This window comes from Adiantum capillus-veneris, chromosome 29, assembly GCF_014529385.1.
Source record: "Adiantum capillus-veneris isolate H3 chromosome 29, ASM1452938v2, whole genome shotgun sequence".
Taxonomy (NCBI): Eukaryota; Viridiplantae; Streptophyta; class Polypodiopsida; order Polypodiales; family Pteridaceae; genus Adiantum; species Adiantum capillus-veneris.
Genome location: NC_140959.1, coordinates 130,748,736 through 130,820,824, shown reverse-complemented (window position 1 = coordinate 130,820,824; position 72,089 = coordinate 130,748,736). Strand labels below are relative to the sequence as shown.

At 43.3% G+C, this 72,089-nt stretch overlaps 1 protein-coding gene across 2 annotated transcripts; it reads left to right on the top strand.

The window, feature by feature from the left end:
- The first annotated feature begins 29,146 nt into the window (after positions 1 to 29,146).
- On the top strand, positions 29,147 to 60,294 carry LOC147419928 (BEL1-like homeodomain protein 1). Of its 2 annotated transcripts, none has more exons than XM_086505285.1 (5): positions 29,147 to 29,435; positions 56,650 to 58,055; positions 58,152 to 58,528; positions 58,772 to 58,832; positions 58,935 to 60,294. In XM_086505285.1, the coding sequence occupies exons 2-5, from the start codon at positions 56,868 to 56,870 to the stop codon at positions 59,748 to 59,750; spliced, it is 2,442 nt and encodes an 813-aa protein (XP_086361411.1). In that variant the 5' UTR covers positions 29,147 to 29,435; positions 56,650 to 56,867; the 3' UTR covers positions 59,751 to 60,294. The 2 variants fall into 2 exon arrangements, with proteins under 2 accessions (XP_086361411.1, XP_086361412.1); XM_086505286.1 differs by having other exon boundaries at positions 56,629 to 58,055.
- Positions 60,295 to 72,089: the final 11,795 nt, after the last annotated feature.

Here is a 72,089-nt window from a genome sequence, read left to right as displayed (position 1 = left end):
TTACGCTCAACACATCCACGAGCAAGTAATTGCCATGCACAATGAGAAGCCAAAGTATATAGGAGGAGCTGAAGTTCTGACAAGAATAGCTTATGAAGCTATTGGAGCCAGAGATCAATGGCCAAAGGTTCCCTCCCAGAATGAGTGGCTTAGAGAAGCCGATGAGAAGGAAGAACAGCCTGAAGTATCCAAGAGGGCGTCCACAAGAGCACGCAGGAAACCAGAAATAGTTTCAGAACCTGAAGAGGATGTGGATGAGCCGCTTATGAAGAAAGCAAAGAAGAAGGTTGCTCCCAAGCAAACCAAAAGTCAGAAAGCGGCAAGAATGGAAAGACTAGTGGAGCAGTTTAGAGCGGAAAGAGCTCTAAAGGGGGACTTTGAAGAAAAGTGGGTTCCAGACCCCACTAAAGTCGGAACTAGCTCAGCCAGGCCACATGTTGATCAATATGATCAATATATTAGAGCTTATGAGGAGTCAGAGGCTATACTGGAGCAGCAACCTGTCGAGCCATACACTGAAGAGGAAGTACAGCTTTTAAAAGCTGAGCTGAAAAAGGACGACAAGGGGAAGAAGAAAGTAGATGAGTCTACTGAACCTCAAGAGAAAGACGGGCAAGCAAACAAAGGGAAAGCCAAGATGACTAAGGACAATCAGCCCTCCTTTACTGATGTACCAAGCCCGAAGAAGACGGAAATCATTGTGGAAGAGACCACAGTAGAGATGGACACGGCTGGTATGGAAAAGCCGGAGGCCGGGACCAAGGAAAAGGAGATAGATCCAATTCAGCAAAAGAAAAACGATTATGAGGATCTGGTAGCGATAGGGTACACTGAAAAAGAGGCCCTTGAGGCAATCTATGGGATCCCCTACAAAAACAAGATGATCGGAGAGGGACAGAGGAAAAAATAAAGAGTACAAAAGAGAGTGAAGAGAAACTGGACGAGCAGAACGTACTAGAAGAGCCGAAGCCAGTGGAGGTGGTGGCAGAAAAGGCTTTAGAGTTGACAGATGAAGATGAAAAAGACATGCACATGGTGCATGAACTGCTCAGCAAGATCAAGGAAAGATCCAAGGCAAAGGATGTGGAGATTGAGACAGCCAAACAAAGGGAAGCCGAGTTGCAGAGGAAATTAGAGAATGCTATGACTGAATCTGAAAGTCATAAAGCATCACTCTACGACGCGGAAAACGAGAGAGACGGCTTGATACTTCAGCTAGCCGAGGCTTCAAGAGAAGTAACAAGTGCACAGGAAGCAAGGGAGCGGATGGAAGATGACTTGGAGGCGGCTAAAGATGAGCTCATTGAGCTAAGGGAATGAGTCGAGCTCCAAGAAAGAACAATCACTAGACTCAGGACTACCCCTAGAGCTAGCAGAGCAGGAACCGAACAAGAGGGAGCTCTTGTACCAGCTCTGGAAGACCAGGTCCGAAGCTTACAAAGAGAGCTAAGATTAGAGCAAGTGCAAAGGTTGCACATTGCGGAGGGATCATTGGCAGCAGAGGAGAGGCTCACTTTAGAAAATCAAACACTAAGAACAGAGAATGAGACCCTCCGCAAACAGCTCCAAGATCTACAAGAGCAACAAAGAAGAGAGACAAAGACACCACAAGAAGAATCAGGTGGAGCAGCCATAGAGCTACCAGAAACTAGAGAGGCAACCACAATTGAAGATCCAGCCCCAGTTCAAGAGGTGGCCTCAACTTCAGGAATCTCTGAAGAAGAAGAACAAAGGCTCCATGACCAAATAGCAAAGTCAACAGAGGAGAGTGCCAAGGCGGAAATGGAATGGGAGAGGAGACTCCTAATCTCCATTAGACTTCAGGGACTAGACACAAAAGTGCTCCATGAAGAGTGGATGCAACCCAGCCTTCCTTTCCCTTTGATGAAGTTTGAAGTGATAAAAACGAAAAAGAGAATAGAGGAGGAGCAGTATGTCGCTCTTTACGAAGGCGACATCACAAAAGAGGAACAATCAAAGAAGATTGTAGATTCGCAACCTAGATGGAGGAAAGGTTGGCTGAACAAATACCCAGCCTACCTCATCTACTTGGTAGAGGCACCAAAGGAGATTCGGGAGGATGCAACCTTCTGCCCGGTGCCAAGAGTCAGAAGCTGGAAAGAGCATGGCAGAATTGCAGAAAAGAAGCCAAATTGGCTTAATTACCCCAGGATGCCAGGACCAAAGGCAGGAGAGAGAATAGGTAAAGCCTACATGGTGAAAACCCTAACGGGCACCATCAAGCTCTTTACTGGCTCTTCTGACCTTTCGTGTCAGATGCTCAAGAAAATTTGCAGGACTCTCTTAGCTTGCATTGAAGTGTTCGCGCTAGATAAAGCCACGACCTCGAGTCTACTATCGACGGCCGACACAGTGACTGATATGATGTATGATCTTTCATTGCAGCCTTCTCCAAAAGTGTTGCACCTCCTATACCAAAGGATTATGTTTTTGCCTAGCTTCCACATGCAAACATTCGAAGAAGCTTTCTACACCGGCTTTTTCACCCACGAAAGCAAAATATTCGGCCCAACCTTGACCATCGGCAACCTATGATACGAATCACATTTGCAGATGCTCAAGACGATAGGACTTTATTGACCAATCATAAAAGTCATGTCAGGGACGACATGAACGCGGAGGGGGGGAGTGTTGAGCCATCAGAGGATCACACCCACATTTTTGCTCACACTCATCATTTTGTAATCATTGATTGTAATAAATGTCTTTCCGACATTGATTTTGAATTGAGCCATTCATTAAGTAACGGGACTCAATTGAGTTTCCAGCTTGTAATTCCGAAGTAATTTCACTTGCTGATGTAATTAGTTAGAGATGTTCTCACCTCCAAGGCTGAGGTATATAAGCCAAAGTTTTTGTAACCTAAGGAGATTCACTTTATTAATCAAAGTGAGTTTTTGAGCACCGTGACTGTGTCTCAGAGAGAGAGAGAGAGTCTTATCTACTTGCTACGCGAGCTACGGAGCCGCCATTGGAGAAGCGACACCGCCATTGTGTTAGCAACGGCGAGAGCTACGCACTGACACCAAGAGTGCGCGCTATCGGCTTCTATGTGTGGTAAGTTCCTACGAGCTTCGGTGTGAGTTTTCTTCCAACTCGTGTGTCGGAATAGAGCGTGCAGCATATCTATAGAACCACAACGAGTAGATCTACACATTAGTACCATCGGGGTCAAGTTTCGATCACCTGTATTTTTCGGCCTGTCTTCATACGCGTTTACCGCACGGAGTGGTTATAGGTTGATTTTGCAATTCAAGTCTTTAGGGTGTTGTTCTTACCTAGTGTATAGACTTCCCCTTGAGTTTGAGATCGATTCAATGATTCTAGATCCTGTTTCGTATAGCATTCGTTCGTAGTACGGATTTCAGTCACTTGCGTATTCTAGAACTTAGATTTGATTTCCTTAGTAGTGATTGTCATTAGAAGGTCGAGTAGGTGATTTGACACCCACCTAGCTGTTTCCATGCACCTGCGGGTCAAGCTTCCTCCTCGTCTGACAAATTCTGTTGTTGGTTGAGTTCTCGCTATTTGGCTTCCGCTAGCGGCGTAACCGCCTTAACAACAAGCCTTAAGGCGTGCAGAGGAAAGTCTAGTTTCCAATTGAGTTTGCATGGAAAGTCTTTTACACTATATATGTAATGGTTTTTTTTTCATTAATCAATATACAAACATAGCGTGGTTTTTGTTGTCTATGTCAATCTCCTCTCTCTCTCTCTCTCTCTCTCTCTCTCTCTCTCTCTCTCTCTCTCTCTCTCTCTCTCTCTCTCTCTCTCTCTCTCTCTCTCTCTCTCTCTCTCATTCATCCTTTCCCTGCTCGACTACACGCCCAACTCCACTGTGGCCAAGCCTCGATGGCATCCACCATAGCCTCTCCGCCCTATCAGCCACCATCACACAAGGGTGTGCAACAATAATTTATTCTCACTGGAACACCATTGTCAACTCCATTGGGCAAATGATGGAGGCCCAAGCCTCAGTTTCCAACATAGAGCTAGACACTCTAAAAGAAGAACTACATCACACCAAAATTGACTTAGAAGCACTCACTAAGGAAAGAGTTGAATGGACTAAGAAAATTTTGCATTTAGAAATTGAGCAGCATAAACATGATCGAGAGATAGCAACTCTCCATAAGAAAGTGGATAAGTTAAATGTTGAAAATTATGTGATGCAAGAAGAAAAGAACATTGCTCGACATGCAACTGAAAATTTCAAGATCATGCTGAATGCAAAGAGGCATGACTAGAAGACCCTTCATTAGAAACATCACGCAATGAAAACCGCCATCCTCGAAAAGTATATTTCTCATTCTCTAGTCCAGATAGTAAATGCGGATGAAAATCTTACTCTAAATTTGAATGATCTAGAAACGGTCATCGAATGCATCCAGCCACATCTGCAAGACAAAGCCAAGGAGTACAGTAGTCAACAAGGCCATGTCTGAGTCCTTGAATAGTAAAAAAATGAAGATGAAGATTATGGTGAAGACGAGGATGAGCACTAGTCAACGAGGCCATGTCTGAGTACTTGAATAATAAAAAAATGAAGATGAAGATTATGATAAAGACGAGGATGAGCAGGAGGATGAAGCAATGGACCATCATCACCAGGGAGGAGATGATGATGATACACCATCACGAGGATCAGCCACAAGAGGCTCAAAACCCACTGGAGGCCAAAGCTCAGACCATGCTAAAGAGGGAAACCCTAGAGGACCACAACAATCTGAGGGTGCTGACTCCCAGCAACAGAATCCATCGGCCAACCAACAATAGGCTAGACACCAAACTGGTATACACACTCGGACAGATAAGGGTAAGCACATTGTCCTTGACTTTGATTTTGAGTCTGAACACACACATCCACTAAGCTGCTAACACTCACAAGAGCCTGAGAAAGAAGAAAGCACTCCGGATTCAAGAATTTTTACATTACGAGAATTTCTATTCTAATTTGGAGAGGTTCTAAATGTTATATATGGGATCCAGAAGGATGGTCAGGGATTGGAAGGCAATGAGCTACCACAAATAGCAAGTATGTAAATTGCCTCCACATCCAAGCTATGTACAAGTACTAGAAATAGTCCCAGAGTGGTGTATCACCACTTATGATGTGGAAAATAACCTCGCTCTGATGAACAACTTTGCCACTGACAATCTGAAGTCCCTGGGCTTGCAGTTAGAAACGCTTCTCGACACCAAACCCACCTACCAGTGTATGAAAGACATAAGAATCCAAATTAAAGAGATGCTTATTCAAATGCAGAGTGCCAGAGGAGTACTAGATCAAGGATCAAGGCCCTCCTTGAAAATGATACTACTAGCAGCAGAGGAACAAAGAAAGGGATGACCCTAAGGGAACAAGAGATGAACCTCAAAAGTCTCTTTCATTTGGTTCAAATTACTAGAAAGATGATGCAGCAGGAGAACCGGGCGGTCCTGAACCTTTTAGAGTTCGTTCGAAATTCCTTGGTGCTGGTGAATGCCATTCCAGCTAAGGAGGTAGAGCTCCCACAATTTTTCCTAGCTCTTTACCCTACACACCCTGAACAAAGCAGACCGACAAAGTTAGTGGATGCGCTATGTGACTCATACAAGTTCACAAACACTGAGTGGACAACTCGAAATCAAACAGTAGCTCAAGCATTGAAGAAGGATTAGCCAGATGACCTGATCAAAGGGCTTTAAAATTTTCAACTAAAAATGGGCCAGTGGAGAGTGCAAATTTGTAGGCTAATAAAGAACACAAACCAAATACTGCAACTTACAATGGAAGCCTCCAAGATCTTTGAGAAAAAACTAGCAAATAAAGCATCCTCTGAACCTCAATTCAGAGAGATGGCTTTAATACTGTTTGAAGCTAGAATAAAGTGCAATCAATAACTACCTCAAAAGTGAAGCTCATTGATGCCTATGAGCTTGAAATACATGGATACATCAAGCCAGTCATGCATAATGGCAAGTAGTTCATAGTCAAGAATGTCAAACATGTTCCCGAGTTACCAAAGAGTTTGATATCTTCCGGTCAACTTGATGACTTGGGTTACACAACCAGCTTTGGGAATGGTTCATGGTCAATCAAGAAGAGAAATCTTGTAATTCTCAGGGGTTAGAAGCATAGAATGCTTTATGTTTATTTTGTGTGTAAACGAGGATTGCATATCCATAGCCAGGGGGCCATCTATTGATTGTGGCATAGCCAACCAGGCCATATGAGCCAAAAAGGAATGAAAGCACAAGCACATTTTGGTTACTTGCTTGTAATAAGTTATTTTGATTTTTCTATGTGTGAGCATTGCATATATGGTAAACAAACTAGGACCACCTCATTGCCGTGTTTGCGGCCATAGTAGAGCTTGTTCATAGTGATGTTTGTGGTCTTATGTCAACCAAGTCTTTAGGGGGAGCTATCTTTTTTGTGACTATCATAGGCAATTCCACTAGAAAGGTGTAGGTTTATCCTTTGCGACATAAGGATCAGGTCTTCTCTACTTTCCAAAATATATTTCTTAGCATTGGTAGAAAATCAATCCAGCAAAAAGATCAAAACTTGAGGGCTGATAATGGTGGAGAATACGTCTCCAAGGATTTTGAGAATTTATGTAGCAAGAGAGGCATTAAGAGATATCTTATTGCATCTTACACATCTAATCAAAATGGAATTATGGAAAGGATGAATCAAATGATTCAATAGTGAGTCATAGCCATGCTTTATATGGTGAATCTGACTCAAGGTCTTTGGATATAAGCAAGATTGATAGCAGTACATATCATCAATAGACCACCTAGTACGCCATTAAATTACCAGATTCTAGAGGAGCCAAAAAGAATCCACATTATGATCACTTGCGTGTCTTTAGATGTAATTCATATGCACATATACCCAAAGAGCTTTGAAAAAAGAGCCCAAAGTCACACAAGTGCATTTTCCTTGGTTATGGTGTAGATGGAGAGATGGGATACCATCTTTTGCACCCGAAATCTAAAGTCACATTCGAGGACATTGCCTTAGAATCTGTGAAAACTTAGAAAATTAGTGTTGTACCTTCCACTAGTAGTGCTCCAATCAATAGAGAAAAGAGAAATAGTCAAGCTTTGAGACGATCTACTAGATCCTCACATCCACTTGAGTGGTTTTAGCTAGGGTTGGATTATGATAGATTGCAATGAGCCATCTTGTTATGTTTAAGCCATGCAAATGGATGACAAGGTCAAGTGGGAGGAGATCATACAATTCAAGTACAACTTGATTGTCGACAATGAGACACGGGACTTTGCTCAAATTTCAAGAAGGAAAGCAAGCCTTACCTTGTAAATAGGTTTACAAGGATAAGTTTACATCTGATATCCCAAGCCTAAGTATAAGACTAGACTGGTTGTTGAGGGATTCAAGCAGCAGAAGGGAGTGGATTTTGATAAAATCTTATCGCTCGTGGTCAAGATGACCACATTTCACATAGTGCTTGACCTACCCTAGTAGCCATTGAGGACATGGAACTTGTCCAAATGGATGTGAAGAAATTCTTTCTTCATGGGGATCTAGAAGAGGATGTCTACATGAAGCAACCTAAAGATGACAAGGAGGAGCTTGTATGCAGACTCAAGAAAGCACTTTATGGCTTAAAGAAAAGTTCAAGATAGTGGTCTCATAATTTTGATGCTTTTATGTGGTCCCAAAGATTTAGAAGGAGTCAAGAGGATCACTGCTTGTATACAAAGAAACTTAGTCATGGTTCTTTGGTAATTCTCAATTTATATGTAGATAAAATGTTCTTTGCAGGAAAGTCCACTGGGTGATTGCCAAATTGAAGCAAATGTTGAGCAAAAGACTTGCTATAAAGGATTAGGGTGAAGCAAATCAGTTTCTTGGTATGTGTATCAAGAGAGACAAGGAAAGGGGAATTATCGAGTTATTTCAAGAATTTTAGATCCATAAGGTCTTGGAACATTTCAATATGTAGAGGGGGAAGGCATTGAGTACCCCACTTCCATCATATTTGGAACTTAGTAAGGAAGATTCTCCCAAGTTAGATGTTGAGAGAGCAAAAATGGCAAGTGTACCATATTCTTCACCTATAAGTAGTCTTATGTATGCTATGGTAGCTACGAGGCCAGACATTGTATATGCAGTGGGGAGTGGTTCATTTGTATATGGCTAATCACGACATGCAGCATTGGACAACGATGAAACACGTCCTCAGATATTTAAAGTGTACAATGAGTAGGTGTTTAAGCTTTGGTAATAATGATGCATCTAGTGTTGGTTACACAAATGCAGATTATGTGGGTTGCAGAGAAAATGAGAGATCTATGTATGGCTACATTTTCATATTCACAAAAGGAGCTATTTCTTGGAGATTATCTCTCCAAGATTTAACATCTTCTTCCACTCCAATCAAATGCCAGCAAGGAAGCTATATATTTGGCACGTTTAGTTGAAGATTTAGGCATTTAGTAGTTTCCAATTTTGCATTGTGATAGTCAGAGTGCCATTTTTGTGGCAAGGAATCCCATGTTTCACTCCAAGTAAAAACACATTGAGGTGAGGTATCATCTTATTTGGGATGCGTTGACGGATAAGTGCTTGCAGCTTGTCAAGGTTCACACTGATGACAACCCACATATGCTCTTATGAAAGTTTGGCTACAGAGTGATCTGCACATTGCATCAAATTAATGGGTGTGGGATGAGCAGATTTGTACAAGGGTGAAGCTAGCATGCTTCACAGTTGTACATACTAGCTTTAGTTATTTCCACTTACAACCACATTGGCCTTTAAGTGGGAGATTGCTGAGGTAAAGGCTCGTGGCCACCCGACTTGACTTACCCTGATTTTGATAACTCTCTACTAACCCTTGTATACTTATACAATAAAGAAACACACACACACACACACACACACTCCTTCTTGAGTGGTGTTTCCCCCTTATTTCTCCCTTTCTCATATGCACGTGCATGGGGTAAACGTCCCTCACGCAATTCAAGGCTATTGTAGTTGCTACTAGTTATCCGACGAGATCATTCGATGGACTGATGTTGTAATCAACATTGGCTTGGATTCGGCAAACAATTTTGGATTTTTGGAGTTCCAATTTGGGACAGCCAATCTATCTCTTTCCGGTTTGTGGTTGCCCATCGATAATGCATAGCTTCGTTTTGACAAAGCTTCACACGACGATTGTTTTTCAAGGTATTCATATTCTTTCCTATTAACACCACATGGTAGTATGGATTCAGACATAGACATGCATCATGCTTTTGACTTTGAGACCCTTGCACATGTTAGGTCTACTCTTGTACCGCAGTTGGCTACTCTCATGGAGGGTGCTTTCATGGAAACTAGCATGGATGACAGCATAGAATTGCTTGATTTTCAAGATTTTAGAGCATTGCAATTAGGCATGTCTATTATAGAAATGAATTTTGTATGTTTGAATCAAAATGTCACTGAATTGTCTGATCTCGTAGTGCAATATATGCACCACGAGGACAAGGGCCTTGCAAATGAGTAGCCTAGGGATCTTTTATGTATTGTGCCTGCAACGTCAATCCCTGTGTGGGGAAGCAAGGCTCCAATCCTAACTCATTGCAATGCTCACTTAGAAAGAGGTGGACGAGTTGGCGAAACATACAAATCCATCGACCTTTCAAGGGGAGGAGAAGAGTGCAACAAGGATGCAATAAATATCTTCTTGAGTAAATGGATGATCTACGTCAGACTCTAGATACAGTCAAGGCACTGCAAACTAATTTAACACTAAAAGGTAAAGCCTATAAATAATGGATATTGCTCAAGGCGAAGGGCATCATACCGCTCTCATTGGATGCCTTCAAGGATATGTTTAAAAAGGAAATTATGCCCACTAATGATGATGAGGAGGACATAAATTAGACTACATGGGATAAGTGCTCTATGCTTTAGCATAAGACACCGCTTGAGTATATCTCGCTTTATAGAGGTGTTATCTTCAAGCTAGAGGGTCTAGACGCCTTCCAACAAGTACGTGGGTTCATCTGTGGGTTCTCCTAAGCTTAAGAAGCATGTTACAGCCTAGGATCCCAAAATGCATGAGGAATCTTTAGTGTACGCTCATATCCATGATGATCCAGATGAAAAAGAATTGCATAGCACACACATGACTGACACTTCAAATGAACGTGCATTTCATGGTCATACTAAGAGTAAATTTGTGGTGGCCTCTTTTGATGCGTCCAAAAATCCCAAGGGCCTAGAGGCCATTTGTAATGCGAGGAATTTTAAAAAGCAAAGAAGGATAAATTATGTTTTAATTGCCTGAGAAGTAGTCATGGTAAAAGGATTGTCCCAAGGGAAAATCTACTACCCATGGAAGGAGAAAGTTGGGCACATGGTGCAATTGCTTCCCTCAAAATCCTCTTCTCGTTATTTCAATGTGGAAGTGACTCGTACTAAATCAGTTAATGAGTGCATTATTATGGCCTCATTGTGGCAACCAACTATTGGATCACATGAGCTTTTGAAAATGCATGGGTCTATCCAAGGTCACAAGGTGAGAATCATGGTAGATCATGGAGCCTCTCATAATTTTATTAACTACAAGTTAGTGAAACATCTCAATCTGCCCCAGACCCTTGTTTCCACCACTAAAAGGTAGCAATGGTAAATGGCCATGATGTTGAAGTGTGAGATACACAAGTTAAGGGGGTACCTCCTGCGATTCAAGGGTATCAAACAACCATGGACTTTCAAGTAATGAATATAGCTAGGGTAGATGTGGTGTTAAATTGGGAGTCTTTGCATGAGTTAGTGTCCATATTACATCATAGCTCTGAGCATAATAGTCTAATGTTTGAGAAATCCTATACTAGGTCTCAAATATGGATGTATAGAGGGAAAGAACCATCACAACTAATGGGTCTAGGTATGCCATCCAATGGTGTGCATGTGTTACTATTGGGGAAAAAAGATGTGCCTTCGCCAACACGTATTTGTACGATCGAGCTTATGAAGATCTCTTATAATGATGAAATATAACTCTTTTTGTGTTACTCTTTGTGTCATTTTTTATCTTCAATTATGGTTGATAATTCATCAAGGTTGTAGGATTTTTCTCCTTCTCTTGCTACTCCTCTGTTGCCACAACAAGAAAATACTATTTCCAAAAGATTCACCCCTTGGATTACCACCAACACATTCTGTGAAACATGACATAGATATGGTTGCAGTTGGTAAAGCCATTAGCAAACCACCTTGGAGAATGAGTCACTTTGAGGTTATTGAGGTGGAACGTCAGCTTGTTGACTACCTCAAGAGAGGGTTTATTCAACTTAGTTCTTTACCATGGGCATCTCTCATTCTGTTGGTGAAGAAAGGGGATAGTAGTGTACACATGTGCATAGATTATCGTGGCTTGAATACGGTTACCATTAAGAATAAGTATCCATTGCCACTAAAGAACGATTTGTTTGGTAAACAGACATTCCTATAATTTTACAAAAATAGATGTGCAGTTAGGATATTATCAAGTGAACAAATTGACTTATTGATATACCTAAGACTTGGACATTATGAGTTCTTGGTTATGCATTTTGGCTTAACCAATATGCCTAGTATTTTGAAACCATATGTAGACATTTTTTTCATTGTTTTTCTCGATGGCATTCTAGTGTACAATGCATATGAAGCAAGTGTTTGATCTACTATGGAAACACAAATTTGACTTATCGATATACCTAAGATTTTTCGAACAAGGTTTGGACATTATGAGTTCTTGGTTTTGCCTTTTGGCTTAACCAATATGCCTAGTATTTTGAAACCATATCTAGACAATTTTTTCATTGTTTTTCTCGATGACATTCTAGTGTACATTTCATCTAAAGCAGGTGTTTGATCTACTATGACAACACAAACTATGCTAATTCCAAGTTTGATTTTTTGAAAGCATAAATTCACTATTTAGGACATGTAATTTTTGTTGTAGGCCTCCATATGGATCAATCCAAAGTGGATGCCATCCCCACAACTGGCCTTCTCCAAAAAATTAGAAGAGCTCCATATTCTCTTGGAATTTGCAGGTTTTTATCGTAGGCTCATTAAAAACTATGTTAAAATTGTTGTTCGTATGATGGACCAAGTGAAAACCAAAGGCAAATTATTTCATTGGGGAAAATCTCAACAACAAAGTTTTGATGTACTTAAGGTCGCTCTATATATTGCACCAATCTTAGCTATTGTGGATGCAATGAAACCTTTTGTGCTCAAAATGGATGCTAATAATCGAGCTATTGGAGCAATTCTTCTGCAAGAAGAAAGGTCAATTGCATTTGAAAAGCAAGAGATTTGATTCTGCACATCAGAGTTAGTTTGCTCATTGAAAAGAGCTCTATGAAATAGGGTTTGTTCTAAAAATGTGGTGAAATTACTTTTATGGTGCTCAATTTGAAATAATGTTTGACCATGAAAGTATTAAGTGATTTACGTAACAAACTGACTTGAAAGGTGGAAAGGGCAGGTGGACTGAGATTCTTCAGTATTATGGTGCAAAGCTTTGGAATCATGAAAGATGATACAATGTGGTAACTGATAGTGTTAGTAAAATGCCTAATAGCAACTCTTTTCTGTTCATGGAACTTAAAAGTGAGTTTTTGGTATCTTTGAATGTTACACGCGAGCATGATGATGTGTGTACTCCAAGGTGTGGAGTCATGTTAAAAAGAGGGATCCTTCTCACTCCAATGCTAGAATTGTGTGTACTTCCTCCACACACGGTTCTCCTCTTTTGAGTGATGAGTAGATTAGATGGAAGAATTTTTCCATTGATGATGGGTAGCTACTCCACAAGAAGAGAGTTTATGGACTGACTGGCGTAGACGTGCCAAATTATTTATGAATGTCATGGAAATCCCAATGTAGGGCACCCAAGAATAAAGAAGACGCATGCACTCATACGATGATAATTTTGCAAGCCAACCTTGCATGGGCATGTTCAAGACTATGTCCTGCATTGCCAAAAATGTCAAGTAAATAAAGTCAAACGCTTGAAGGCAAGAGGTCTCTTGTATCCTTTAAAGACTCCCAATGGTAAATGGGAGAGTATCTCTATGGATTTTGTTGTGGGTCTGCTAACCACCCTACAAGGTCATGACTCGGTATGGGCGATTGTAGACAGGTTGACCAAATTTTGTAAGTTTATTCCAATAAAATATACTATTAAAACTCCAAAGTTAGCCAAGTTGTTTGTTGACAATTTGTACATGCTATATGGATTGCCCAACAACATTGTGAGTGATTGTAATCCCAAGTTTAACAGTCATTTTTGACTGCCATGCTTAAACGGTTGGGAATACAACTCAATATTAGTACTGCAAACGATCATGCAAAGACAGATGGGTAGATTTGAACATGTTAATCAAGTGGTAGAGGACATGTTAAGAGCATACATTAGCAAGAAGAAATCCGATTGGGAAGAGTATCTCCCTATTTTGGAGTTTGCTTATTGTAGTGCAAAGCACTACAATTAGGTTTAGTTCCTTCATGCTTATATATGGTTTTCAACATAGATCACTAGTTACGGTGGGGTTGGCTACTAAGAAATATAGAAAGTCAAGGACTTTATCCAACACCATATGGATATGCTGAAAATTGCTCATCAAAATGTTCGATAAGCTCAAGATAGATAAGAAGTATGCGGATGATGGGTCGTAACCGGTGCCAGGGGCACGAATAGCGACCGAATCTTGGGGAATGGGTGAGCAAATAGGTAGGATGTCGTGCTACGATATAGCTACTAGCACACGATGCTCAACCCTCACAAAGTGATGCTTCAATGTCAAAGCTTACCTCACAGCTCCAGTTTTAAATCTCAATGGATCATGACACGTGGCCTGCTAGGCTTTGGGAGACTTACCCAATATTTTTCACAAAGCACACATCCACACAAGCTCACTTTTATGCCTACACACACACTTCCAACTAGGAGCAACATTTGAATACCCACCCAAGATGCCCGAATTAATCAACAATGCGTAAGTTGCTTGGCGCTCACTAGGAGGTAACACTAGCTCCTTATGCTTCGCTTTCACAAGAGAACCTACTCACCTAGACTCACACGCAACCCTCTGGCTCATTGCACAAGGATGACAAGCCCTAACTCACCATTCCACAGATGACGTTAAGAAATGGCCAGAACATGACGTATCTCTTTAGCACATATGTTACATTGTTCATAGTCATGCAAGAACAAGGTGAAGGCTCACACTGCATTATAAAACTACATTGAAAAGGAAGTCATGAAGCCATGAAATGAAGGGACTGATTTATCAACTAAAAAAAAGGCATTTCAAAACAAAAAGCTGAACAAAAGTCATGAGGCTCTTAAACGAGGAGACCCATTTACAAACTTAATAACGTCATTTCAAAATTTGTACGCCTTTCTCTTTCTCCTCTACAGCATGTTTTAATATGCCACCGGGCTCATTCTTTTTTTATAGAATAACTAGTGTGGCCGGCGGCTTCGCCACCTCTCTCTCTCTCTCTCTCTCTCTCTCTCTCTCTCTCTCTCCACTTGCATGCATCGAGCCTTGCGCTCTGTTGTCCCGCTGTCTCAATTTGGCTCAAATGCCACTGCCGCGAGGGCGCCAGATTAAGCAAACATTGACGTGTGACAAGGGGAGCGAAATTCCCTCCCCTTTTATCTATAGTATAGATTATCCATTTTGGTCTCTCTCTCTCTCTCTCTCTCTCTCGGCATGTGCGCGCTCCTCTCTCTCTCTCTCTCTCTCTCTCTCTCTCTCTCTCTCTGCATGTGCATATGAAATTGAATGTCCATGAGTTTTATGCATCTAGACTAGAAAAGGTGCATTGAAATCCTAGTTCAGGCTTGGTCATAAAAATAGACATTGTGGTGCATAAGGTTGCCTCCAATTGGCTAGAAAATGTTTTGCAAAGATGGCCTGATTTAGGTGGTAATAATTGAAAAATTAGTAATAGTGTCTTTAATCTATACTAATAGATAATGGGGGAGGAGATTCCGGTCCCCCCCCCCCCCCCCCCCCCGACACGTGTTTGAAGCGGAATCCTCCGGCGCGTGAGCTTTGCGCACCGGCGTCAAAGTGCGTTGTGAGAGAGAGAGAGCCGTGCAGCTATGGCGATTACGGGGGGAGAGAGTCTGCCCTTGGCCGTCGGCTGCGTGATAGAGAGAGAGAGAGAGTCTGAGAGAGAGAGAGAGAGAGAGAGAGAGATCGCGGCTACCGCCTACGCGCACGTGCAGTAGGGGAGAGAGAGAGAGCCTCCCTCTCTGTCGTGTCACGGATGCGCAGTGCGCACATGCAGTAGGGGCAGCTTAATACGGTGCTGTTTTCAATTCCTTGGAGTGACCCAGGGCTAGAAAAAAACAGTTTTCCTACCCGAAGAAAATAAGGGCAAACTTGAAATACTCCTGATTTTTTGGTCGAAATTTAATGCTTTTGCCGGTAATTACACTAAAACTTATGAAAATTGCCCGGTTTTCTTCAAGGCAAGCTCAAAATCTAATCGGGATTTTAGGATTTCAACCGATTAAAATACACTAGACCCCGGTTTTTTTCTTACACTGCTAGTGTCCTTGACTCCTTGGGTTTCGTGAAAAATGCGTCTCAGCCTAATACCATGCCCGTTTCAGTTGCGAAAAGGATCATCGATACTTTGGGTTCATTAGCTTTCAAGCTGGTGGGTTTCATAGGAATGGAGGCATGAACGATCGATGGTGTAGGGGGCATTTCGTAGAGAGAGAGAGAGAGAGAGAGAGAGAGAGATAGATAGATAGATAGATAGATTTTATTATCGTCCTCGGAGGTCAAATATGACCTATGGGACCAAAGTTACATGTGATGTAGTATGTGTATGGCTGATGAGTGACTCTCGATGCTCCAAAATTGTAGTGATGAGAGTCGCAATGGAGAGAGAGAGAGAGAGAGAGAGAGAGAGGCTCATGGCTTGCAGCGACGGACATCGTATATCGTGCCTGCGTGCAGCTTCAGAGCAAGGAGAAATTCCGGTGCTCTTGGAAAATTCAAGGGAAAGAATACCGTGCTGGTTTCAATTTCAATTTCATATAAATATATAAATAAAAAATATATATATATATAGATAGAGAGAGAGAGAGAGAGAGAGGCTCAGGGCATGGAGTCGGACTGGGTTCGAGAAAAACGCCTCAGCTTTATCTATCTATACTAATAGATAATGGGGGAAGGGATTCCGGCCCCTCCCCCCGGACACGTGTCGACAATTTCTACCTCCCTCTCTGCCGCGTCAGTGATGCGCAGTGCGCACGTGCAGTAGGGGCAGCTTAATACGGTGTCGTTTTCAATTTCTTGGAGTGATGAGTCCTTGACTCCTTGGGTTTCATGAAAAATGCATCTCAGCCTAATACCGTGCCCGTTTCAGTTGCCAGAAGGATCACCGATACTTTGGGGTCATTAGCTTTCAAGCTGGTGGGTTTCATAGGAATGGAGGCATGAACGGTCGATGGTGAAGGGGGCATTTCGCGCACACACACACACACACACACACACACACACACACACACACACACAGAGAGAGAGAGAGAGAGAGGCTCATGGCCTGCAGTCGACAGACATCGTATATCGTGCCTACGTGCAGCTTCAGAGCAAGGAGAAAAGGAGAAATTCCGGTGCTCTTGGAAAATTCAAGGGAAAGAATACCGTGCCGGTTTCAATTTCAATTTCAATTTCATATATATATATATATATATATATATATATATATATATATATAGAGAGAGAGAGAGAGAGAGAGAGAGAGAGAGAGAGAGAGAGAGAGAGGCTCAGGGCATGGAGTCGGACTGGGTTCGAGAAAAATGCCTCAGCTTTATCTATCTATACTAATAGATAATGGGGGAAGGGATTCCGGCCCCTCCCCCCGGACACGTGTCGACAATTGCTTCATCCAGCAGGATTGTGCCTTGCAACCCAGCGTGTTGTGTGTGTGTGTGTGTGTGTGTGTGTGTGTGTGAGAGAGAGCGAGAGAGAGAGAGAGAGAGAGAGAGAGAGAGAGAGAAAACGGAGCCAATGCCACACTTCGAATAGAGTAGAAGAACTCCACTCAGGAGCCAGTGCTCACTGCGAGGTGACTGTCTGACGGCTGAGTATTCAGGTCGTGAGTGATCTAGCATGCGCGATGCACCACTGGCGTGCTGAGGCTGATTAGGGGTGGTGTGTGTGTGTGTGTGTACGGGGCAGCCTTGCACAGGCAACACAGGGACAACGTTCGGGAAAAATATGTCTCAGCTTAATGTCACGCCGTTTTCAATTTCCAAAATGCCGGTTGAGGGCAAGGGGAAAAGGAGAAATTCCGCCCCAAATATATAGAAAAATAGTGTAAAACCCTCAAAAAGTAGCCTAATTTTCTAAAATTTCCTCTTGGCAAATTCAAGGAAAGGAATTTCGTATGTTTGAAAAAATAATTACACTGCATAGTGGAGAGAGTCTGTGTGAGAGACAGAGAGAGAGAGAGAGAGAGAGACTGGCAACCTCAAAATCCTCGTAGCCTCATTAAGGTCCTCGAGAGCGCAGCAGCGCACGGGTGATTAATAGCATTGGACTTGCAGTGTTTTGGCTCCCCCCCTGCCACACGTCATAAGCTCCTACCTTCGGCGCGCTCAGGCAGTGTAATCTGAGGCGCTGAGCGAAACACACACACACACACACACACACACACACACACACACACACACACACACACAGAGCGCCAGCCTTGAGGTCCGTGTGTCTGGCACATGCCATGCACCATGAGTGTGTGTACAGGGGAGCCCTGCATGTACAGGGGAGCCCTGCACCAGAGAGAGAGAGGGAGAGAGCACGCCTGCTGCCCTGCACCCACAGCCGGAGGCGACCCCTCCCCGAGAGAGAGAGAGAGAGAGAGAGAGAGAGAGAGAGCACGCAGACTGCGTCTCTGTGTCAACGCTCGAAAAATACTTTTTTCCAAAAACTTGGCAAACCTACATATGTGAAACAGCATAGGTAAATCGACAAAATTTGAAGGTTTTCTCACCTTCAAATATAAAATTTAGAGGTGGGATTACACTAAACCTAGGTTTTTTTCGAGCATTGCCCGGCTCCGGCTTCAATCCGACGTGTTGTGTCTGTGTCAGCATGTAGATCCAGTGCTTGAAAAAAACTTTTTTCTAATAACTTGGCAAACCTGCCTATGAGATTCAGTGTTTGGAGAAAATTTGTCATTTTCAATTTCAGTCCGACGTGCTGCGTCTGTGCTAGAGAGAGAGAGAGAGAGAGAGAGAGAGAGAGAGAGAGAGAGAGAGAGAGAGAGAGAGAGAGAGAGGTGCCACCAAGTCAGTGTGCGAGAAAAATCATTTCTCCAAGGGACAAAATTTCTCCTTTTTCCCTTGCCCTCAACCGGCATTTTAAAATTGAAAACAGCACGATATTATGGTGAGCCCCATATTTCCCGAACACAGCACTACTCGAAAAAAACTTTTTTCTAATCTATACTAATAGATAATGGGGGAGGGATTCCGGCTCCCCCCCCCCCCCCGGACACGTGTCCAAAGTTCCTCTGAGCGAAACAGTGAGTGAGACTCTGAGTGTGAGAGAGAGAGACTGCCTGGTTGCATAACTGCTTGGACTTCCTCGCGGAGAGAGAATGAGAGAGAGAGAGAGAGAGAGAGAGAGAGAGAGAGAGAGAGAGACTCGAACTGGCTCAAGCCTCGAGGCAGCTCAAAGTCCGCAGCCGCAGCCTCATACTCGAACTGCTGCAGCCTGCCCAACCTGGACTTGCGCTCTGAGGACTTGCACGCACGCTGATTAACAGCTTGGACTTCCTCACACACACACACACACACACACACACACACACACACACACACACACACACACACACACACACACACACACACACACACACACACACACACACACACACACACACACACAGAGTGGCCACTGCCTGGGCCGGCCTGCGCACTACAAATTAGAGGGATTCCGGCTCCCCCTTCCCCCTACACGTGGCAACAGCATCTAGCAATGTTCCTTCAAGCCCAGCGGTGAGGCAAATGGACAGCGAGACAGAGGGAGAAAGAGAGACTGTCTGAGCCAAAGAGAGAGTGAGAGAGAGAGAGAGAGAGAGAGAGAGAGAGAGAGAGAGAGAGAGAGAGAGAGAGAGGTCACTGCCTGGACCGGCCTGCACACTTCGAATGCAAGGAGTATTTGTCGCTACTCATTGCCGCCGCTCAGTGAGGACAAAGTTCAAACCAGTGAACCATGACCGTGACAGGGAGCCCTGAAGCTGGTTTGGTTCCATGCAAGCGTACCTGCGTCCGTGCATCATCACACCAGTATCCGTATATGGCGTGTCCGTATGCACTCCTACGCATTCATGAGAGAGAGAGAGAGAGAGAGAGAGAGAGAGAGAGAGAGAGAGAGAGAGAGAGAGAGAGAGAGAGAGAGAGAGAGAGAGAGAGATTATGGTCTCTCCATTAGTGCATTAGTTGAGCCAGCCGGGAGCGCAGCCTGAGCGGCGAGCGCAGTCTCAAAATCCTCCAAGTTCCAACTGGAGCACACACACACACACACACACACACACACACACACACAGAGTACTACCAACAGGGAGCAGACTGTACGGGAAAAATCAATTTCACAAACATACAAAATTCCCTTTAAGGTAAAATAACCATCATTATTGCAATTTTACTTTATTTATTTTTTTATTTCTAAGCAGGTTTTCTCCTTCTCCCCCCTTCAATCGGCTGATTTGGTTTTTCAATCGGCTCAAGGCCTTAGAAGCCGAGGCACACTTTTCTTGAACACTCGAGGCACACTTTCCCCGAACGAGAGAGAGAGAGAGAGAGAGAGAGAGAGAGAGAGAGAGAGAGAGAGAGAGAGAGAGAGAGAGAGAGAGAGAGAGAGAGAGAGAGAGAGAACGTCGCCTTCCATCTCTCATGCTAGATAGAGAGATATCTATAGAGAGAGGGAGAGAGGTCTTTTGGTAGTGCTCAACATTGGATAGCCGGCACTGCCTCCTACGTTGAGGTGATCAGTGACGACTGTCAAGCCAAAACGTAGATTTGATGGTTGATCCTTCAAGACTGAAGTAGATGGATATGGAATTGCTGAGAGAGAGAGAAAGAAAGATAGAGAGAGAGAGAGAGAGAGAGAGAGAGAGAGGCAGCCTCCGGCCGCCGGCTGTACTAGAAGGTAAAACATTAAGATGAGAAGAAACGCAAAGGCGAGACATAGCGGCAACCGAGAAAAGGAGTTGGCCGGCATGGTGGACATGAAGTCAAAGGAGATGCTTGACCGTTGCTAGAAATTAGAGGAGTTGGCCGGCGTGGCCAAGATGAAACTGAAGGAGATGCCTAAGCGTTGCCTGCTTCGTGTGATCGCAAAGCTGGAGTCCAAGGAAAGGCATGGTCACTTGCATCCGACCATTGTGCCGTTTATATCCTGCATCCCCTTAGCGCGAAGGACATTTTTCTCATCCAAAACTCACAAACACGCAGACGCAGCTATGGTTGGATGTGGGCGTCGAGGTCTTGGAAGCTTTTTTTTGCCACATTTGTGAGCTAATTGGATGATTTTCTCACCCTCTTTTCTTGCACGTGTTGCACCGCAATTGGTCTGCTTTTGTGAGGGTCATCACAAGAACTGCTTGAGCATTTGCTTCACAACAACAACAACAAGAGAGAAAGAAATACACCCGCAATAAGAGCAAAAATGGTTATGGAAGCAATGCTATTGAACAATGATTAATCAAAGAGCTTTGGCTAAGGACAACTAGCATGGCATGTGGTGTGGACGGCCATTGTGGTTGCATTTGATAAGTTGATATTTGGAGCCAGGGCGCCTTGATTTCCCACTCACTTTCACAACCATACCGTATACGCGATTTCTTTTCTTCAATGGGAGTGATCAAGGACGTGAGCTTGGATTCGATATCTGCTTAGGGTTCACTTGCCTGAAGCAATAGCTAGAGGGATATTGTTTGGGAAAAATGTGTCAACTTAATATCGTGCTGTTTTCAATTTCAAAATTTCCGGTTGAGGTCCAGAGGAAAAGAAGAAATTCCACACTAAAATAGAGAAACATAGTATATAAAACCCGCAAACAAACCTAATTTTCTAAAATTTTGTGTTGGCAAATTCAAGGAAAGGACTTTAGTATGATTGGAAAAATGATTTTTCTTGAACACTGTAAAGGGAGGAAGGACAAGCAAGCGAGCGTGTGTGTTAGATGGGAATCACAAGATGTGCATGCACGCTCTTGTAGGTTATAAATGCCTTCAAAGCTCTCAGATCCCATGGAGGCGGCCCCATTGCATGGATGACAGGCAGTGCAAAATCGACGAGGCTAAGGTTCTCACCACCATGCCTAGGAGAGAGTTGTAGGTGCTCTTGGTAGCACACATTAAAGGCGGGTGTCTCTGCAGATGTTCTCTATGTCACGCTGTTGTGGTGCTACCTATACCTGTGATTGCGTTCTCTAAGCGTACACGCCCACAAGGGTTGGCATGATGGACGTCATGCAACGGTACAGGTTGTTTTGCATGAGACTTGAGAGTAAGAGGGGCCATGCCTCCGCCGAAAGCGGCGCCGTTTTACTAGTTATGATTAAAGTGGGAGCATTTAAATCACCCATGAAGCCTTTTTGTCATAGTCTAAAGAGTGGGAGGAAGGCTTACCTAGTATCATATAGAAAAAGTGCAATGTACTTTAGTTCAATTGAAGATTCCCACCAAGAGCACCATGTGGTCCTCACAAGACAAAGCCATGAGCATGGCATTTGAAAAGGAAAAGGGGGGCGGGTGTTAGAGCATTGGCATGTAATGCAAGTTTCTTGGTTGTTGCTTTTTGTAAGATGATTCTCAACCTAGACAACAATCCCCTACCATAGGAGGATGAGGCCACCTTATACTATAACAACAACAACAAGAAGATGCAATTGCTTTTCAAAGATAGATACATAGAAAATTTCACATATCTCTACATCATGAACGCCCATGCTCACACGCTATAGCTTTTAGAAGAAATTGACAAGTACTTGACTTTATTGTGTACCACCCACACAACCTTTTTTGACACGTCTTCTTGATCATTTTCTTAAAGCGGTTCACCACTTTTTCTAGCCATGCACAAAAACCTCTCCATTGCGAGCTTACTATGCTTTCAACTCCCCTCTTGTATCTCCTTCAAATATTGTAAAACCCCTCTCCTTTTTTGTACGAGCGACTATAGGGCCATACGCAAGGATGCCATGAAAAAAATCAGGTCGAACAACAAAGCATCCTCTTCACGAGTTCAAGTCCCTTTCTTTGGCCCGACGACACAAAGAGCTTTCACGCAATGTAAAGATAACTTACAACAATGCATAATTTTTAATAATATGCTCGATAAAACTTCAAAATGATCATTCAAAGTCAAGTAGTATTAAACCAGCAACTTAATGCACAACATTTTTTTTGCCTGCTAAAGACCTTAGTGCACTATGGGTGAAGGTCGTCCAATTTTCATTGCTTGACAAGTGTCCTGAGGGGTCTTGTGAATAAAAAGACATGATAGACTTTTAAATGATATTTTCCAAAGTTGTATTCACCTTTCTAGATTAAAAAGAGTATTCCTACAAGTCCCATCGCATGAAATGAGGTATTGATCAAGGTCATTTCATTCAAAAACTTCATAAAAATTCATTTCATTATTTTGCTTTATTATGTTTATTAAATTTTTTATTTTTTTAATAAAAAAACACTAAACTATTTTTTTTTGTTTTAAATTTAAATTTATTGTTTTTATTTTACTTCTTTCTCATTTTATTTTATTTCAAAATGTCGATATGCAATGTGCACCTTTCACATTATTTAAGTGGGACTGTTTGTAATATATAAACTACTTGTGATTATATATGTGTAATAGATCATACAATTTTATATCGAAACACAATAAAATTCTATGTAATTATGGGCATGTATTTAAACTTACTCTCTCTTATCTCCTCTTAACTTAGCGAGCCTTCATGCCTTCCCACCTTGTTTTTGAAGGCTAGCAACAATAAATGTACAATTATATATACTTCTTGTACTACCACACAATGCATATAATATGCATTTCTATATAGCTCTCATATTATTCATATAATGTACATACACACACACACACACACACATATATATATATATATATATATACACACACACACACATAATGCAAAAAAAATATATAAATGTACATAAATGGGAAGACCCAACGAAAACCAATCTGATTAGGGCATTTATTTGCATATGTATTCTTGTTGTGTGTTGTTGTGTGTGTGTGTATATATATATATATATATATATATATAGAGAGAGAGAGAGAGAGAGAGAGAGAGAGATTAAAGCTACACATAAGCAAGATAAATGTTTGAAGTTTAAAGCGAGTACAAGGAGACTCAAAAAGGACCTTCTACTAGACCGCAAAGAAGAGACTTGGATGTGCAATTCATGATTAAAGAAGATCACCTCAACCCTATTTGATTGAAGTTGAAGCTTTGGCAACTTTTTAAAGTAGAGTTGTTAAAATTCATGGTATCAAGGAGCTTAAGAGGCTCCATTCGCATATAAAGTGGTCAAAAGGGATATTTGATTTCTTGGTGGTAGTTTGTGGTGCAAAATGTAACACAACACCTACTATTAACATCGATAAAGTGAAATAGCTTATCACGTTTTTTCACTGTGTATTGATGGCTTCAAACATTACTAATAGCTATGAGCACATTTACAACCACGTTTAGCAGATATCCAAATCATGGATCCTCGCAACTAAGCAGTGTCTTGATAAATAATGTGACAAATGACATGTTCGTCACAAACATCGGGGTGATTTTTTTCTTAAACAAGTTGCTGTAGATAGCGAATAACATGCACAGCTAGATAGCTCATCCTTATCTCGAACCATGTTATTTTCATGTATAACAATGCCTTACAAGGCTTCTATCCAATGCTGTCATATCTCGATTTGCATGGTATATTTTCGGGATGAAAATGAAAGATATTGAGAGCATTTTGTTAAACCTTATTTTTCAAGGCCACAATTTGGGGGAATAGTTATTAATTTTGATAATAATATTAGCATAGACTTTTGTGAAAATTTTGATCATTTAATTAACAACCCCCCCCCCCCCCCCCCCCCCCCCCCAAAAAAAAAAAAAACAAACCAAAACTTGAATGTTATAAACGGCGCCTGCATCTCATAACTCACAATTTGTGAGTGAGTTGTATTAAGCACAACATACAATTACAAAACAACCTCAAGCTCAAGCCGAGCCTTGAGGTGTTGAAGATTACAAGTTAACAAAGTAGGTGAACTATAGTTTTTACACCTAAACGTCTCTTGATTTCTTTGGAGGATTTGTCATTTTTATAGTGAAAAGTAGAATTTTGCTAGTTTCTTTTCAAGGAAAGCTTGAAATATAGCCGAGAAGCCAATGAAGAAGTTTCCTTCAAGGAAAGCTCTAAATATAGCCAAGATTTTACAACTTTAGCCAATGAAGAAGACACTAAAGTTCTGGTTCAATCCACTCAAATCTTTTTGGTAATTGTAAGAATACATTTGTTTGGTTGAAGGGTTTCAAGATGGCCAAACATGACATTGATGGGAATGTTTGATGAGGCTTCCTCATGTTTGTTTCTTTGTGAGTTAATAACTAGCGTATACATTTTTGGCAACATAATCATCTCCAAAAATAGACTCCGGGCAAATTTTTTTTTTGGGGTCCTAGGTCCTTATGACAAATGTCTTTCAAAGGAGCTTTTAACATTTGCACATTGCCAAAAGAGAACACATGGTGATTATTTTGTGATCTTCACAAGTGGAAGCACATTTAGTATCATTATCTCTACCTTTACTATAGATAAAGAGGGAAAGGATTAATTCGGTTTTTAGTCACATGACGCTCTCTGTTTGCTTTAGTCAGTGTGTTCTGTAGTTCGATGACACAAAGAAACATAGCACACGTGCGAGAGAGAGAGAGAGAGAGAGAGAGAGAGAGAGAGAGAGAGAGAGAGAGCGAGCGAGCATTGTTCACTCGCGAGCACGAATCTGCCTTGCTTGCCACTCGGACTCGGCTGCCCTGCACCACGAACCCCTGTCCTGCCCTAGCGAGACCCTGCCCTGTTGCCATGCTCGCCACTGCGGGTTTGATGCCCTGCTCGCCCACGAGCCCATATGCATTCAACGTCTCTAATGCGCCCCTAGCTCTGAGAAGTCGAATGCATCTCTCGAAAACAAACAAGTAAATACAGGGACATCTTTTGAGCACAAGGGCTACAGCAACACCTTGGCAGTTTCTCTTGGGTGCATCTTTCAAGCAAAAATCATGGCCACTCGGGCCTCATCCCGAGGCAAGCTGACGTTTGCTGGGGTTGTGGCAACACCCCCGAAGATGGACAACACCACCCGCCTTCAACATGAAGTCAAAAGACTCCACAAGGAGAACAATGAGCTGAAACAAAGATTGGTGGTCATCGAGGCTAGGCTCACCGTAGTAGAGAACTCCAAGACGGAAGAGATGGAACAGATGGAAGTCAAGATCAACAACAAAAGCAGAGGTCGAGACCTCTCTCACCAATACGATCAAGAATCAAGTGCAGCAAGTCATCCTCCACGATCATGTGACGTCCATGCTACTCGAACAACAACGGCAAGATAGTATAACTCTCAATGTTCGCATTGGTGGGATTCCAAGCAATTGGCAAAGTGAGGGGGATCTCAACAACGAGTCCTTTGCCCGCATCCAATCCGTAGCCCACATGATAGACTGGGATCCAATCACAATCAACTCCCTTACACACGAACACCGTACGAACCATGCAATCATCACTTTCAAGACCAAGGCGGACCGAATCAAACTCCTCGAGCAATCGAAGCTTCTTAAAGACACTAAAATCTGGTTTGCAGAAGACCTTACTCCTGCCCAACTCAAGCAGAAGAAGGTAGAACTACAAAAGATGCGAGAGGCGTGCACTGCAGGAAAATGGGCAGTTTACCGAGGAGGAAAAGCTATTATCCAGGAGTTTCGAACTCCCAAACCGGCTCCCTCCTCATCTACCCCTCCTTAGGCTTTGTTTATTTTATCTTTCCTTTTTGTTCACCCCTCGATGGACCCTCAGTCCTTAACTGAGCTGTATCTGACAATGTACTGTTTTTGTGTCCGGTCCCATGGGTCATATCTGACCTCCCTAGACGATAATTCAATCTATCTATCTCTTTACAACCACTCCATGGACTCTCAGTTGTCATATCATATCCACAGTCCTTAAACACTAAGAGTCATTGTTCAACTCAACATAGAGTGTAGACATGTTTCATATGGTATCGCAAGTCATATTTGACCTTCGAGGATGAAAATACAACACCCCCCCCCCCCCCCCCCCCCCCCCCCCCCCCTCTTTTCTCTCTATATGTGTTGAGTAATGGATATATCCTAGGGTAAAATAGATGAAGGAAAAAACACTAAATGGTGTAGGTTGTGCACGCCCCAGTATACTCACTCTAGGTGCGACATATACAAAGCATGCCATTGGCAGTAGTTTGCAATAGCCGTAAAATGCAATAACTAATGCACATCTAATGTTTGTAAAATATTGTTGATGGCTTACGAGGTAGCAAAACAACACGATGAGGTAGAGCACATGCATACAATAATGTCACAACCAATGAAAGTAGGACAAAGACTTGGGCTCTCTCTCTCTCTCTCTCTCTCTCTCTCTCTCTCTCAAGGTTCAAGAAACCCAAGGCGTTAAAATTTCTCTTCTTCGTGGTCTTGTTTTGCATACAAGCATGGCTTACGGGCTCCAATATTTAGGGGTTTACAAGTGGGAAGTACACCTCGTGGCAGCAGAGAGCGATTCGTTGACAGCAGAGAGCAGGGTGTTGTTGAGGAGCACGCCTTTGGCAGGCCATGGTGGTTAGTGGACAGGCAATTGCTTTGACAAGGGGCAACAAGGGCCGAGTGAGACTACATCAATGGAATCTTTTTGAGTAATGATATTTCAAAAGTAATGATCTATAGAAGTATGAGGCCCCAAGAGAGGTGCGATCCCTCTTCACAGTACATGAAAGGCGTGGCACAATTATGGAAAAGTTACGAGAGAGTAATAATCCATAAGTGGCACCATGCTGTAGGATTAATGATCTTTTCGAGCATTAAGAGGTGTGTGCTTTAAAACCACTTGGAAGATGTGGCACAATTATAGAAGTTATAGGTGAGTGATAGTTGCTATCCCATTTGATGGGAGTGGTGCCTCCCCCCTTCCAAAAAACCACCAAATATGAGAGAGAGAGAGAGAGAGAGAAGGGGGGGGGGTGTTTATAATGATAGATTCATATTATGTGTATGGTTTAAGGCTTAAGGAAGTTGGAGAGAACATAATCAAATGCTCCACCATCCAAGCTTTAGGAAAGTGATTTTCTTTCATGCTGTCCTCATCACCATGACCAACAAGAACCAACAAAAAAGCAATAGCAAACTCAACCACCATCAATGTCACCAGAAATGTGTCGTCTTCTTTGCCACAATCGTGAGAAGTAGTCACGTTCTCATATTTGTTTGATGTATCACACACAACTTGATTCATGGTGAGTTGTTTTTCTTTAAGCTTTCCTTTTCTTTTGAGAGAGACTCTCATCCTGGTCCTGTTCCTCTCTCTCTCTCTCTCTCTCTCTCTCTCTCAATCAAGCTCTCGTCTTCGGGATTTTTTTTTTTAATGGCAAAACTCACATTATAAGCATTTCTTTAAAGAAAAATTATAGAATTAATCTATTTTTAAAGATTCTTACTCTCTTTTCTTGAAGATTAAGGTGGTTTTTCCCCTTTTCCTCTTGCTCATCGTCGACAATTTTGGATTTCTAAATGGCACAAGTGTAAACCGAGACACATTTCCCAAACAATCGATGTGTGTATGTAGGTGCCAAGGTCTGATGGGTTACAAAGTATAAATTTTCACTAAATTCGTTTTGTAGCATGATTTTTGCAAATTTCTAGTCATGTTTTGCCCTGCAATGGACCTTCAAAAATCAAGCCCCGTGGGTTTCTCTCTCTCTCTCTCTCTCTCTCTCTCTCACACACACACACACACACACACACACACACACACACACACAAACACACACAGTCTCTCTCTTCCCTTATATCAGGGCTCGAGAAAAGATAAGTTCGCTTTATCCAAAGCCTGTTCAAAATAAAAAATGGCCGACTCAAATTTGGACAAGAAGATTCTCAAGCCGGTTCAAATCATGGAATTTTTAGTTATAATATGAGATTTTTAGAGTGATTATCCCTCTCAAATTTAGTGTTAGCCTGCTCATACGCGTGTGACAAGGTTCCAAGGCCGTGTCTACAAAAAAATGTTTCCCGGAGCCCTGCCTTATATGTGTGTCTTACTCATTATCCAAGGTATCTCCCCCATCTTCCCTCATCCCATCTCTTCCCAGGAGATTTCTCCCCCATCTACCTCCACTCCATCCCTTCTCAAATCTTGCTACCCACTAATTTTGCACTACACATCTTTCCAAGCTTGGGACATGCTTTGGCCATTGTGCCCTTAATGATAAGGAGAGTCAAATCATATCCAAAGAGAGAGAGACAGAGAGACACATACACACACACAACTTAGAACCTTCCCCTTCGTGAGGAGTGCCTTGGTCTTTGTGTTTCATAGTCACATGTTAGTACCAAAGGGGCACTGACTTATAACAAACACTATCTCTAGAGATTGATCCTCTCTTCACTAGTACCAAGGGCACTATTCCTTAAGGTGCAAAATACTTTGCACCACTGCCACTAGTACCAAGGGCACTATACCTTAAGGTGCAAAATACTTTGTGGCCTTACACTTGAAACATCTTCCTCTCTTTCTAGGCTATGATCGATCGCTACTTTTGGCTTTAAACTTTCTGTGACTCTCATCCCAAGGAAGGAGCCAGGTATAGTAACCTTCAGAACTAGTGACCTCTTTGGAGAGGGGGAGAGAGAGAGAGGGAGGCCCCTTTTGTGTTTTTTGGGGGTGGGGGGGGGGGGGGGGGGGGGGGGCGGGGCGCCAAAGAAAGGGACGTGTTACTCCATGACATCTTTCCTTCATCCAAGATAGTGTATTAGTCTTATGTGTGTGAGTGAGAGAGAGAGAGGGAGAGAGAGAGAGAGAGCGCTTCTTGCACAGAATATTGTGACCACCCATTACATTTTATCTTTCTTTAGTATGAAATTTCATCAAGAGAGTTCTTAATCATACTGTTCACCATCATCACGAGAGGGGGTTTCACTCTCGCGCAAGTCCTTATTGCAAAACTGTGCTGCCAACATCATTTGAGTGAAGTTCTGCTTTGAATGATAGTGATGATGAGGGCGGGAAAGATCTGCGGGCTTCCGCTGCCGCTCTCTCTGCAACCGCAGGTACCCTCTTGCTCTCGCTTTCCTCCATTCCCATTTGTCTGCTCCCTGCAAATAAACAACTTGCTTTCTGTCAGTGCGCCTTTTCTTCCTTTTGGGTGCGCTCTACTGTATTGATCGCATCCGCTAGCGTTCCTAATATGATTGAAAGACTAATCTACCCGTAGTCCTTTTCCTGCATATCTAATTGTGATTTGTCTTGCTGGGTTCTCGTCACTGTAGCACTACCTCCTACCCTTAGCTGTAACTCGTATACCGCGAATGGAGAAATGGCAATGGTTGTTAAGGTTCCGAACCTGCAGAATTGTAGACTTACACACGTTATAAGCCTTGCCTCAAAGTTGTTCTTGTTCCTCCGTGTTTTCAAGTACTGCAGCATTAGCTGCCTACTCGTTGCCTTGCGCATATAGAGAAAGCAGAAATTGGGTTGGTAGTTAACGATCTGAAGCTTTCTCTCTGGAAAGCAGCAAGTTTTGGCCTCAAAGGCTCCATTTTTGTTTCCTGAATAGTGTCTGTTTTTTCTGCCAGTGCATTTTGTATTGAAGGAAACTTTCATGTTGCCTAGTATCTGTGCTTTCTATTGATTTGCACAAAATTGATTTCCCATTTCATAGTGATGTCTTTTTGATTCTTGTATGCTATTCTAGCAACAAATTAGTGGAGATACAGTGAGGGCTCTTTGGGCCGTCAATGTTGCAAGACTTGGTTATTATTCTTGGATAGAGGTTTACATCTCCACAGTGCTGAGGTGCGGACACGTGGTTGGTGGGGGGGTGTGCACGCAATACAAAACTTCTTGTTGCCATTGGAAGAGGACATAGCCAGGGGGCTTAGCGTACTGATTTGCTGTACTATGTCTAGGTATTGGAGTCAGGTACCGCGGGTTCTGCCGTTTGTTGAATAGCCACCACACTTCTAGGCATTCTTATTGCCTGTGTTTGATCTTGCCAAACGCCAGTAAAATTGATTGAGCTTGCAGCTTGTGATATGAAAGTAGTGTTTATGCTGACTATTCTCATTTGGGTAGACGTTTTCATTTATTACATGACATAAGCCAGCTCAGTCTCTGCTGAAGTTACTACTGAGCATAAAAGTTGCCAGTCTTGTTAGGTCGGGCCGTTTCTCATATTCAGGAACGATTGCGATTGTTGCTTAGGGTGCAAGGTAATAATGTTATTTTAGTTGTACAACTAGGTTCAGCACAAGGTACGATTGTTTAACCTTTGTGATGAGTTGTTTATGACCAACAGAAGCTTTTGATATGGATTCTTTAGATTGTTTTTTGTCATTTTCTTTTGGCCCTTGTAAGGGAGTATGTGTTGCTTACCTGATGTCACCGTTTCTCTCAGCTGAAGGTGTTGCAATATTTGCCCCAGGGATACATCTTTAGCAGCATTGTGTACCAAATTGGAAACTATAACATTTGATGTTGAAGTCACAGAGAAATACAGACAAATACAATGCCCTGGTCTGCCTGCAAATTCTAGCTGCATTTGGCTGTTTGTAAACTTTCGCAAGAATTCTATAGCTTTGTAGAGTGTACATATGAAAAGAGGAAGGTTAAAATATTTGCGGATTTGAGGGTCAGTTGAAGAGATGGATTGATCAGCCAGTGCTCAGCCAACCTGTGTGTTGTTTTCTTTGTACATGTGAAAACAGACATTGTGTTGATGTAGTAATCAGTCGTTTGGTTTTCATGTTCTAGTCTAAAAAGTTGAAAGCTGCGTTATGATCTTACCTCGTTCAGTTAGTAAAGTGCATTGAGAAGGCTCTAGAAACCATTAAGGCAGGCAGTTTCCTGGTGTTTTTGTATCGAACAATTCTGCTTTCCTCAAAGGGGATGATTTTATCGTCTAAAGTCTGCTGCATGTCACCTCGCTTTGTGATTGCAATTTTACTTCCTTGCCACCAACCTACATAATATATAGAATCCAACTGGTGTGTGTCTTGCATGGTTGCTTTATCAACAGCGTTGAAAGGCATGCTTGTATGGCTAGTGTGTCTCCTGGCCTGGCCACCCACTGCATGTACAATCAGGTTGCATTTGGTCTTAGCCGGCCATTTTGGCCTGGTCGCCAACTACTTAGGGGCCTTTATTTATTTGTAGGCACCCTTCCATTGATGGGTTGTGGGGTTTTTCTGGGGTTGGACATTTTTCCAACCTGGCCCATAGCCTTGTTTATAGCCAGGGGCAGCGGGCACTTTCTCACATGTTGTATCTGTTACAAATTGGCACCTTGGGGTGATGATGGTTATGGGGGGACTGTTCAGCCCTCTTTTCAAAGTCTCTAGCGTTTTTGGTCTCTTTGTTTCTCTCTGTTTTTGGAGCTGAGGTTTGGGGATGCAGTGTAGACCATAGACGATTGAGCATGCTCCTGAACAAATCGGCCCAAAGAGGGATCACTATGATGGTTTGGATAGGACGCAGAGGCCATTGATAATGATGCTGTCACGCATGATCAGAAGCAAATCCTCTACACCAAACTCGATTGTTAGAGCAGAATTTGAGGCTGCAGTGAGCACCCATGGTAGTGGAGGTGATGCTGAAAGTGTGGAAGCTCTACACCAGAGATGCCCCTGAGTAGCTCTAACCTCCTCCAGGTAGTTATCTTTAAAGAGAGAGATTGTTGGTACTTAGAGATGACCACTTGGATGACCACTTGTAAGAAACCTCTACAAATCTGCCAAAAGCTGTCTGCCACTTGCGGTGTAGCGTAACCACAATATCTAGTGCTATTGAAACTGGCCCGTAGACTCGCGAAAGGGCAGTAGACTTAAGCTTTCACCCGATCTTTACAGTGTTTAACTTTGTGACACAAAGGAACTTCACGAACAAACCTGTGACTAAAATTCAAAACTTCAAATAAAGCACGACTTGGCAGCTCCTAAGTAGACAGTGACGCCCTGTTGGCCCCAAACGTTGGCACCCCTTTCAGTAATTTTTTATTCAATTAAACTTTGGAGAGAACCTGTAAATTCCTATGTGCTGTCCCACTTTTATTGGGCTGAAAATGACCTACCCTTTTGGCAGCATGACCGTAGTAGGAGGCTTCACAGACAAAATCCCCATTCCCTAGACGACTTCCCACGCGCATTCGAGCACTTTGACAAACCTGGCGAGAAAATACAGCACGCTGAAATCTCTGTTTTTCACCTCTAAAATGCACCGGATCACTTGTATGGCAATTCCCTAGCTTCCGCGAAGTTCTTGGGACTATTAGGGATCAAAAAGGGTCAAAACCCTAAACCTGCAAGAATACACAGCAGGCTGTAATTCCCTGTTTTAGGCTCCGATTCGCGTGCCGGTCGCATCGCTAGCAAGCCCTCGAGTTCTTGCACCTGTAGGGCTACTTGCCCTTTGATTTGGAGGAGAGTTCTTGCGTGAAATCTCTTGGAATCAACGTGTACCTGCCAGGGATTAGCAATTAGCTAATTTGATACCTGTACAAGAGACTGTTGCCTCGGTAATCGCGCATGAACCCACACAATTGTACATACATATGAGTAGCCCTTGAGCTGGGCATCATGTTTCTATATTCAAAAGGGGGGGGGGGAGAGGTGCACGAGAGTGGAATCATCGTGCTACATACAACAAGGGAGAAGGCAAGCTTTCCATTAAAGCTCTGATCACCTGCACCCACTACTCACACACAGTAGTTCACAATAGGTCAAAATCAAGATTCGGATTGGAGGGCTTTGCTCCCCATGGTGCACTGAGGAGGACACCCTCGAAGAAGCCATTTCCAAGCTCAATGACATTCTTCAACCAGTTAGCATCGAGCTCGACACTGTCTCTTGGATCACCGATACGCATAGACGTGTGCCACTTGGTCAATGCATCCTCACTTTCAAAAACAAAGAAGAAATCGCCTCAAGGGGACAAAGCTTTGGATCGTCGAGGAATGGGCAGTCTACCGTGGCGGTAAAGCCATCGTCCAGGATTCCGAACTCCCAAGCCAGCTCCGCCTCCACTTCACCCTCCTTAGGTTTTGTTATTGTTCTCTTCCTTTTTTCCTTCACCCCCCGATGGACACTAAGTCCCTAACTAATATGTATCTCATGTCTTCACCCCGCAACACCAAATGTAATGCTTGTTTTGGTCCCATGGGTCATATCTGACCTCCGTGGATGATAATGAAATCTCTCTCTCTCTCTCTCTTCCTTTTATGATACCCGAAGTGGAATGTAACCAAAGATGTATCAGTTTTGTCCTATAGGTCAGCTTTGGTCTCAAGAGGACGTTAATAGACTCTCTCTCTCTCTCTCTCTCTCTCTCTCTCTCTCTCTCTCTTCTACAGAGACCACCTTCTCTAGCTTACGGAAGATGGTTTTGTGACGAGACCCAGATACATGGATACCCACTTGTCTCATGGGATACGATGTGCTATTGGCCAGTTACGCACATCGTCTCACTAGCTGCGGATTGAAAGTGGGAGATACAACGGAGTACCAGCAGAGGCCAGGACACGCCCCTTGTGTGACATGGAACCTGAGACAGAGCTGCATTATACATGCCGCTGCCCCGTCTACTACGAGATACGAGGCCGCTTCCATTGCTTGTTCAGAGAGGGTTTTGGACCATTCTCAAGAGTAATGGGATACGAAGATCAAAGATGCTTGGGTTTGTTCTTGCTCGAGCTGCGTAGACACAGAGAGAGCTTGATGAATGGCGAGGCTAACCAGTCTCAAAGACGGATTACAGACTTCTTCAGAGCAGACACGGGACAGCCGCAAGAGCCACTCCCACAGTAGAGCTCCTCCTCGTCTCACGCCAGAGGCACACTGATCGATCGAGCGATTGAACTGGGGAAATCCAGGCGCCCACGAGTGCGACGGACTACACAGCATCGGCGGAGGCTACGTCAAAAGATTTAGAGCACGCTGGCCAGGCATGCACGACGCCCGGTCAGACTACTATACCAAGGAGGAAATTGATGAGATTCGCCAACGACCGATGCTAGATCTTTTTTTTGATTCAGCTATCCCAACTAGCCGCCCATTTTTGCTTAGTTTTCGGCTTAGCTCACATCGACCAATCTAGAATCCCATAATATATATCTTTGTTTTGTACTGTTGTTAGGTTATTTTGTTACTCTGACTTTGTATCAGATCCACCACCTTGTAACTTTTTGGTCTCATAGGTCACTATGGCCTTTTGAAGACGTTAATATAACATTTCATTTCATTTCATTTCCCTCTCTCTCTCTCTCTCTCTCTCTCTCTCTCTCTCTCTCTCTCTCTCTGTGAATGCACAAGGGAAACCATGTGAAGATGGGAAGTAGGGGCAACCACGTGCAGGTTGCTTGATTGTCTAGACTCTAGGGTTCTTTGTGAGCGCACAAGGGCTGCTATGAGCATTCGCGCAGAGGTTAAGGGGTGCATCCTCATGCAGCAAGCAGAGAATTGTGCAGAAGCAACTCGTCGCGTAGGGCTGAGGTCTTTGGTTGACGAGCGCAGAGACAGCACTTCGCGCAAGGCTGATGGACTCGCAAGGGTCGTGAAGGGGCACACACGACGCACGAAGCTCACGATTCTCTCTCTCTCTCTCTCTCTCTATCGCAAAGTTTTCTATTGCAATAAAGGTCTCTATCACAAAATCTTTCATATCGCAATAAGGTCCTCTATCGCGTTCTCTGCGTGGGCAAGGGGTGCTGGTGTAGGCAAGCTTTGCTGCAGTGCTAAAGGCTACAGCAGTAGCAAGACATGGTAGCAGAGCGCACATGGCTGGTAGCAGAGATCACGTGACAGGAGATACAGGGCGTGCTCGTACAAAGTGCTTAAAAGCTCCTAAAATCATTTCTTTTTAATAAATGTAGCCCAAAAGCTCTTTATGTGTCAAAATCGACGAAGTCAACAATGCCACTATTTTGTGGCGTACATTGTGGACTAGCAGGTTGTTACTTAGGCTCTTGGTTTGCACCACGTTATCGTCTTGACATATATATTTTTCTCTTAGAGAAAAGTAATTGTACTCGATTACACCTGTGCAGAGAAAACTCAAACAACATTGTTAACAATTATTGCCCCATGCAGTCATGCAAACTAATTCAATTATTAGCTTTGACGAAGAGTGAATGTTGCAGTCATTCTTCTTTGGACACATGAGTGTGCAGAGAGAGAAATGAAAATGAAATGATATATTAACGTCTACAAGAGGCCAAAATGACCTATGAGACCAACTGATTACAATGATGAGTCTAGTACCAAGTCTGGGTACAAACAAGAAAACTACAAACAAAGAACTGATAGAAGTGCTACCGACTCCTATGGGTGGCTGGTAGAGAGAGAGAGAGAGAGAGAGAGAGAGAGAGAGAGAGAGAGAGAGAGAGAGAGAGAGAGAGAGAGAGAGATGAAAGGAAATGATATATTAACGTCTACAAAAGGCCAAAATGACCTATGAGACTAACAAGTTACAAACCGGCGAATCTAATACAAAGTTTGTGTGTTGAAAAAAAGACTTAACATCCTAAACAAAATGTTCTAGTGAAAGCGAAAGTGGGGGAAAGACGAGAGACTCTCTAGTCAAAACAAAGGTACAAAATAATGAGGGATGCAAGAAACTTAAGCTACTGAGAAGGGGATAATCCTCCAGCTCAGAGTAAATCCAACATCCGTCGGTGTCGGATCTTCTTGATGTGCTCCATGGTCAAAAACTTGACTAGGTATTGTGTGTGGCATGCCAAAATAATCGGATTTCTCCTTTGTATTCTCCGTCTATGCTAGGATGTCCTCCTCTGTAGTCGTGGACACCTAAATCTCCCTAGGTCCATCGCATGGTCAATTAGTGTGCCTCTACTAGAGGTGGGATCCGAAATCTACTGCAGAACTTGTTTGTCTAGCTGTCTAGTGGTAATTGCTGGCATGAAATAGTCCGTAACTTGCCGTTGAGTCTCTCTCTCTCTCTCTCTCTCTCTCTCTCTCTCTCTCTCTTTGTGGTCGCCTCAATAGGAAATCTCTATGTCTCCTCAACTCAAACCCAAGCATCTCAGGTCTTGGTATCCCATAACTCTGGAAAGTTGTCCAAAATAAGCAATGGAATCGCCCGCGAATCTCATAGTCCGTGGAGCAATGACATATGTAATGCAACTCTGTCTCTGGCTCCCTATGGCATACACGACATACCTTGGCCTTAGTCGGGACTCCTCTACATGTGCCACTCTCAATCTCAAGGTGGTGTGAGGATGTGCGTATCTGGCCAATAGCACACCACACTTTGTATGGTAAATGTGTATCTATATAGCTGGGCGTGACTACAAAGCCATCTGCCGTGAGTTGGAGAAAATGTTCTCTATAAAAAGCCATCTTCGTGCCCAACTCCTGAGTAGGCTCTATCCAAGTTCTCGTGGTGTTCATCTGAATCAAGTCTTGGCGGATAAGTCCAATAATCTTTGTCCGTGTCACGGTGAGAGAGGGGGCCTCCAAAGAGTCTTGGGAGGGAGGCAGTCTATCCATGCTAAAACCATGCATCTGGAACCAAGAAGTCATTTGTCAATACTAGCAGGTCGTGTCTCCTTGTAAGGCCAACTGCCGAGAAGACTCAAGAGCAAGCTGGGCATATCTGTTTCTTGGAAGGTCCCACAAGCTATGTTAGGTGCAACGGAATGAATGTTTGCGCTTTGCTCAAGATGAGTGCTCCGAACTGTGCTCAAGGTTCCTTTTAGCTCTTATGGAAGGTAGAGCCTTCCTGTCACGAGGACGTGGCAGTTATTAACCATGTCACAGAGATGTGGCAACTGCTAACCTTGGTTGTTGGTTTCTTTCCAATGGGGTTTATTTTATTTGTTTAAGACCCTCTTTTTGAAGTAGCAAACGGTCGGACATTGTATGGCCAATGTGAACGGTAGATTCACCCGCAGACGGGAAGTAGTCGGCACTGGAATTCGTATGATAAGAGGATGTCTAGGCTCAGAGCAAGATCATATAGGTCCCCCCGTCGCACTTAGCAAGTCGGTGGATACTAGGAAGTGAACTCAATTAAGGCGTAAAGTCAAGGTGGGACTTCCAACAAAAAGTATCCGACAGTTGGGCCACATTGTACTTTTGGATGCGGTCCCAATGAGGATAGATGGTCAGAAGACCAGTGGGAGCCCAACGGAAGCATCTCCTAAAATTTAGGGAACTGCTATTTTGGGCCGTGAAATGTGTTCGCGTCATTACCTCCGGTATGACTAGGGGAACATTTTATAACTCTGCCGCGAAGTCAACTGACGCGTCGGTTGGGATATTTTTAAACGGCGAGCCCGAAACGGGCAAATGCTTGTAAATGCGCCAAGTGTCAACTTTTCATGCACTTTCCTCTTGCAGAAGAATTGGCGCTGAATTTAGAGAAGGGAGAGGCCTCATTTGCAACCTGTCACAGGTTAAGAGCTATGGAGTGCTTTCTTTCCCTCTCATGTACAGTGTGGTGCTAGGAGTGATGCCCTGCACACTACACACTGCTCTCTCTCCCCTACGTGCAGTTATGTGATGCCCCACAAGAGGGCTACTCATTTGACTGATGTACAGTTGTGTGGGTTCATGCTTTTGTGCTGAGGCAAGAGCCTCCTTGAGCAGGAATAGGGGTAGCTAACTGCTGCTCCAAAGCAGGCACTGGTGAGGGTCATAACCTCACCGTACAGGTGCAAAATCAGCGCTGTGTATGCGCTGTAATTTCACTGTTTTTCAGCCGTACGGACGCCAAGATCATTGGGAATCGTGCCCCACTGGCAAAGGACAGTTAGGGGACTGTTTGGGGCTGAAAACAGGGCAACAACCAGTAAATACAGCGTGCTGAATTTACTGTTTTTGGACAGGAATCAGAGGGTATACGACAGTGCAAGCGAGTTCCAGCAGGGGAATTGGTTTCGCGCAAGTTTTGGGGCTGTTATGTTGCCGAAATTTGGCCAAATCAAATGGTATCTAGGTGGATACACGTGAAGGATTCCCAGGACCTTACCTTGTAATTTACCCTCCTAAAGAATAAAGAAATACCGAAAGGGGCGCCAATTTTGGGGCCTACAGATTGTCGGCGTTTGCTCGGAGCATTCTAGCTTCCGAGCTGTGTGTGTGTTCAAGTGTTAACTCCCGTCGCAGGTTCTCTTTGCAAAGTGCTGTGTGTGTGTGTATAAAGTAAAGAATTTCGGGTGAAAGCCAACGCCTACCGCCCTACGGGCCGGTTTCACTTCCGTTCTTAATGAGAGAATGCTAAGATCATAAACAAAGTGAATGGACCCTGTGCGTGCAAGTGTATGAGACTGAGAGATAGAGAGAAGAGAGAAAGGACACTCGAGACGTTGTAAAACCCTCCTCCGAAGGCCCAACTCTCGTCGGCGAGAGTGGTCTACTTATGATTGCACAAAGTGGTACAATGATGATGCATTGAAACTGATGCAACTTTGGACTATGCCGGTGACGACGACGGGGATGGCGACGACGACTTTAGGGCTGAAATCTGCGGTCTTCTATCTGCTGTCCATAAAAACACTATGGCTGAAAATTTGGGACTGTTTTCGATGGCTGAAAAACGCTGTTTTGGCTGCGTTTTTGAGGGCTGAAAATGGGGATCTTCTGCAATAACTAGGGCTGAATCTGCTGTTGTCTTCAAGGCTGAAAACGCTGCTGCAAATTCTCTGCCATAGGCTGAAAATGAAAACGCTGGCAGATCTGGGAATCGTTAGCAAAACGCTAGGCAAATCTGGGAAGTGCTGACGATGGTGGTAAACTGGACACGCTAGGTCAGGGGGAGGTGCTAGCGATCTGCACAAACGCTAGGGCTGAGTGTAGGCGATGAAGGGAAACCAAAAACGCCAAGGGGTGTTGAGGGTACTGCGGGGTTCTTGCTGAGAAGATGCTTGTTGAGCGGGGAGCTCCTGCTGCTTCTTCTGCCATTTAGTGCTAACTTGGGTTTGCTTATATACAAACTTAGCAAAATTGCCCTACCTACTTTTGTTGGGAAGTCACTTAAATTAATAAGTGAAAAATGTCGACAATAGGGAAAATAGGCTAAATGCACTGGAAAAATCCCCTAACTGATTCTAATGGATTCTGATGGGAATATTGATGATCATGCTGTGTGCAACCAGAGGATATGCATCTACACGAGGTGACTGGTCATGCACGGTCTACGAATAGACTCACAAAGTGCCAAATCACTTCTAATCTAGACTGACTGGACTGACTGAACCCTCATCATGCTGTAGCTTGTCCACGGACACATAGGGTTGGATGTGTCACGTGCAGGGTAGTTTTCATACGACGTACGGAACGTCTCGTTCCGTATTGCGGGTCACGTACCGTTCCGTTCGTTTAGTACGTTCTATACGTTTTTATTAAAAAAAAAAGCAAAATTCACAATTGTGAGTGGATTATATTGAGCAGCCCAAAAAATTTTAAATGGCTGTTTATAGCCATTGGCAGCTCTTGACTGTTGACTAAGGGCCATTGAGGGCAACTTTTGGGGCCGTTTTGGAGCGCCAATTCAAGCACTTAAGTCTTAAGCCACATTCAAACATTGGATTCTATGTGCTAGTGTGCGCTCCTTGCCGCACTGTCGAAGCAAGGGACTTGCCAATACACCGTATGCGAGCCACAAACGGCTCCAAGCACACAACAAGCCTAAACTAGCAAGCTCAAGAAAACAAAGGGTGTGTCACTCACCGCTCTACGCTCGCCTTCGTGGTGGATTCCTCGCCGCGATGAAGAAGAAGCTGCAGTCGTGCCGCGCTCAACCGCTTCGCCGCCGTCGTGCCTTCGTAATGCTCGATCGCACACACACTCTCCCTCTCTCTCTCTCTCACACACACACACACACAAGGAGGTGAAGAAGAAGAAGAGGGAGATGGAGCAAGAGCACTCTTCAATTGCACAAATGAGAGAATGAGTAAAAATTAGGTTTAGTTGGCTTTTATAGGAGCTCACCCCATTCACACTTGGGCGCCCATGCTTAACCAACTAATCCCTTGAATGTCCAAGTTAAAGTGCGCCTCTCACCGGCGATCACTCCTACCCTTTCCCTATTGGACCGACAAGCCCGGTACCTGACTCTACCAAATACATAATACGCGTCCATCGTAGGTGATGGGTGTCCGTGTGCCGTGAGGGTTAACATGCCCCCCTTCCTGATGTAGATTCCGTCCTCGGAAGCTATTGAGTTGAAGCTGGTTCGTCGAGGTGGAAGAGCATTTGAGATGAATGTCCTTAGCCTTCTTCAGTCACTGCAAAATCAAACAACATTGGCACAGTAATTGCATTCTCTTAAAAAGCATATGCAGTTTTAGGTAGACACATTGATTGGTAAAAGAATTTCAAACAATTTGTTAGCAATGAACATTAAATTGCAATGTAATCAAATGCATAAACAGATGTAAAGGCAAAAAATTAAACAAGTCTGGGGTCACTAATTTGACGGTCGAAAAGCACTAGAGATCGAATATTAATACCATGGGTAAGCTTCTTAATTTTCTGTGGTCAATTAAGTTGTTTAATCGCGAGAGCCAAGTATTCATGTTCGAGGGCTGACTAGAGGCTATACCTAGAAAACCTTGTAGTTAAGCTACCATAAAAGGAATTTCTCATGAAATCATCGCCTGACTGATTACTTTTTCTTTGACCCCCCAAGGTCTTTTCACATTGATTCAATTATGATGTGTATGCTTATTTTGTATGCCTTGGGTTTTTTGCTTTTCAAGGAAAAGCGCCCACGCTGGGAACCTCTAGGGCTCTAGTACCATAGGCAATACATGTGAGTGAAGTACCAAATCAAGCTGAGATTTCTCTTCCAGCGTAAAATTTTACATTGTGGCACTTTGATTTTTTGTTTGTTCATTTTCATCATTTTAATTTTGTAACTTTGGGAGGTCATATAACACTGTTACATTCCCCAGGCTCATCACATTAGTAAACTCCCTTTATAATACTTAAGCTAAAGGTCAATAGGGTTAAGCCCACTAGAAAGCCCTAGTACATTTCATACAATGCTGCCTAAATTGGATTAAGAACCTAAGTAACCATTGTTTATTAGGAAGGCATTCCCCATGGTATTAAGAGAAGATTTCTAATACCTAGCTTGGTCAAACTAGCTTAGTCGGACTGCTTGATTTTTAAACCTAGACAAGTGATTATGACAAAACATTACATTGAATTAAATGTTTGATACTAAGCCAATGCGCTGAATATTATGCTACCAATCACAATCAAAGCAGACAATCATAGATGCAAAAAGATAACGGCAATGCTAATGGACAAGAAACACCTGTTTGTGTTGATGGCCGCGCTTGATTTGAAGTGTGAACGAGAGAAAGGTTCCATGAAGGTCCAAATCCTATCAATAGCAACACGCTCCTGTACACACTATGAAACAAAAGGAATACCTCTAGGAGGCACATCTGTGGGAAAAGAGAACTTCGCTAATCACTCGACTCTAAAACAGAAACACTCCTATCGTACTAATCTTACCTACCCTCCATCACTCAAGTGATGAGGATCAAAGGTGTTTTATGGCATAGGTTTCTGTTTCACTGTACCAAATGTGACATGTGTAGGTCTGAGTCAATGTTTTGACTTTAATGTGCATACTCGTTTGCTAATTGCTCTTGCTCTTTTTTTTTTTTGTGAGTATAAAGCTTTATATGTACATTCCCTAAGATTGGAATTGAGAGGTCAGGGAAAAAGGTTGAGAGGGAAACAAATGAATGATGACTGTCAGCAAACACTCCCCCCTTCCTTGGGTAGATCATACCGTTTGAAATGAGCTTGTCACCCTTTGAAACCAATTGTTCCAGTTGGTAATAGGTGAGGATTTTTGCCAGTAGTTTTCTATTACCCTAGGTGCCTCATCAAGCTGCAAGGTTGGTAAGGTACTCTCCCAGGATTTTATTTGCAACGTTGTTGTAGGTGGTGAACTTACCCCGGAAGGTGCAAACTCTTTCGTGCTTGGATGGATATGTACAGTGGTAGGTGGAGGTTGTGTCGAAGCTTCTATTTGCGAATAGGAACTACATGAAGAGCAAGAAGCTTCATTTGATTTCCCTGTTCCTGAGCTAGGTGGGACAAATCGTTCTTTCTTTGGTACCCAAACTAACTCTAGAACGGGTGTGTAACGTTCCATGATTTTTTCCTTTCCGCAATTTTCAATTTGTTTTGGAGCCACAGGATTGGGTTTACATGGGCCAGGTGACAGGTAAGAGTACACTTTACGTTTGGGCACCTAGATTTGATCATTTCCTTCATAGTATCCTTGGGCTTCCAATAGTCGTTTAGGAATCCAACGCAGCGTTTCTTTACATTTCTTGGAGTGAGTGGTACGGTTCTTACTAGGTTTCCGTTTTTTTGCATCAACCATGCTCACTACAGAGGTTTTAGGGACCCACTTGTATGTTTTCTCTATTATATTAGGATGGTTCTTGTGTGTCTCAAGCTTTCTTTCAACTACATCAGTTGAAGCTCTAGAGAGTTGGGCTATGGGGACGTATGGTTCAACCTCCTGGACATGCAATGTCTTGGGTTTTATTTCCTTGGGCAATATCTCAGGGACTATGGCTTGAGTGGTAGGGCTAAGAGTTGGTTTTTGCGTTGTAACACCCCCAGTCCCCCAATCAATAGTGCATTTGGTGGCTATCATCCACGTGCGGCCTAGGTTTATATTACCCTCCATAGTTCCAGTAGGCATGACCAAAAAGTCTTGAGCTACCACCCCATTGTCATAACTGACAGAAGTGTGCCAGAGTCCAAAAACCGCAGTTTTTTTTTTGTTGACACCCTTGACTTGGATAATACTCTCAGATAGAGGTGGCTTCCCTAACTGACACCACACCCCATAGGATAGCAGATTGTATTTAGCACCCGTGTCCAATAAGGCGTTATATAGCACTTTTCCATAGGCACTATTTAACTCAATGGGGTATCGTAGAGGTGTGTCAGAGTCCAACCCATCCTCTTCGTGTGCTTCATTTGCATCAGGTTCCGAGCGAGTAGCTCTACCTAATGTTTCCATGAAACGGCTAAACATACTAGTACTAGGCTGTGGAGCTTCGGGAGGTGCATGGCCTTCTCTCTCAGTGTTTTGGGTAGGGTATGCTTCCATGATTTCTGAGTCGGAGGAGGAATCACTAGCGGCTATTTTAGGGTCTTGGGTGGTGCTACCTTGTGTCCCCGCTAAGGGTCTAGAGCTTATCGTGGATGGGTAATGGGTGTCCGTATGAACAGAGGCACCCTCAATATGCTCGTGTTCTAACACTCGCCCAGAGCGTAAGTGCATGTGCTTTTGATACCCTAAGGTGTCAAAAAAGCTGCTCTAGGAGGCCTTGTGACTAGTTTTTAGCGTGTTTTTTGTTTGTTTTTTTGCTAGATTTTTTAGAGCGTGTCGTGGAATGGGCCGTGTGATAGCTCGAAACGAGCGTATCGGTCAGAGGGTCGTGCCGTGCTTTACAGCCCTCCGTTTGGTCACTCTATGCCCTCGGAATCCCTAAAACTGTCAATTTCGAGTAGGGAACTAGGCCCAAACTAGAAAGTCTAAGGGTGCAAGTGGGAAGAGAAAGGAGGAGAGTGGAGGACTTGTCCCACATGCTCTCATTCTCTCTTGAGGGAGTAGGGTATATATATAAGAGTGAGTTTAGTATATATCATAAGACTGAGGACTGAGGCCTGGGCCTGGGCCTGGGCCTGGGCTTGGGCTTGGGCTTGGCTTGGGCTTGGGCTTGGGAAAATGATCCCGATCCCGATCTATCTTTTATACAAACCAACCCGTCCGTTTTAAGAGTCACGTTTTTTATTTTCGAAAAATTTCGCCGCCCGCTGGCTCGCGTTTTTAATTTCCGGATTTTTTTTCTTTTATTTTTTAAAATATTTTTTTCAAAATTATTTTTTTTTCCTCAAAAAACTTTTTTTTTTCAGATTTCTTTTTTATTTTTTCCTGTTGATGCAGAAAATACAGAAATTGAAAAAAATGCAGAAATGCAAAAATTGCAGAAAATGCGGAAAAAACGCAGAAATTGCAGAAAATGCAGAAAAAATTGCAGAAATTGTAGAAAATGCAGAAAAAACGCAGAAATTGCAGAAAATGCAGAAAAAACGCAGAAATTGCAGAAAATGCAGCAAAATTGCAGAAATTGCAGAAAATTGCAGAAATTGAAAACGCCGAACTTGAAAATGCAGAAATTGCAGAAATTGAAAAAACACAGACAATAGCAGAAATTGAAATTTGACAGCAATTGCAGAAAATGCAAAAAACAGAAATCTCCACACACCCCTTCCCTGCCTTTCCTATGATACAAATTGCACCACAAGGAAGCGTAAAGTGCTAACCGAGCTTAGTGTAGGGCATATCCCCGGCAGCGGCGCCAAAAATGTGCGCTCCTTGCGCACTGTCGAAGCAAGGGACTTGCCAATACACCGTATGCGAGCCACAAACGGCTCCAAGCACACAACAAGCCTAAACTAGCAAGCTCAAGAAAACAAAGGGTGTGTCACTCACCGCTCTACGCTCGCCTTCGTGGTGGATTCCTCGCCGCGATGAAGAAGAAGCTGCAGTCGTGCCGCGCTCAACCGCTTCGCCGCCGTCGTGCCTTCGTAATGCTCGATCGCACACACACTCTCCCTCTCTCTCTCTCTCTCACACACACACACAAGGAGGTGAAGAAGAAGAAGAGGGAGATGGAGCAAGAGCACTCTTCAATTGCACAAATGAGAGAATGAGTAAAAATTAGGTTTAGTTGGCTTTTATAGGAGCTCACCCCATTCACACTTGGGCGCCCATGCTTAACCAACTAATCCCTTGAATGTCCAAGTTAAAGTGCGCCTCTCATCGGCGATCACTCCTACCCTTTCCCTATTGGACCGACAAGCCCGGTACCTGACTCTACCAAATACATAATACGCGTCCATCGTAGGTGATGGGTGTCCGTGTGCCGTGAGGGTTAACAGCTAGGGCTCCACTTCTCTTATGCTCTCCCTCTCCCCCACGCTCTCCCTCTCTCATCAAAGAGTCATCATCCATGCTCTCTCTCTCTCTCTCATGCTCTAGCCTCTTCCTATTTAAGCAATGCCTCTCCATCTTGTTCATTAACACTTCCAAGCTCTCATTGCTCTCAAGCTCTCAATGCTCTCACTGCTCAATGCTTCCATGTTCTAGCTCTCAAGTGACAAGCTCTAGAGACTAGAGTCTTGCCTCTCCATCTTCTCTCCATTGGGTCTCTCCCTCTCAAGCTCCCATTGAAGATCTCATAACGTCAAGTTTCTTTAAGTGTAAAGTTTAAACCCAAGGGCCTAAGCCTTAGACGTAAGAATTCTTTGTTTTTTTATTTTGAACGTACGTAACGTCATCGTACATCTTAATATTTTTTAGTTCGTTTAGTACCGCACATCATCGTACGTGTACAAAACGTACAGGACCGTACGAGACCACTATGGTCACGTGACAAGCTATGTATGAAAGAGACTGATCAAGTAAGTCCATCAATCACCGTCGGAGCGGCCTGAACCCTCATCATGCTGTAGCTTGTCCACGGACACATAGGGTTGGATGTGTCACGTGACAAGCTATGTATGAAAGAGACTGATCAAGTAAGTCCATCAATCATCGTCGGGGCGGCAGTTAGCGCTGCTCTAACAATCTCATGAGGTACTGAGGCCTTCGCTCTAATTATCCAGGAAACCATAGATACCAAGGGCCTCTCCATCCCTTTCCATCTATTAGTGCTGCTAGCTCTGCCGTGACAACCAATTGAGGGGCCCTAAATCTGCACCCCATACATTATAGTTGAGGTCACCAAAGTATCAAAAAGCCAAAGTTTGGTTTGAGGTTCCTAAAACTGAACCTGCAAACACATCCTCTCAAGTCTGCCGAAGGCTGCATAGGCTTTGGTCAGCTCCCACATTTACCTATGGGCAGGAGATTGTGGAGTATACAGATGCATATACTTATCTGGGGGTAGTTTTCAGTGGGCCAGTTTTTTCGTTGAGAAGAGCAGTATGGTGTTAAACACCATAACCTTCGTTTTACCAAGGCCGACAGACAATTTACTATCCTTCGCAAACACATGTAAGGCATCCAAATGGTGTAGCATTCCCTCTAAGGAGTTAGAAATCAGCACAATATCATCATCATATAACAAAAGTGGGATCCATGTCATTGCTAGCTGTGCTCCTCTGTCCCCTAGTCTCGTAATGTAATCAGAGGCCTCATCTACATTCATACCAAACAAAGTAGGAGATAGCGGGCATCCTTGCTTCACTCCAATAATGGAGTGAACCAGGGTAGAAATCCCATCAGGAGTGCGTACTTGCCCCACAAGTGATCTGTATTGTAAGGTGCAGCAGAAGTGAATGTTGAACTTTGCTCAAGATGAGTGCTCCGAACTGTGCTCAAGGTTCCTTTTTCTTAGGGAAGGGAGAGCCTTCCGTTCTTTAATGAGAGAGTGCAATGGACACAAACAAAGTGAATACTATGCGTGAAAGTGCATGAGACTGAGAGATAGAGAGAGAAGAGAATACGACACCGGGAAGTTGTCAAACCCTCCTCCAAGGGCCCCACTCTCGATGGCGAGAGTGGTCTACTATTGATTGCACAATCTGGTAATCTAAATGGGGCTATGTCGAGGCGGACGGTGTTGACGACTGCATGTCAACGCAAAACGCGGAGGTCCATACTGCTGCCACATCAGCTTGTCAACGCAATGTGCGGAAATCTGTACTACGGTCCATATCAGCATCCTCTGTCTCTGGTGGTCATGCCACGTCATCACTTTGTGACTGAGAGAGAGAGAGAGAGAGAGAGAGAGAGAGAGAGAGAGAGAGAGAGAGAGAGAGAGAGAGAGAGAGAGAGAGAGAGAGAGAGAGAGAGAGAGAGAGAGAGAGAGAGAGAGAGAGAGAGAGAGAGAGAGAGAGAGAGAGAGAGAGAGAGAGAGAGAGAGAGAGAGATGTTAATGAAATGTTATATTAACATCTTCAAAAGGCCAAAGTGACCTATGAGACCAGAAAGTTACAATGTGGTGGATCTGATACAAAGTCAGAGTGAAATGAACGAGGAGAGAGGATCTCCCGTCTACAGAGACCGCCTACAGATACGTGTCGGACGAACCACCCGACCATAGCCACCATCCGGCAGCTCCCCTGTGCTAGGCCAGCGTCCGAGGACGTAGGCGTGCACCTGTAAGACCGAGCGTCCCATACCACCCGGCCTCACCTCCTCGAGGTGACCTCGCACACTCCTAGCCTCGCGGGCTAACCTCTGACACTCTGCCAGTGGGATCGATAACTGTAAATGAGGCCTTGGCCTCCCTTTTATAATAATGGCCGGCCACACTGGCCGGGTTCACACTACGTCCGCCTGGACACTGGACGCCCATCCTGACAGCATCTGGGCTAGATCCCCTCTCCTGTGAGCGGGACATAACATACTTCCCCCCTTAAGAACCATTGATGTCCTCATCAATGAAGGGGGGATACTGAGCCTTCAAAGCTCTAACAAGTTCCCAAGTAGCAAACCTTTCAGATTGACCTTTCCATTTAATTAAGTACTCGTCATAAGCCTTTTGGCGCGAATGACGGGTACGATGATCTAAGACTGCTTCTGGTTCTCGAGGAATATACTCAGTTTGCATATCTTGCCATACATTTTCCTCGATAGGCACAACAACGTCGGCTTCGCCCAATTTCACTTTAAGGCGGCTTGACATGAAACACGGGATGTACACTAACATTCGAAGGAAGAGCCAGTTTGTAGGCAACTTGGCCAATCTTCTTTGTGATAAAAAACGGACCACAATATCTAGCTGAAAGCTTATAATGCTTTCCCGTTCGCATAGTCTTGGAATCCTTGGGTATCTTCAGATAGACCCATTGTCCCACATCTAGAGTCCTTGTAGATTTCTTTTGATTAGCATAAGTAGTGACTCGATTACGAGCCGTCCTTATACTATCCTTAGCCAATTCGAGCATTTCTTGCATGTCATACAGGAAACCACGAGCTTGACGTTCCTTGACTTTCTCTAAGCCAATAGCAATGGGGGATTTAGGCTCGAATCCATACATTAGCATGAATGGGCTAAATCCAGTAGCAGAATGCTTGCTACTATTATAGGCAAACTCTAACTGTGGAAGATAGCTTTCCCAGTCAGACTGCCTATGAGAGACATAGGCTCTCAACATGTCCTCTAACATCTGATTCATCCTCTCAGTTTGTCTGTCGAACTTAGGATGGTCAAAAGACGACATACTCAACTTCGTCTGAAGATGAGCAAATACATCTCGCCAAAATCGGCCAGTGAACTTAGTATTTCGACCACTGACGATATCCTCTGGCAGACCATACAGCTTATAAAGCTGATTGACAAATAAAACCGCCATCTCATGACTTTTTACTGTCGACTTCGTTGGTATAAACTTCGCCATTTTTGTGAGTCTATCGACCACAACCCAAATAACGTCATTGCCCCGACTAGTATTTGGCAAACCAACGATGAAGGCCATGGAAATACTCTGCCACTTGGCATCTGGGATTTCCAATGGATGTAGTAGGCCAACTTTTCTAAGGCGCTCTGCCTTATTGACCTGACACTGAGCGCATCTCTTCACATAGCTCTCTATGTAAGAGCGCATCCTTGGCCAACAGAAATATTGCTTGACCAAAGCCAAAGTTCTTTGGATGCCTGGGTGCCCAGCTCTAGGAACATCGTGGCATTCGCACAAAATCCTTTGTCGAATCTCATTGATTTTCGGCACGCAGACTTTACCATTTCTGAACAATAGTCCACCTCTAATGGAATATTGTCGCTGTCTCGTCTCTCCATCACGACTCACTTGGGTCTTCGGATCACCCAAGCTTGTATGCGAGTCATGCCCCGCTTCGACCTCGTTCCATATCTTGCCAAAATGGCCATTAGAACGGCATAGCCCTCGGATAGAGAGATAGAAATCCGTCAAGATTTCAGCCATAGACAAGGTATTAACCTCAGGAATCCTGCTGAGCGCATCGGCAACCCGATTGCTGGATCCTTTTCTATAACGGATCTCAAAGTCAAACTCTTGCATAAGCTCAATCCATCTAGCCTTCCGGCCTCTGAGATCACCCTGATCACAAATATAGCGCAGGGAGTGGTGATCCGTCCATGCAACAAACGTAGAGCTATACAAGTAGTGCCGCCATTTCCTTAGGGCGTGGACTACGGCGTAAAGCTCCTTCTCATACGTTGGATGACGCATCTGAGCGATAGAAAGCTTCTTACTTTCAAACGCAACAGGACGTCCATCCTGATATAATGCCGCACCAATAGCATAATCACTAGCATCCGTTTCAACCACAAACGGTTTGCTAGGATCCACAATGTGTAATATTGGCGTAGTAGTCACCAAGTGCTTTAGTGTCCGAAAGCTCTCGTCGAGACGCTCATTCCAAACAACAGGGGGATTACCTTTACGATGAGGACCCGAAGTCTTCGGCCCTTTCACCCCTCCTTTTGAAAGTTGCGTAAGCGGAGCAGCAACTTTAGAGTAATCCTTGATAAACTTGCGAAAGAATCCAGTAAAGCCGAAAAAGGACTTTACTTGGCGTACATTCTTCGGAATGGGCCAATTTCACACTTTATCCAATTTTCCAGGGTCGACGCGAACTCCATCGCGGGTAATGATGTGACCCAAGTACAGAAGCTCTTTCTTAAAGAATTCACACTTAGAAGCCTTAGCGTAAAGCTTCTCCGTTCCCCGTACTTTGAGAACAATGCGTATATGCACTAGGTGCTCAAACAAACTTCGGCTGTAGATCAAGATATCATCGAGAAATACAACAACGAAGTTGCCTAAGAATGGTCTCAGCAGATCATTCATCATCTGTTGGAACGTAGCTGGAGCATTGGTCAAACCAAAAGGCTAGACCAAAAACTCGTAGTGACCATAACGCGTATGGAACCCTGTCTTAGGAATATCTTCCAGTTTGATTCGTATCTGATGATAGCCTGATCGCAGGTCTATCTTCGTAAAATACAACGCTCCATGGAACCGATCTATCAACTCGTCCATGCGCGGGAGCGGATACTTATTCTTGACAGTGAGCTTATTCAACCCCTTGTAATCCACGCAGAAGCGCATAGTGTTATCCTTCTTTCGAGAAAGTAGCATTGGCGCTCCCTACGGGGATTTGCTAGGCCGAACAAAACCCGTGTCGAGATAATCCTTCAGCTGTCCTAAATCTCGTCCTCCTCGGTTTTACTAAACCGATAGGGTTGCTTTGAGAAGGGCTGACTACCAGCCACCAACTCAATGCCATGATCTACTCCTCTCGAAGGTGGTAAGCCAGGAGGTAGATCATTAGGAAAAACATTCTTGAAATCAGTCAGGATTTCTCAGATACGGTTGGATTCATCGGAATCCCCAAGTTCAACAGAAGAACATGAAACATTTTTACGAAATTCAGTGACAAAAGTACCAAGCACTAATGAATCAAACCAAGCATATGGTACACATTGATAAAAGTCAACATCAAAAGACTTTATTTCTTTATACATTTCCAAAGCAGTAACAACTGGTATTGCAAAACCATTATTTACAGACTTCTGATTACAAAGCGACACAGATACATGAGGCATGTTCTGCTTAACAAAAACAAGAGAGTGATGTACATAGTCTATATACAATGAGTCTTGTTTATCATAAAACCATGGAATTCCTAAAATAACATCTGCTCTGTCCAGGCGCATGATGTGGAAATCGAGGTTCTCTTTGTAATCAGCCAGATCGAGCGACAAGTCTGGAACCATCCGATTCCATACATCCGTATCCACGCCACGAGCCATCTTCACGCGATACTCATGGTCACTGTCCCGCGTCCGTAGGCTCAGTTTCTGCATCAATTTTGCATCCACAAAATTGTGTGAGCTTCCATTATCAAGGAGTACGGTCACGTCGTGACCATTGATCTTCTCGGGAAAACGGAGAAGATCGTGCTTATCAAACACTTTGGTGCTAAAAGTATAGTTAGTGCATGAACTGTGCGCTAAATGATGGATTTCAACTTGAACAACATCAGAGTTACCTGAGATCTCGTGAATTTGAACCGGACGACCTTGCAGTTTCTTTGTCTTCTTTTTGGGGCAATCCTTGATTTGGTGACCCGTCTGGCCACATCCGAAGCAAGCCCCCTTCTTCACTGCATCAACAACTGAAGCATTTCTGGCTTTCTTCTTCTCCTGAGAAGATCTCGGCGGAGATTTGGACTTATGCTGGAATCGGGGTCGCTTCCTCGAAGCACCCTCACCGGATTAATGGTCTGCAGTTCTTTTCTTCTCATAATTCGCTCCATTTATTAAATGGAACGTCCTGGCCTTTGCCACTGCATCCTCGACATCAGTTGGGGCTTTATCCTTAATCAAGGCCCAACGGTAATCCTCAATCCCAACAGATTCATGTGCGCAGCGTACGTAGAATCCACCTTGCAGAAGGTGAGCGCCTCTTTGAAAGCTGTCGTATATTTATCAAAAGACAGAGTTTTCATCGAAAGACTCTGCAGTTTGGCGTAAGCTTTCAAAGGGTCCATTTTGGCGAAATCCCTCTTGAATTTCACACAAAAATCAGCCCACATCGTAGGCTTCTCTGTCATGTCGCGCCACCAGGTAAGCGCCTTACTGCGTAGATAGAGAGGAATCGTCTGAATCCTCCGTTCATCATGCTCCCCATGGAGATCAAAGTATGTGGTCCACTGGTGCAGCCAGTTATTTATGGCCAGTTCCGTACACTCCTCCTCTTCCCCTTAGAAATTTGTAATTTTGTACGGAATTGTGATAGTCGGACCACCCTGTGAACACCCAAAAGCAGCAATCTGTGTCCGCAGTTGTTGTTGGAGATAGGTTTCGCCCTTGGAAATACGCGCAGGTGTCGATTGAGCCATATTTTCAAGAGTAGAGAGGAACTGAGCCCCTGCACGACCCCTTTGAGAGAGGCCAAACGAAGGTTCGTCTGAACGTTTGCGTTTTCCAGAGCGGTGACACGTTGGTCGAAACTCTGGAAAGTACTTGTAATCCATGTGTAGAGAGCATGTGTGAATGAAATTTGAACATTACCTGGCGTGTTGTCACGTTACACATCCGAGCTGGAGGAATCCACGGCGAAGAGCGTGAAAAACTAGAAGTTTCTTGCAAAACCGGGCCTTTTTTGCACTTTTCAATCGCGAAAAGTTGAAGTTCAAGGAGTTCTACGCGTCGGCGTGAGCGTCTGAAGGCGATCAGGTGATGGCGGGAGCACGAGCAGATGGGAGAGAGTAGACTCGAGAGAGGAGCAGAAGAGGAAAAATGAAGCTCTTTGTAACTTACAAGTCTCTGTAAGTGAGTTTTTTTAATAAACTCAGGTTTCATACTTATTTAAAAAAACTTAAGTGTCCTGGCCCTTTTAAAATAAAAGGGGCCACTTAATAAAGCACCCAACACATAGCGTTAAAAAAACTTCAACACAGGGCTGAAAAAATCGAACGCCCATCTGCCTGCGAGTGACGTGTGGAGAGGAAATCGCCCCCCCCCCCCCCGCCTTGTGGGTATGCATGCCCAACACACTCCAGAGGCTCCGTTCTGGAGCCAGCGCTTAGAAAATTGTCCACGTTGGAAAAAAAAACAGCAACACAAGTTCCACTTCATCCTCTGCAGACTCAAGGCTCGCTCACAGAGAGAGGTAGTTCTCTCTCTCTCTCTCTCTCTCTCTCTCTCTCTCTCTCTCTCTCTCTCTCTCTCTATGCTTCGCACAGAGGGACTTATAGAGAGAGATTTAAAAGGATACAGTATGCTGAGTTTTAATCTAAAACCAACGATTTAATAAGTAATCCTCCAATTTCTATCAAGAATCCATAGATCCACTGAAAAATTCCATTTTTCAGCATTTCCGCCTGTCGAATTGCTGAATTTTAGCAAAAATCCGCAGAAAGCACCTTAAATTTCACCTGCAAATACACTTATGAGAAGAAAAACGATTGATTAATATAACCAATTCATCAAAAATTGCATGAAACAGATATTATCCGACTGAACCAATCCATAGGTATGCACATGGTTCTTCGTGCAGCCAAGCCGGCTTTGATACCATGAAACGAACAAGGAGAGAGGATCTCCCGGCTACATAGACCGCCTACAGATACGCGTCGGACGAACCACCCGACCATAGCCACCATCCGGCAGCTCCCCCGTGTTGGGCGAGCGTCCGAGGACGTAGGCGTGCACCTGTAAGACCGAGCGTCCCATACCACCCGACCTCACCTCCTCGAGGTGACCTCGCGCACTCCTAGCCTCGCAGGCTAACCACTGGCACTCTGCCAGTGGGGGTCGATAACTGTAAACGAGGCCTTGGCCTCCCTTTTATAATAATGGCCGGCCACACTGGCCGGGTTCACACTACGTCCGCCCGGACACTGGACGCCCATCCCGACGGCATCTGGGCTAGATCCCCTCTCCTGTGAGCGGGACATAACACAGAGTAACAAGATGACAGAATGACAAAATAAAATACTATGGAATCCTAAACTGCTAGGTGTGGACTAAGCAGCTAAACAACTAGCTGGGATAGCTAGATCACATGAGATCTAGCATCGGTCATTGGCAGATCTCATCAATCTCCTCCATGGTCAGTAGTCTGATCGGGCGTCGTGCATGTCGAGCCAAAGTGACCTGAATCCTCTGATGCAGCGTCCGTCAATGCTGTGTAGTCCTCCGCAGTCGTGGGCGTCTGGATCTCCCCAGCTCAGTTGCTCGGTCGATCAGTATGCCTCTGGTGTAAAGCGACGAGCTCTGCTGTGGTAGTAACTCCTCCGGGTGTCCAGTGGCAGCTCTAAAGAAGTCCGTGATCTGTCTCTGAGACTGGCTAGCCTCTCCTCCCATTAGGCTCTCTCTGTGTCTGCGGAGCTCCAGCAAGAACAAACCCAGGCATCTTTGATCCTCGTACCGCATGACTATAGAGAATGGTCCAAAGCCCTCTTTGAACAAGCAATGGAAGCGGCCTCGTATCTCGTAGTAGACGGGGCAGGGGCATGTGTAGTGCAACTTTGTCTCACGCTCGATGTCACACAGGGGACATGTCTTGGCCTCTGCTGGTACTCCGCTTTATCTCCCAGTCTCGATCCGCAGCTGGTGTGAAGATGTGCGTATCTGGCCAATAGCACATCGTATGCCATGAGACAAGTGGGTGTCCATGTATCTGGGCCTCGTCACAAAACCATCCTCCATAAGCTGGAGGAGATGCTCTCTGTAGAAAGCCATCTTCGTGCCCAACTCCTGTGCTGGCTGTATCCATGTCCTCTTGGTGTCTAGCTGAGTCAAGTCTTGGCGAATGAGCCTGGTGATCTTGGACTGTGTAAGAGTCAGAGGGGGCGCATCCAATGAGTACTGGAAGGGAGGCAGAGAGAGAGAGATGAAGAGAATTTTAACGTCATAGGAGAGAGAGAGGACTAAAGGCTGGCGAGCCCATTAACGAATGGAAAACTTTGTGAATGTTTCAAGACAAAAGAGAGAGAACCCCCTAGATCTCGTATATAGTAAGCCATGGGAAGGTCGGGCAAATATCTGTGTCAAATATCACGACCAAAAGTAAAACCCTCATCGTAAAAATATGAAAACTGCCAAAACAGGCCTAAGATCGGCAAAGTGCTGGTGCAAACCCTAAATGTTCATGAGTTCCCTGTCCAATAGGTGTACCGGTAGCCAACCTACAACCAAGAAAATGAAATCTTGGAAAGGGATTTGCCATTGGTGAAAGTAAGTTTGCCTTCCATCATCTCGTATCTAATAACGGCATGATCCATAAGTTAGTGGATTGTGGAAACTTTGATTATAAGAGAATACTCTTGTAATGGAGAAGGGAGTCCACAGTAGTACAGATCTGCCAAAGTACACTCCTTGAAGATATAAGCAGGAAGATAACATCCCAAAACTTTTGGTTGTAGTCATTAAGGGTTCCAAGCAGGAAAGTCTAACACGAAAGCTGCAATGAAGCATTTTTGGAAAAGAAAACTTGAATTGATGCCATGCTTTAGGAGCATTTCGCTTGGCAATAAGGGCAAGCTTGGATATATAGTATCATTTGTTAAAGACGACCTCAAATTATTGGAGCAACTGCAAGGCTTTCAATCCAGCTTTTACTCCCCAAAATGTGTCGAGTTTGACCTTAGAGCTGCCATCTTCAAAACTTGTGGTCAGGCACTGTGGACGAAGGAAAATAGGGAAGTAACCTGGATACACGGGATAGGGGCCGGAACAGGTGGTGGTGGTAAAGAAGAAACCATGGATGTGAGAACAAGAGAAAAGCTGAGCTCTAATAGCACTGTGATCACCTGCCGGACGGATGACCCACCCAAACAAAGACTGCAACCGGAAAACTGGAACAACACAGAATAATTCACACTTAAAAACTTGAAGCCAAGACAAAAGAGGTGGACATCCCTTTTGGAGAGTGTTGGCCCCCAAATAGAGGCCCTTGGTGTTGTTTTCTATAGTTTATGGATAGTTGTACACCGGTTTTTTGTGTGACCACACACTCGATTTGATTTCTTAAGGCACTGGTGCTGGAATTTAATGGCCACCAAAAGCTACTCAAAAATCATCTGCTATCTACAAAGTGCTCAAGAGCACCTAAAGTCATCTCTTTTTAATTTCAATAATTGTAGCCCAAAAGCTTTTCATGCATGAAAATTTGCCACATCAACAGCATTCGCACGTCCTGCCTGCCACGTCAGTACAATCTGTTCAGCTGTCAGCGCTTTGCATGCTGCTGGCCGGCTGGTACTTGGGCTCTGGATTTGCATCATCTTGTCACATTTGCCTTATTTCTACCACCCCACATTTGTTTCCTTGCAAGTTGTCCAGGTTTCTCTCACATGCTGTTGCAATGTGCAACTTTTAATCAACTGTTTTTATGCAGTCTCAACCGCAGAAAACTCATGAAGTTGGTGCTAAGTGTATTATATGTATTTGATTGAGGAACACTTGGTTTAGCATTGTGAGTTTGAAGCTTCCTTCCCAAATTTCCCGCGGGTTGATGGCCCCTGTGATGGCAGAACAATGCGGGTTGTGTTTGTGTGCGCCTAATTTACTGAAGAGTAGTAAAAAGGGAAATTCAGGTCTGCTCACTTGAACCAGGCTTTGGGTGCTCATTGTGTCCTTGGGAGAGGGACCACACACGAGCATGCACTGAGACCGTCATGCACATGTGCACACACACTTCTTCTTTCTGTGCTTCCTACCCGTAATGAGGACTTTAGTGGTGGTGTTGATTGTAACAGGTATAAAAGAGCCAGCTACTATTTTGGTGGATGTTTGATGCATCATGGTGACCTAACAAGAACTATACAAGCAGCCTAAGGAGTAACTGGATAAATTCTGAGAGAGAACAGAGTAGCAGAGCCTTTTACAATTATCAAATAGGTTCTAGAACATCAGATTGCTCTTCAACTTCTAGGGTTGAACTCCTAATGAACTAGCCTCCTTCCTGATTAGTCGAATGGCAACTTATCTCTCTGGTTCTAGTGTGAAAGGGGACACAATGCAGACACTCTATCTCATGAACCCTAGCTACACAGCTTACAATGATTCTTCGAATTCTGGCAATATGGTTCTACTAAGCCCCACAACTGGACTAGCAAATCAAGATCTCCTAGGCAACCCAGGTCAGCAGCAACAACAATATGCAGGATTTTCCCTCCCTCAAACTGTGCCGCAGCAAACACATGCTACAGCCATTGCAAACACAAACATGGGACATCATGCTTCTCCGCAAGAAATTTTTGCAAATCGCTTGAGTAGTCAAGGGTATAACTGGAATGGAGGAAATGAGCTGTTGTTTTTACCTGCTAGTGACATGAGAGGAGATGGCCAGTCTTTGTCTGCGCGGTTTAATTCTATTAACACAGGGCAGAACCCAACTTCTGGCGTCGTCTCACATCTTGATACGAGGAGTCTTTCTCAACCATCTTTTCAGGAGCAGGTGCCATTTATTCCTAGTGGAGTTGCACTTGGCTTATCTGCGGAGAGTTTGCAAACATCGACAGGGGCGGGACAGATTCTCTCACTCTCTCTTTCTCCACAGCAACCTGCACTGAATCAGCTGCAGTCCTTCCCTATCCAGCATCCGGAGCTAGCTGTGAACAGCGGTGCAGGCTTAAATGACGGTGTTTTGGACAATTACTCCAACAAAGGAAATCAATGGATGGGGAATACGTTGAGCTCCCTAAGAGCATCCCCTTCCATGTTGGGTACTGGGTATCAAGGTCAGGTCACTGGAGTACCAAACAATAGGCAGGTCAATGTTTTGTCTGGCTCCCCGAAAGTTGAACTGTATGCTTCGAAATATCTCAAACCTGCACAACAACTGCTCAATGAAGTGGTGAGTGTGGGGAGGGGTTCTAAGAACAGCTCTGTCAATCAAGCAAAGCAACAATCTTGGGGCACACCTAGCACATTTGGTGGTGGCTTCGGTCAAGAGAAGAACTTGGCTGAAACAGGGGGCAAAGATGGTGGGGCTGTAGCTAATTGGGGAAATGAAAAGGATAGAGTTCTTAGTGTATCAGCACTTCCAATGGCTGTCTCAGAAGTTCAGGAGCATAATGTGGAAAACTTGGTCGAGCTTACTGCCACAGATAGGCAAGAATTGCAGATAAAGAAAGCAAAGCTTTTGGCTATGGTTGATGAGGTATTTCATGTTTTCAAAATCATATCTTGAAGATTGGGTTGTTTAATAATTCATTTTGACTTTTACATACTAATTGTCACAAGAACTTGGGTGCAGGTTGACCAGCGATACAGACAATACCATCACCAAATGCAAATTGTTGTAGCTTCTTTTGAAACAACAGCAGGTCTCGGCGCAGCTCGAACCTATACAGCACTTGCACTACAAACAATCTCAAAACATTTTCGTTGCCTTAAAGATGCAATTAAAGGCCAAATTCGAGTTGCTTGCAAAGTGCTCGGTGAAGAATTTGACATGGGGCACGGGAGAGGAGAAACATCTAGGTTACGCTTCATTGATCAGCAGCTTCGTCAACAGCGTGCTCTACAACAGCTAGGAATGATGCAGCAGCATCCTTGGCGACCGCAAAGAGGTCTTCCTGAGCGCTCGGTGTCTGTTCTTCGAGCTTGGCTGTTTGAGCACTTCCTTCACCCGTAAGTTTCTTCCTGAAATGAGAGAGGTAATCAGGAAATGCACCTGGGTAAGAGAAGTTTATTACCTGCATAGAAACAGAAAGGATGATACTTTAAAACACAGGAGCTATTGAAATTTACTGAACAAAGCATATTACCCTTCATGAATATACGATCCTTCACTCTGGAGCTTCTAAAATTTTCACCTGCTTCAATTGCTCACGTTTTTATCAAGACGTTCTGATTAAGATTTGACTACATCAGGTACCCAAAGGATTCTGACAAAGTCCTGTTGGCCAGGCAAACAGGGCTTACTCGAAATCAGGTAGTGTATGCATTTTTTTGTTTCACGGGTTTTGCAGTGCTTTGCTCATGTTGATTATCAGCAGGGAGTTGAAATGTGTTCGGTCTTTTTCATTTCTACAAGGTCTCAAACTGGTTTATCAATGCGCGAGTCCGTCTTTGGAAACCCATGGTGGAGGAGATGTATGCAGAAGAAGTGAAAGATGAGGAATTCATAGAAGGGTCAGATAAACCCAGTCGTGATCAAGGAGATGATGGAAGTAAAGGCCCTGGTGTGCAAGATGCTGCCGGAAAGAACGAATCGAGCAGATCGCTGAAGCAAGGGAATAGTTCTGACTTCAAAACTGAGGGTTTTCTTGAGGCTAGAGAGGCTGTCGACCGGGACAATAGTGTAATACAAAGCAAGATCTTAACAACCTCTCTGTCTGATAGCCTTATGCTACAAGAAAGAGAGAGCTCGGGCCAAGGAGTCAAGAGAGTTCGCAGCGATCTGAGCACAAATTTGGACATGAAATCTTACGACCTTCATAGTGGGCATTTACTGACTAAAGGTAGGACTGAGGATACCTTTGGCATACCCTCAGAGGGTCTTGTCCAGGATGATGACCAAAATCTTGGAAGCTATGGCATGTATCAGTTGGGTGGTTTCAACAGGTTTTCAAATCAAGGCCTTGGTGCAACGTATCCCAACAGCACAGCCGTTTCACTAACGTTAGGTCTGCAGCGTAGTGAGGGACTCTCAGTTTCAGGGGCGCAACAAAACTATATGCATGGGCAGGGGCCGTTACACATAGAAAGAAGACAAGAAGGTGAGATGAACCCTGTTAATTTCTATAGCATGCATGATATTTCAGGTGGGCATCCTGGCAGCTATGAGGTCATGAATCTTCAAGATCGGAAACGGTTTGCAAGTCACATGCTGCAGCATGATTTTACCTGACAATTTGCGACCTCACTGCAGGCGTTCCTTACAAATTCCAGTAATAGTTGTCCTTTTAGTAGTACGTAGTATACGTACTAAATGCCGTAGACTACGCCAGGATGCAATCTCTTTACTTACATACTAAATGCTGTAGACTAAGTGAGGAGGCAACCTCTCTATAGAGGTTTGAATCGAGTGTTCAGATGCCTCTACATTGTAACTTGTAAGCAATTCAACATCTTACAAGATGTAACTTTACCTGTCATCAGTGCCCGAGTGCATAAGAGACTCTTTAGCAAGAATTGGGCAGGACAAAAATCGGTTAGAATGAGCCTGGACTACTCTTAAGCAGGCCATACGCAATGTATAGATGCGAGATTGTACAATTATCTGAGTAGCATAACCCTACCCTAGGTTTGTTTATTCTTTGTGAGCTGGGAAGCTCTTGTAAACAAAATAGCTGAGCTATTCAGTAACGTCTATAATTGCAATAATGATCATATGCAGATGTACACTGCTGTAATTATGTTCCAATAATTTTTGCGTCAGACATTTACCTGCTCTTTAAGGTGGCTCTCTTATACCTTCGGGCTCTTTTTTATTTCCCTAAAGAGGAAGAAGATGCTTGCTTGTGAAGAGGTCATTGAAGTGGTCGTCCTTACTATGCACCCTGTAATTCATACCATAAAATTTCCTCTTTTATATAGCTTCATATCAATCCATGCATTATCATACGTAAATAGAAAGAGGCAAGTGAAACCAATGACAGCAAAGCAAATAGATATTTGAAAAATGAAAGTATATTTGAAGGAAACAAGCATGTTGATCTTTGGCATTTTTTTGCATTAGATCAACTCAAGCTTAACACTAGGTTTGTGTTTGAGCCTCTTGAGCCACAATAGTGGCTTGGTATCTCATTCTATAAAATTGGCTCTAAGATGTCTATTTTTTAAGAAACTTTGATCATAGGATATCATTTAGGTTCTATGACATAGATCCAAATTCTAGTATACTTTTTAACCAAGAAAAGTGAAATATAAAAAGGAATAATTTTTTAAAATTCATAAGAAGCCACAAAATTGGTTATTAAAGTTGATAGTATGTATGTTTTTGAGGCCTACAAAAAAACATGTATTTTTTTAAAAAAATAGTGTATGGATAGATTCTCATTGTTTACATATCTGTGTATTTTTAAAGAAAGTTTCAATGTGCTTTGAAGGTTTTAAGGGGTCTACATAGGATATCAAAACTTTGAGTGATTTTTGTTCGATTGTACTTAAAAGTTGGCTCTTAAAAAACAACAATTTTACATAAAACTATTTATTTCTATTATTTTTCAATTCCCTACATGCCTTGAGAACAAATCTTTGAAAGGTTTTGATGAGGTTTTTGGTGGTCCATGAGAACAAGAATTTACAAAAAAATTGATTATAGTCACAAAAGTGGTTCATGTTCACACAACCCTTGTGTTAAAGATTTGCACATGCAAAAAAATATCATGTCTAACTTCAAGTAAGAATCCAACATCCTAAAATACAACAGCTAATGTATTCTTTCTCCGGTTTCCAAGCATTGATGGTGCGTACGCTCATGATGCAATCATTGTTGAGCATAAGTAGTTTGTAAGTATCACCCAATTGCCACCCATAGAACACCAATGTCTCTTTTGGCGATGGATTCACATATTTATAATCTCTTAAAAGGCGATGACTCTTAATATGAAGGGGCACAAGAAATGCAAACCAGGGAGATGTTTGTCTTTCATTGATGCAGGAAAAGGGGAAAGAAGGGGGGGGGGGGGGGATGATCTAGGGATTGTAGTGTATGTTGGCTTGAATGTGTGACATTTAGCAAGCAAACTACATAAACAAGTGGAGATAAACATAAAATCAAGGTACGAAAATGGTGGTTGTCTTCTTCACTAAAATGGTGATAGAAGTTTGATGCATGCCTTCACTTGAAAAAAGGTTTCTAGCTTTAACCTTGTTAATAACAAGCCTTACTATCATTTGGCCCAATTTCATTTGAATCATGGTTAGATCCATTTATTTTGTTTCCATTGGTTCCTTCACATGGTGTTTGTATTGTTTCTAGCGATGGGTCTGTACAGCTAAAGTCAATGTTTTTAGCTTTTTATTTAAGCTCTCACTTTTCTCCAATAAGTTTTGTATGGTTGGGTGCACATGCCTTCACATTAAACAAAGTCAACCTTATTTCCTTTTAATTGAAGCTCTCATCTTTCTCCAAAAAGTTTTGTATGGTTGGATGCACACTACATGCCTTTAACAAAGTTTGTTGGCTTTTAGCTTGTTTAACAAGCCTTACTAACATTTGGCCAAATGTCATTTGAATGATGGTTGGGTCCATTTACTTTCTTTCCATTGGTCCCTTCACATGGTGCTTGTTTTTTTCTCTAATGGGTCTACACTCATCCAAAAGTTAACTTTATTTGCCTTGCATGCTATCAATTTCAATGGGATCTAGACTCATTGATAATGAGGATCTCTTGACTTACATTTGTATAGTAAGAACTACGGTATTAAGAACAATGTGGCAATCCAAAAATGTGATACTCTTTCAGAAGAAGTGTGAACCTCTAGACAAAGATTTGGTTCTAGAAACTTGGTGGTGGTGGAAAATTAATAACAAAAGGAGTCAGCATTGCAAGCTCCGCAAGAAAGAGTTGGACGAGTTCATAACGAGAACTTAGAAAGATTGTAATATGTTGCAAGGGTTCCTATTGGGTCAGTGGTCACGAGTCCCTTGAGGGGCTTTGCCTCCATTGAACTTACATTTTTGTATATGTTGGAAGAACGTGTGCAAAGGATATGCCACGATTTGCATGTATTATTTTGAGTTAATTCAAAGCAAGCTCGAATGAGCATTTTTTTAAAAAAAATTTAACTTTATTTGCTTTTAATTTAAGCTCTCATCTTTCTTTGATAAGTTTTGTATGGGTGGGTGCAAACTACATTTTTGTCATTTGTGAAAAGTGAGGGGTCTTTTGCACGAGTGCTCGTTTGGGGGAGACCAAGGATGTGGTCATGCAGACACCATATAAAATACATGTAATTAGTGCAACGATGTCAAAATTGGTATGGGACTTGCATACTTACATATGATTGATAATTGGTGCACGAGTGACTTAAAAATTGATTCATAAATATGCTGCATGTCACCACTACATAAATTTAACTTGATTTTTGGTTTTGGAAATGTCACATATCCCCCCCGGTTGCTCTCTGGTCTCTTAGGACTGTTCTTACAATGTTAAAAATTCTCTCTCTCTCTCTCTCTCTCTCTCTCTCTCTCTCGTGCCTTGACTGCTTCTATCCTTGGCTCTCATTGTTGCCTCCCTCTTTCTTAATTAAATTCATCTAAAGGGGATCGATGGTGCTCAATAATGCCATAGCCAATGGCTTTGTAATATCTTGATTCTCTCCCTTTGCATTTTCTCCCCCCATAGGTGAACCTACTTGCCCAACTCTGCAAGGTTTTAAAAGCCACTCTTTATAGTCACATATGGGTAAGCCTTTCACCTTTTTGGTGTAGATCAAAGGGTAGTATCGACCTATTATCAACAAAAACCTTGGTATGTTGATACCTTGAGATCTAGCCATCTCTAATTTATGGAAGAATATTGAGACTATTATAGTTCGCCTCAAGGATATATCACCAAACTTATGCAAAAACAGTTGCTCTCTGATTCACATCGCTCCCCTCAACATTTTAATCATGTTGTCCCAAACCAAAGGGATTTTGATCCTAAGGATGCTCCTTACAAATAGAAAAATTTGGAGACATCAGTAGAATCTCCCCTTCCTAATCTAGATAACCATCTGTAAGGCTCTTGTGGCACGAAGTGTGAGGAGTACAGGATGATGATTGTGGGTCAATAAGAGCTTAACATTTAGTATAGGCCACACAAGATATTGTGATTATTAACCCTTGCTAATTTCATGTTTACCTAAACCAAATAGTCTCAAGCAATGGATGAACCATCGTTCGAAATCTAAAAGTTTGTTTGCTTCTTATGTCTAACACTTGACAATAACTATACCTTTTCTCTTTCAATTGTAGAATGTTCTCTCCATGTTATTAATCAATGTTAGTGAGAGCCATTTCATTCCTTTTGAACATGACATAGGAATTTATATGCACTAAAGATCGTTCATTCTCAACATTTCCATTAGCTTTTGATCTAGGTCTGTATTGCTTATGTCAAAAATAAATATTTCCATTGAGGTGCTTACTATGTATAGATTTGAGCTCAATTTTAACCATTTATCATATACAAGGAAAGATTTATAGTCTGTGATTGAACACCATACAAGAAGAACAACACAATTAGTATGAATGTGAAATTCTATTTGCAATAGGCAGTTTAAGTTCATGTGTTAATAACATCTCATACTACCAACAAAAAATCCAAACCCTGGAAAGTCGTGTATGGTCCATGTTGGAAGTTCATGAACTAAAAAGCACCTTTCATGTGGAGGTTTTGACATTTTAAGTACATCTATGCCTTTCCATAAGGCTTGGAGATCGTCAATAAGAGGTGTCAAATATATGCTGATGTCCTTCACTTAGCATTTTTTTGGAAGTGACAACAGTAGGTTCCCTATTCTAAAGTAAAGAAATGGTAGCATGGCTTATTTTGCAAGATCCACGGTCATTTGACAAATTATATCACAAAGAATGTGATCATGTCAAAACACATTAAGGGATCAATTTTGATAGACCTATATAAAAGAGTTACCAAATCTTGTTAGAAGGTTTTGCTAATTTTTCTACAAGAAATCTAACAAATATTATAATACATCAATTATTCTTTGGTTTTTGCATATATTATAGCTCTCATTTGAAGGTCTCCATAGAGAAAAAATTGAGTCAAATTCAGTATCCTAAGCCCATTTTCCTCTTGTTTTAATTTCGTTCCCTTATGTGATTCACTTGAGGCATGTTCTCTTTGGGTTGGAAATGTGTCAAGCTTAGACATGTTAGCACTTGTCCATCATCCTAGGTTTTGTTCTAGCCTCCCAATCCTAGCTGGACAATCTACTTCATAGAAGAGAGCCACATGATTACCAAATGTCCATGTCATCATGGCATGTCACTTGCTACATCACCAAAATCACCTTCTTTTACTATGAAACCTTATATGCTAAATCACCTTAATTTCCAAATCATCTAGCACCTCACATGCCACCTTGTACATGGGGTAAAATGGTATGCAACATCACTCGCCATCCCATGTGCTAGCTTGAATGCCACATCACCCAAATTTCCATATCATCCACCACCTTGAAGCATGGCTTGCCACATCACCCACTCCCCATGTGGCACCATGCATGCCACATCATCAAAATTGCCATATCAACACTATGCAAAATGGCATGCCACATCACCCACCACCCCATGTGCCATCTTGAATCTCACATCACCCAAATCACCATATCATCCATCGCCTTGCAACATGTCTTGCCACACCACCCACCACACCATGTGCCACCTTGCATGCCACAACATCTCTCCTGCAAACTCATCCTCCACCGCATCCACCACCTAGTCATTTCATGTTACTACTTTGATATGTCATCATCCCACATGGCAAGTGAGTCTACACTTGGCCACATCACCAAGACACCTATACAATCCATATCATCAATTTTCCACATCACCTTGCTATATGGAGGACCACCTCATGATACCATGTTACTCTTCTAAATTTTAATATCATAATATTAATTTAAACTCATAAACATAAAATTTATAAACAGTATTTAAAAAAACTATTTATTTTAAAATTAAAACTAAAATAAATACGTTTTTGATTGAATTTATTTGATTTTCTATATTTATTTTGAAAAATAAATAAATTTAGAATTGACATAACACTATAAGAGGAAAAGTCCATAACCGCTACCATTGTTGTGGATTAACAAAGGAAAATAGAAAGAGAAAATATTGTGTGTGTCGCAATAATAGCGGAACACTAGTAGTAATGATTTAACAACAAAATACGTGGTAATAAGCGCATCTATATATACGCTCTTATTATCACAATTATTACTGTGAATATTACCACACATATTACCTCGCATATTACTGCGTATGTTAGCGTGCATATTACCACATATATTGCTGTGATACCACGTATGTTAATGTGCATATTACCACATATATTGTCGCTATACAGATTTAAAAAAAAATAAAGATGCTCATCTGGGCCATCTAATTTGGATGGCCCGGATGAGCATCTTTATTGTTGGCTTGCATAAAGTCATTTGGTCTATAACTGCCTTCTTCAAGCACATAGTCCACATCAACAAATATGGGTTGCTTCTTCTTAATACTCTTGTCTCATAAGGGAGCTCTATTCATCTTATGGGTTTTGCATACTCATCTTTGACATTGAAGAGTGAGTCAAATCAACTAGTGATTTGGTAGCTGATGCAGTTGATGGTCGACTTAAGAACCTCTATGCAAGACCATTAATTCTAGTACTAGGAGTAGATCTAAAACTTTAAGATAAGCATCGTATTTGACACTTTGCAGCATTGCCATTTCAATTTCCTCCTTGTAGCCAATACATGCATGCATGGGAGCATGTTTGGTCTGAGACAAGTTTGAACACATGTGGCTGCTCCTTGCCTACAAGCTACCTAGGAAAAAGAACACTTTGAATGAAAGGATACCTACACGAGCTCTTGAGATCCAAAAAAGCCTCCAACCCTTTGCACTTATATGCTTTGACCTCTTGGTGGAATCCAAGCTCTTCTCTATTTGTTGGTGCACATTTTATCTTTTTGGATCTCCCTTTTGGTGGATTGCATATGTGATCTACTTCTCTAACTCACTAGGATATTTTTTCAATGAGTGCTAGCATCCATTTGGAATTCTTGATGATTGCGGATTTCGCTCATTATGCATCTAGGATAGGTAGAGATAGATTGAATTATCATCCATGGAGGTCAGATATAACATATGGAACCAAAAGAAAAAACATTACAAAGCTCCTTTTGAGTGAAGGGATTGCTCGATGCATCTCAATTAAGGACTGAAGATCCAGCGAGGGGTGATAAAGGGAAGAAAAAATGAAATGAACAAAACTTAAGGAGGGGTAGGTGAGGGGGGAGCTGGTTTGGGAGTTCAAAACTCTTGGATAATGGCTTTACCTCCTTGATAAACTGCTCATTTCCCAGTTGTGCGTGCTTCTCACTTCCTTTTTTTTCCAAGAAAAAGATCCTTTTATTAGTTAATGAAACTGCCCATAGGGCTACAACCACCTCTACTAGAGAGGTCTACATAAATCATAAGGGGAGACTCTCCCAATGAAAAAACAACATATGTACAATGAGGCTAAATCAGGAGATGGGAGGAGAGTGCCATCTGAGCCCACCGTGGACCATGGTGAAGAAAGGCCCACGACGCCAGAGTCGAAGGAAAGACTCTCTACGCTCCTGCTTGCGGTCGGAGTTGTCCTGGAGTCTCTTGAATTGTCTCGTGAGAGTATGGATCAACTCTAGCCAAAGATCTAGAACTCTCTCTACTCGTGGTACATGGCGAGTTTCGAAGATGCGAAAGCAGCGGGCCCGCTAGATGAAACAAATTGTCAGGCCGTAGATGAGCTCCCAACACTCCTCTCTCTCACTGCATCACTCTTGTGGCATAAGATATGTAGCAGGATGGAGTGTAGGTCGACCCCCCTGGATCACTATCATCCTGTTGGTGGAGGATAGCTCAAAGTGTAGTGCTGATCCCGTGAAAGTGGACTAAGAAACTTCCCCCCAAGTGTACTGTCATGCTGTGGAAAAAGCTGGCATCAATTGAAGGACACGAAGCCAAACCTGCTGTGCTAAAGGACAGTCCCAAAGACAATGACACTGACTCTCCACACGATGGCCACAAGCTGCACATGCTGCCGAGAGACCACTATGTACAAGCCAGCTCCCCACTGCTGTAGCTCTATGTGCAACTAGCCACTGGAACAAAGCGACTCGAGCTGTCTCTACTGGTGGTAATGGCGAGTCTCAAAGATGCGGAAGCAGCGGGCCGCCAGATGAACCAAAGTGTCAGGCCAGAAATGAGCTCCCAACACTCCTCTCTCTCGCTACACCACTCCTGCAGGCTGCAACCCCCCTGGATCACTATCATCCTTCTAGTGGAGGATAGCTCAAACTGTAGTGCCGGGCCTGTGAGAGTGACCAAGCAGCTGGCCCCGAAGTGTACTATCATGCTGTGGAAAAGTTGGCATCAATCAAAGGACACAAAGCCAAATCTGCTGTGTTAAAGGACAGTCCCAATGACAATGACACTTACTCTCCACAGGATGGCTACAAGCTGCACATGCTACCGAGAGACCACTATGTACAAGCTAGCTCCCCACTGCTGTAGCTCTATGTGCAACTAGCCCACTGGAACAACTAGCCCACTGGAACAAAGTGACTCACCATGGCTAGCCACTGGAACAAAGTGACTCGCTGTGGCTAGCCACGGGAACAAAGTGACTCGTTGCTGGGTCAGGATCTATGACACAAGTCCTCCCACAAATGTCCACAACTTGTATCCTCTGAAAGCAACACTCTGCAACTTGTGGGGCCTCAAATGAAACTTGGTGTAAACGACCCTCACCATGTAGCTCAAAAAGCAGGGAAGGTACAGTCTCTGAATAAAAATGCAATGAGGACCTCCAATCGCGTGAAGGGTCCATCCATCTGGGCGCTGCTGACTCAAGAGATGTGAGCCACTCAGCTGATACTACCTCTGTGATGTCCTGACACATGCTTTACCCCTCTCATTCCCTATAGTTGGATGCTTTGAAGCTCCTTTGACAAGCATGAGAACTATAACCAACCATCTAAAGTGCGTGATGCACCCTTTTCCATGGGACCCCAAGAAACACGAGGCCTACTACTAACCAAGTGGCCTCTTTGAGTGCTAACCATGGGGTTTAAACAAGGGGTTGTCGTTGATGCTCCTCCGTGTAAGTAGGTTGGTGCTGCTCCAAGACTCTCCTCAAATGCTCCCAGGAGTGGAGCAGACTCACAACCAAAGGGTCCTCCAGTCTCTTGCTCAGGCCAACTCTACGCATCTTTATGAAAATCCGTCTGGTCAAAGGTCTCCAAGGGCCTCTAGCCTGAGGCACTCTAGCACTAAGCCGCTGACGCAAACACTCCTTCCAAGGCTCCTCCCTTGGAATCAATCCTCTGGCAACAATATTCCCAAGAAGGGCTCTGCTTTGCTGTGCTGGGTCTATGATCCCCAACCCCCCCCCCCCCCCCCCCCCCCCCGAGAACAAGGAAGAGTGATGACCTACCAAGCCACTTTGGCCCGGACTATCTGAGTGTCATGCCCTGACCAAAGGAAGTTCCTAATCAGCCTCTCTACCTAGCTAATGCAAGAACTCCAAAAGATCCAACAAGATGTGATGTACCACATAGTAGCCAACAACACCTGGTTGGCCACTACAACTTTGCCTGCCAGAGAAAGTCGTGCAGAGCTCCAATATAACAGCTTCCTCTCGATGGACAAGAGGAGGGGAGCAATTTGTTGCTCAAGAGACAAGTCCAAACCAACTTGAAAGCCCAAGTACCAAACTGTAGTCCCTGGGGGAATCCATTTGAAACCCTCACCTAGCAGCCAATCAGGCATAGGAGCACTACCAATTGAGAAAGCCACTATCTTTCTCCAGTTGATCTGTGTGCTCGATACACAACAAAAGGTCTCAAGAGCCTGCTAACACCTAGTTCATTAACTAAATAAAACTTTTCTACATGTATAAACAATTGTTTGTTAAAATTGTGAATAATACTTGTCACCTTAATAAGTCTTACAAAGTATCCAACAATTTCTGGCCACTCAAACTGTTCTTGCTACAATGTGCTCAAAATGGTCTAACAAAGGGATTTGACGAGCACCTAGGGACCTTGTGGCAACACATAATTGAAGTAATGGGAGCCAGTGTCAGACCTAGAGACACATATTCTCCACATGTGGAATATATCTCAAATAAGGATTTCTGAAATAAGAACATCCTTCAAAGTACGAGATGTACTTGTGTGTGGAGGTAAACACTCTGCGACATGAGTGACATGGACCCTTGTTATCGTTGCTCCACACTGGCTAAACCAAACTCCATGAGTTCCTAGGCTATGTTTCCTCTTGTGACAACATATGACAAACAAAACTCTACCATGTAGGTCCTTAATTGCATAATGCAAAAATGTAACTAGGATACTACATCCCAAAATTTTTTGCTCCCACATGACCTTGTCATGTCTCTGAGGAGGAAATTTGATGAAAGCATCTTCTCCTTGCGTTTTTTTTATTTCCGAATTTTTATTTTCTTTCTTTTTTTTTTTTGGGAGAAAAAATAAAAAACTTTTTTTTTTTTTTTGGTGCAGAAATACAGAAATTGAAAACGCAGGTATGCAAAAAATGCAGAATTGCAAAAAATTACAGAAATTGCAGGAAAAAACGCAGAAATTGTCGAAAATGCAGAAATTGCAGAAAATTACAGAAATTACAGGAAAAAACGAAGAAATTGCAGAAAATTGCAGAAATTGAAAACGCCGAACTTGAAAATGCAGAAATTGCGGAAATTGAAAAAACGCAGACAATAGCAGAAATTGAAACTTGACAGCAATTGCAGAAAACGCAAAAAACAGAAACCTTCCACACACTCCTTCCGTGCCTTTCCTATGATAGAAATTGCAGCACAAGGAAGCGTAAAGTGCTAACCGAGCTTAGTGTAGGGCATATCCTCGGCAACGACGCCAAAAATGTGCGCTCCTTGCCGCACTGTCGAAGCAAGGGACTTGCCAATACACCGTATGCGAGCCACAAACGGCTCCAAGCGCACAACAAGCCTAAACTAGCAAGCTCAAGAGAACAAAGGGTGTGTCACTCACCGCTCTACGCTCGCCTTCGTGGTGGATTCCTCGCCGTGATGAAGAAGAAGCTGCAATCGTGCCGCGCTCAACCGCTTCGCTGCCGTCGTGCCTTCGTAATGCTCGATCGCACACACACTCTCCCTCTCTCTCTCTCTCACACACACACACACACGAGGAGGTGAAGAAGAAGAAGATGGAGATGGAGCAAGAGCACTCTTCAATTGCACAAATGAGAGAATGAGTAAAAATTAGGTTTAGTTGGCTTTTATAGGAGCTCACCCCATTCACACTTGGGCGCCCATGCTTAACCAACTAATCCCTTGAATGTCCAAGTTAAAGTGCGCCTCTCATCGACGATCACTGTACCTTTCCCTATTGGACCGACAAGCCCGGTACCTGACTCTACCAAATACATAATACGCGTCCATCGTAGGTGATGGGGTGTCCGTGTGCCGTGAGGGTTAACACCGGCCCTTGCTGATGTAGATTCCGTCCTCGGAAGCTATTGAGTTGAAGCTGGTTCGTCGAGGTGGAAGAGCATTTGAGATGAATGTCCTTAGCCTTCTTCAGTCACTGCAAAATCAAACAACATTGGCACAGTAATTGCATTCTCTTAAAAAGCATATGCAGTTTTAGGTAGACACATTGATTGGTAAAAGAATTTCAAACAATTTGTTAGCAATGAACATTAAATTTCAATGTAATCAAATGCATAAACAGATGTAAAGGTAAAAAATTAAACAAGTTTGGGGTTGCTATTTTGACGATCGAAAAGCACTAGAGATCAAGTATTAATACCATGGGTAAGCTTCTTAATTTTCTGTGGTCAATTAAGTTGTTTAATCGCGAGAGCCAAGTATTCATGTTCGAGGGCTGACTAGAGGCTATATCTAGAAAACCTTGTAGTTAAGCTACCATAAAAGGAATTTCTCATGAAATCATCGCCTGTCTGATTACTTTTTCTTTGACCCCCCAAAGTCTTTTCACATTGATTCAATTTTGATGTGTGTGCTTATTTTGTATGCCTTGGGTTTTTTGCTTTTCAAGGAAAAGCGCCCACACTGGGAACCTCTAGGGCTCTAGTACCATAGGCAATACATGTGAGTGAAGTACCAAATCAAGCTGAGATTTCTCTTCCAGCTTAAAATTTTACATTGTGGCACTTTGATTTTTTGTTTGTTCATTTTCATCATTTTAATTTTGTAACTTTGGGGGGTCATATAACATTGTTACACTCCCCAGGCTCATCACATTAGTAAACTCCCTTTATAATACTTAAGCTAAAGGTCAATAGGGTTAAGCCCACTAGAAAGCCCTAGTACATTTCATACAATGCTGCCTAAATCGGATTAAGAACCTAAGTAACCATTGTTTATTAGGAAGGCATTCCCCATGGTATTAAGAGAAGATTTCTAATATCTAGCTTGGTCAAACTAGCTTAGTCGGACTGCTTGATTTTTAC

Excerpts from the sequence above, each read along its gene's own strand:
- LOC147419928 (XM_086505285.1), top strand. The coding sequence starts at position 56,868 with ATGGCAACTTATCTCTCTGGTTCTAGTGTGAAAGGGGACACAATGCAG. Across the intron at positions 58,056-58,151 it reads TTTTGGCTATGGTTGATGAG|GTTGACCAGCGATACAGACA; the intron begins GTATTTCATGTT and ends ACTTGGGTGCAG. Across the intron at positions 58,833-58,934 it reads CAGGGCTTACTCGAAATCAG|GTCTCAAACTGGTTTATCAA; the intron begins GTAGTGTATGCA and ends CATTTCTACAAG.